The sequence below is a fragment of the Saccostrea cucullata genome, unplaced genomic scaffold, assembly GCF_032062105.1.
Source record: "Saccostrea cucullata isolate Sc308-1 unplaced genomic scaffold, CSIRO_AGI_Scuc_v1 ctg1078, whole genome shotgun sequence".
Taxonomy (NCBI): Eukaryota; Metazoa; Mollusca; class Bivalvia; order Ostreida; family Ostreidae; genus Saccostrea; species Saccostrea cuccullata.
In genome coordinates this window covers 81,421-149,662 of record NW_026924913.1, presented here as the reverse complement: position 1 = coordinate 149,662, position 68,242 = coordinate 81,421, and the positions used below count along the sequence as shown (strand labels likewise).

At 34.5% G+C, this 68,242-nt stretch overlaps 2 protein-coding genes across 2 annotated transcripts; both read right to left on the bottom strand.

Annotated features, from left to right (window-relative positions):
* Positions 1 to 19,291: 19,291 nt before the first annotated feature.
* LOC134267593 (uncharacterized) lies at positions 19,292 to 29,639 on the bottom strand. The gene is made up of 6 exons (XM_062749796.1): positions 29,210 to 29,639; positions 25,638 to 25,744; positions 25,370 to 25,453; positions 23,996 to 24,145; positions 23,209 to 23,298; positions 19,292 to 19,552 (listed from the first exon to the last, which is right to left on the bottom strand). The coding sequence occupies exons 2-6, from the start codon at positions 25,730 to 25,732 to the stop codon at positions 19,438 to 19,440; spliced, it is 534 nt and encodes a 177-aa protein (XP_062605780.1). The 5' UTR covers positions 25,733 to 25,744; positions 29,210 to 29,639; the 3' UTR covers positions 19,292 to 19,437.
* Positions 29,640 to 36,370: 6,731 nt separating this feature from the next.
* LOC134267598 (protocadherin Fat 4-like) lies at positions 36,371 to 61,911 on the bottom strand. Its single transcript, XM_062749800.1, has 16 exons — positions 61,773 to 61,911; positions 61,075 to 61,150; positions 57,063 to 57,229; positions 55,149 to 55,313; positions 54,690 to 54,805; positions 54,305 to 54,482; positions 54,031 to 54,189; positions 47,362 to 47,496; positions 47,143 to 47,265; positions 45,046 to 45,234; positions 40,641 to 40,834; positions 40,175 to 40,532; positions 39,381 to 39,539; positions 38,835 to 39,048; positions 37,588 to 37,646; positions 36,371 to 37,067 (listed from the first exon to the last, which is right to left on the bottom strand). Exons 1-16 carry the CDS (start codon positions 61,909 to 61,911, stop codon positions 36,979 to 36,981), a joined length of 2,520 nt encoding a protein of 839 aa, XP_062605784.1. The 3' UTR covers positions 36,371 to 36,978.
* Positions 61,912 to 68,242: the final 6,331 nt, after the last annotated feature.

The window sequence follows — 68,242 nt, the reverse complement described above, 5'->3', positions numbered from 1 at the left end:
TGCAGAAGGCAATTTATAGTTTAATGTTAAAATCTGTTAAAAGCCTCAAGAAAGACATAACTGCTGATGATCGCAGCCACAATGTATGTCATATATCTAAGTGGATCACCTAAGAAAATGATAGCTCAAGCTGCAGAAAAATGGGGAAAAAATGACCGTATTACAATTGGCAGTCTTGTTCGATTGCATTTGTTCCATGGAACCCCTATAGAGAACTAAATTTAACATCCAAATTTGTTGTGCAGTACAAAATTCAGAGCTGACAATTGCGAGTTAGCTACCAAGATGCTCATTATTGTGCTACACAGCTGAAATTTTTCAAAGAAATGTCCGTGATTTGCGAGACTCTGCATTGTTTTTAGTGATGACAAAACTAAAGATTCGAAAGGGTAACCTAAAGCTCCAGTTTCTACTGGGGTCGGAGGAAAAGCAACAATTGTTCCTGTAAATGGAACGTTGTGTGCATTAGATCATGACATGACAATGGCTTCCTTTGGCATCTTCCGTTTCACTCAAATGTTATATTCCTGAAACACATGCAGTCTTTTGTCCTAGGGGAGGTGTTGTGAATGACTGTATTTGAAACATCTAGTCTTTTTCGCCATGCAGCATCCTTAGTCAAATAGATGCCAAAGAGTACAGGAAAAAAATTGCTCAAATTTACAGATTGCGGTACTGATCAGCGTAATAACCTGGAAGCTGTTAAGTGTTCTGGCATTTACATATTTCGAGAACTTATTCTGGATATCTTGTATATGCACGTTTAGTTCCAGGCCAAATCTGGACCAATCTGCAGAACGAAACATATTAGTCCTGAATTTGAGCTTACAAAACTGCGCACCGGAGTGACAGTGTTGTGATGAAAGACAGAAAACCAAACAGTTTCGAGGACAAAAGTCACTACTGTTTTCAGATCAGTAAATCTGATAAACTTCCTGTTCAGAATCACAAAACAATCAGAATTCTTTGAAAAGACAAGCTCTACTGCTCTGTACGTATAACAAAAGAAAAGTATCTTGGATTTGAAACTTGACTACAGGCAATAATAGATAGAATTTGTAACTTTATGTAGTCTACTTGTACATGTGTGCCAGGTTACATTAAAATCAAACCAAAACTTGGAGACGAGTTGAAAGTATTGTTAATTTTAGAAACCATTAACAACATTCACCAAGAACAAGAATTTTTATACACTTTTGTGCATCGTAATGTAGTCTAGTCTAATTGAGTGCCATATACATGTAAGACTGTAATCAAACCAAATTATAGGAGGAATATTTAGTATCGATGACAACAACAGTTATCGAAATTATATAAAGGTCGATGCAATTAATTATGTACCTTATTGTAGTATTCTTCTATGCCAAGTTCTATTGAATTTAGGAGGAAAACTGTAGGAGGAATAGCGTTTTGAAGGAATTTTACAGAATCCTCTATTGAAGTAACCATGGTATTACCGTTCATCAAAATGAAAATCGTCGCCTGCGTGGCGCAGTTCTTAGAGCCTGTACTCCAAAGTTCCGCTGTAAAGAGTTGATTGATTGTATATTGTTTAACGTCCCTCTCGAGAATTTTTCACTCATATAGAGCCGCCTGTAAAGAGTTGATCCTTTGCGGGTACGAATCCCACTGTGGGACGTGGGGACCGATCCTTCGGATTTAACCGAGGTCCCGTGTGCAGCTCTCCACCAGCAAAAGGTGGCGCCTCCATGGGAGGGTAAAATTTTCAAGTGGACGTTAAACAACAAGCAAACAAACAAAACATTTGAAATGAAAATCTGATGCAGAAAATGATGTATCTTAGTGTGGTCATTCTGCGTGCCAAGTTATTTCGAAATTAGCGTTTTTGAAAAATTGTTTACAGACAGACGGACGGACACCTTAATATTGCATAATAAGCACTTTTGGTCCCTGACCAGTAAAGCTTAAAACATTGCATGGCTGCCAGATGTAATCCTGGATGAATTCTGTGACCAATGCCTTCTCTACAGCTCACTGAAATCCACCGACACTAAAGAGGACGGCTACTTTCCCTCAGAAAACTGCCTCAAACTCATAAAAAATCCTGTGTATTGATCTTTTCTTATGAATTTTTTTAAAAATATTTTCTTGAATTCACCAGAAATCTCTGATGAGACTGTAGCTCTACTGGTCTGTACATATGTAACAAAGGAAAAGTAGCATTTGGATTTGAAACTTTGCAAGCATGCAGCAATAAAATAATGCAACCTGCAGCAATAAATAGAATTATGTATCTTAGTGTAGTCAACTTGTGTGCCAAATCATATTAAAATCAGACCAAAACTGTAGGATGAGTAGCGTTTTAGAGGCATTTTACAAATATTTCTATTTTTAGCAACCATGCCAACGCACTAAACTATGTATCTTAGTGTAGTCTACTTGTGTGCTAAGTAATATTGAGATCAGACAAAAACCGTAGGAGGGGTAGCATTTTAAATGAAATTTCACAAAAAATTCTATTTTAGTAACAATGGCAACACCATTTAATCGAAATAAAAAAAACGATGCGCTAATTTATGTATCTTAGTGTAGTTAACACTGGCGGATTTAAGGGGGGGGGCGTGGGGGAATGATGTGGCTAATATTTATAATGCCACATTTTGGTACAAAACTAACCAAAAAAGTGTTATTCTGCCTGGTTTTATTCTTAAAATACACAAAAATCCAGGAGCTTCCGGGGGCTGCGCCCCCACTATTCAAAGTATGACATGACTAGTATTAAACACGTCGTACTTTGGTACATCACTAACCAGTATTAGTAAGTAATAAGTAAGTAAATCGTTTATTATATAGTGGCATGTGTTGGAATACAATAAGAATTGAAAAACATTCAATACATTTATTATTCAAACATCCGGACCTATATGCTATTTACTTTTACCAGAAATAATTGAAAGATATGCACTATTATTGTACCTGGTTTTACTCTAAAATACACGAAAACCCAGGAGCCTTAAAGCGGCCCCCAGACCTCTTGCCTCAACAAAGTTATCCACGCCCCCCCTAACCACAAATCCTGTATCCGCCCCTGGTTAACTAGTGTGCCAAATTATATGGAAATCAAACCAAAACTGTAGGAGGAATAGCATTAGAAAGGAATTTCTCAAAATTTATTATTTTGAGCAACCATGGCAACACTGTTCTTCGAAATAAAAAACCGATGCACTTATTTATATCTTAGTGTAGTCTAATCCCTGTTGAGATTTTGCTGGGCTAGATATTTGGACTGACGCCGTCGCAGAATCCCTGGACAGTCACTCATAATTCATGTCTGGAGATTAAGTCCCAACTTCGGTCGACTATAGCACGAATTATTCACCTAGACCACACTGCCGTTCGCTTCAATTAAGTCATTTAGATGTTTATTTGACTCTCTGTTGGTGTCTCCATATGAGTAAAAAAATATCGAGAGGTACGTTAATCAATCAATCAACAGATATTGTCCCCAAAATAAAAATAAAAGTGAAATCTCCGATACCCTATGCTCCCGTGAAAAATTGTTTACCTCCTCAAAAAGTAAAAATCGAATTTCCTGATGCACATCTTTATATTGTGTCCTAAATATCTGCAAAGTTTGACAAAATTCTGTAGAGCGGTTTATGAGTTGCTTGACAAACTGTTCATTTCTATATTCAAGGTATGGCCAAAACTCTTTAAGTTAAAAAGTGCCGAAATTCCCAGAAAAAATAAAGGAATCTGCATGTAAAAATTTCAGCTTTTCCAAGACGCTCCTGTAGTGTATATAAACATGGACCTCTAGTTAAGCAAATGATGGTCGTCACAACATCTGGATATATTGTGATCGTCCTCGGTTCATCTCTATCAGATTCCAAAAACAACGACGCCGGTAAGCTAAGCCACATAATTGAAATAAATGTACATGTCGAAGAAATGAAGGGTTGCTTACAGGAGGGAGACACATGCCTTCAGAGACCGTGCTGACTTTCTGTCTGACATCGGTATTCGGATGGAGTTTTCAGAGAAAATCAAAACAATACTCTACCTAGGAGTCACACAACTCCAGATGGTTTACTAAGGTATATTTTCAATCAATTTTTTAAATCTGAAAATCTGTCCAATATAGCATTACTCATCATATATTACGGTGTGAGCAAAAAGTCTATTGTAGTACTTGTATCATTTGCTTTAAAGTGCGAAAAATTGGCACTTTCCTATATAATATTATTGTAAAAGTACCTGCATTTTGAGACGGCACCTTATAAATACCTGGTCTGTAGAATTCCCCCATAGTATGCATGTACACTGAAGTCAATGTAAGTTATATATGGTATAAAAATGAAGGGTTTCGGTATTGTAGTTTTTACACAATAAAATCCCAGTCGGTTCCCTAAAATTCATATTCGATAATGCTCGCATAGTTGCTGCAATCTTGTGGCGTAGTGGTTAGAGCGTGTACATTAGAGTCGCGAAGTATTGCTTAATCCGTTCGCCGCGGGTTAAAATCCCACTGTGGAGACCAGTCCTTCGGATGAGACTGTATAAATCTGACCCCTGTGTCCCAGTAGCTAGGTGTTGGCACGATAAAAATCCCTTAATATTCAATGGCCGTCAGTGCCGAGTACGGGGTCAGAATTTGTAGCCCTCCATCTGCAAGTTTTGGTGTCTCCATATGAGTAAAAAAAAAATCAAAGGTACGTTAAACAATTAACCAACAGATATTTTCCACTTACAAGTGTTGGTGTCTCCATATGAGTAAAAAAATATCAAAAGGTACGTTAATCAATCAATCAACAGATGTTGTCGCAGACAATAATAAAAATAAAAGCGAGCAAGCTCAGATACCCTACGCTCCCCAAAAACGCAAAGTGCCGAAAATCCCGAAAAAATAAAGGAATCGGTATTTCCTGATGCATATCTGTATATTGTGTCCTAACTGTCTGCAAAGTTTGACAAAATTCTGTAGAGCGGTTTATGAGTTGCTTGACAAACTGTTCATTTCTATATTCAAGGTATGGCCAAAACTCTTACGTTAAAAAGTGCCGAAATTCCCAGAAAAAATAAAGGAATCGGGATTTCCTGGTAATATGCATATCTACACATTGTGTCCTAAATATCCGCAAAGTTTGTCCATCGGTTTGTGTCGTCGTTGTTGTTAACTTTTCACATTTTTGACTTCTCCTTAAGAACCACTGGGCCAATTTCAGCCAAACTTGGCACAAAGTATCTTTTGGTAAAGGGGATTCTTTTACTTAAAGGGGATTCAAGTTTGTTCAAATGAAGGGCCACGCCCTTATTTAAGGGGAGATAATTCAGAAATAGTGAAAATTTGATGGTATGTTTTAAATATCTTCTCAAGAACCACTGTGCCAGGAAAGATGAAACTTATAGGGAAGCATACTCATGTAGTTTAGATTCAAGTAGCGTAAATTCAAGTTTGTTCAAATCATGACCCCCGGGCCACAATGGCTGATCCAAGCTTTACTTAGAAATATATAGGAAAATTCTTTAAATATCTTCTCAAGAACCACTGTGCCAGGAAAGATGAAACATATAGGGAAGCATCCTCAGGTAGTGTAAATTCAGGTTTGTTCATATTATGACCCCCGAAGGTAGGGCGGGGTCACAATGGCCGATCAAAGTTTTATATAGAAATATATAGGAAAATTCTTTAAAAATCTTCTCTGGAAAAGCAAAGGCATGAATGATCATATTTTTTGGGAAGTTTCTTCAGGTAGTGGAGATTCAATTTTGTTCAAATCATGACCCCTGGGGGTAGGGCGGGGCCACAATGGCCTATCAAAGTTTCACATAGAAATATGTAGGAAAATTCTTTTAAAATTTTCTTCTCTGGAATAGCAAAGGCATGCATCCTCAGGTAGTGGCCATTCAAGTTTGTTGAAATCATGACTCCTGGGGGTAGGGCGGGGCCACAACATGGAATCCAAGTTTTACAAAGAAACATGTAAAAAAAAAATCTTTATAAAAATCCTTTCAAAATAGCAAAGCCATGATTAGTCCTATTCATATGGAAGCATTTTCAGGTAGTGTAGATTCAAGTTTGTTCAAGTCATGACCCCTGGGAGTAGGGCGGGGCCACAGTATAAGTTCAAATGTAAAGGGTAATAAAGCCACATGTAGTCAAAGAAATATGCAAACATCCTTAGTGGAGATTCAAGTTTGTTCAATTCAAACCCTCATTTCATAAACGAACTCAGGGTCTGACAAATCCCATTGCCCGACGCCCGGGGCTAGTGAATTTTAGAGGCGGGCAAGTCAATTTTTAATAGGCATTTGCCCGTGGGCAAGTGACTTAAAAAAAATCAATAAATATTTTTTAAAATGTCATTGTTTTCCACAAAATTAAAATTATTTTGTTTAAAGAGTTATCTTCCTTTGTTTGTCACACTTCGTATGCGAACCAGTCTAATTGTGTCATCATTATGTAATTCATTACAAGTTTTACCGAAAGTTTTAAGTACATGTATTTGTGCTTAATTGAAAGTGACAAATCGGCATTGGAGAAATGGAGAAAGTCTTGACAGTTATGAGGCAGAAAACGATCCAAAGCCGATGATAATTAGTACATCGTCCATAACAATGTAAGTGAAAAACTCTGTACAAAATCATCTAAGCATACCAGGTATGAGAAAAGAAAAAAAAAACAAATGTCCGAAGCCATTATTTTATGACTATAGCTGAAACATGATACTGTAGCAATTTTACGTCTCTATATGTTGGAAAATTCTCGAACGGGACGTAAAACAGCATACAATCAATCAACAGATTGTATGGTACGTAGTACTTAATGGCAGGTGGTTTTAAATGTCACCAATATTCAAAACAACAATCCTAGGCTGCAAAATTTTTCGATTTAGAGACAAATTAAGTCATTATGATGAATATAAAGTGCTGGTGGGGCAAGTAAAAATTGAAGTAGGGCAAGTGAAATTTGACCATAAAAACGATGTTGGCGAGTACTAAAGGTATTGTACTATTGATAAACTGTGAATTCAGCATTTAATTCGGTTTGCAAGTATCTAAAATCAACCTGAGAATGCCACCTCCGGTTGGAGGCGGCGAATTCCCTGTTTTCGTAATGGTGCCGGTTCTAACGTTTTCCTGGCATGTAAAATATCAAAATCATAAAAAAAGACAGGAAAACGTCAGATTTTTCGGACTAAAGTAGACAATACTAAGATACATAATTCTGTGCATCGGTTTTTGATTTCGATGAATGGTGTTGCCGTGGTTACAAAAAATAGGAAGTTCTGTGAAATGCTTTCAAAATGCTACTCCTACAATTTTGGTCTGATTTCAATATAATGTGGCACACAAGTAGACTACACTAAGATACGTAATTCTATTTATCGGTTTTTGATTTCGATGAACGGTGTTGCCCTGGTTACTAAAAATAGAAATTTCTGTGAAATTCCATTTAAACGCTACTCCTCCAATAGATTTAGTCTGATTTCAATATAACTTGGCACACAAGTAGACTATACTAAGATACATTCTACAGTTGTAGTCTTATTGCAATATTGCCAAAAAATAACTTGATCAAGGATCATTTTTCTATTTATTGCTGTTTTTATTTCAAGTTTCAAGTCCCAACTGCTACTTTTCCCTTCCTTTGTTATAAGTATAAGCCAGTAGGGCTACAGTCTCAACAGAGACTTTTGGTTAAGTTCTACCATTCAATCCGGATTCTACAATGCAAAATAAACTATATCCAATGAAAAAAAACTCGATTAAATTTCATTCGTATAGGATTAGGCCAGGAACTATTTTGTGGCGGACTTTTTTTTTCTTTTCTTTTTTTTTGAAGATAATGATCAATTTTTCCCTTTTGATATTGAAGCAAAACTGTAATCGAGATCATATTATCCTTTCATTTCTCGGTAGTTGCACTGACTTCCGGTTTCTTGTTTCCTTTAGGTTCTCCGCAGGTCATGTGACCTGTTGTAGGTATAAATACGGAGACAATCGGTTGTTTTAGTTAGTCTGTTGCTGACAGCTGAATTGGAAAGACGGTTGTATACAGAGAAGTCAAACGTGGTAGGTACTGCAAGGAATACCTTGAATCAAGTCTTATGTGTCTGAAATAGACTTTCGAGACTTTGATTGATTATATATTATTTAGATAAAGTACCTGATATTCTGGTTTGACTGAAGGTAAGAAGCGGATGCGCTTCAGTCCTTGGAAGGCGCGTGCACTCCCGAGAAACGAAGGAGTAATTGTACATACTATTAATTTAAATTTGTGATTGAGAAAATTAATTTATTATTTAATTGTTCAGACAGAACAGCCGAATCCCATAAAAGAACCCGAAAACGTTACATAAATTTGGTGGCAGCGCGGTGGGATTCGGCAAATAATATGTTTTGAATTGATAAATTTTTGTGTTATATTTGCCTTGTAAATTATGAGTGCGATGGAGGAAATGATCAACGAAGAGATCTCCTTTATTGAAAGGAGTTGTGAGAGATTGCGTTTTGAAATAGAACAGCAATCTACACCCGTTGAAACAACTCGACCGATGCGCGATTCTGGAATTGCGTCATTGACTGGTGAACGCGCACATGGAAATCAGCCTGGAGGAGCGCTAGATGGTGTGACAATGAGGAGAAAAATAGCTCAACGAAATTTCACTGCAGAACCAAATGCACCCACTTCGACAAGGGATTATGCTGTGAGTGGTCAACAATATGAAACGATGGTGCCACAGCCAAATTGGAAAACGCCGAGCATTTTGTCAAGTGCACATCCACACCCAGTTCATATGTTGAGTGAGACTCTGGCGCATTCTCCTTTTCAAGTTCAATTGGAAATGACATCGCAAGGAGAGTATCAGAATAGGCCTCCTGCGCAAAAGAAAGATGCAGAATTATTTCATGAGGGTCGGATACAAAACAAGTTTGAGACTCCAAAATCTTCATTAAATGCGCAGTTTTCAGAAACTGCTTTAGAACATAATGCAGAGCCACCGATTCCAATGAATCGTACATCCGCGGATGCGCTGCAGCAGATATCAGCAGATGCGCTGCATCAAACACCTGCGGATGCGCTTCATAAAATACCTGCAAATGCGCAGAGTCGATATAGAAATTCCGGAAACGAGGTAAACCAAGGGATAGGTAGCTCATTTCCCCGACAGATAGTCAACGTTGCTGATAAAGAGAAGAAGGACCAAAGTGAGAAAGCTACAGCCAAGTGTAACATTAAGCCAGCAACCTTTGATGGAACTCATTCTTGGCTAGATTATAAATCCCATTTTGATGCGTGTGCGGCTATCAACAATTGGAATTCAAAGGAAAAGGGGTTGTATTTAGCAGTGTCACTTCGAGGAGCAGCACAAGGAATATTAGGAAATGTTTCGCCAGAAACGGGACAACAATATGACCTCTTAGTGAAAGCGCTTGAAGAGAGATTTGCACCACCTAATCAAACGGAGTTGTACCGTGCGCAACTGAAAGAAAGGCGTCAACGGGCATCAGAAACATTATCTGAGCTAGGCCAAGCTGTGCGCCGATTGACGTATTTGGCATATCCATCTGCACCGGCAGAAGTAAGAGAAACTCTTGGTAAAGAGGCTTTTATTGATGGATTGATAGATTCTGATATGAGACTACGCATTAAACAGAGTCGACCCCAGAATCTAAATGAAGCTATTCGCCTGGCAGTGGAACTAGATGCCTACTATAAGACCGAGAAAAGAAGTCATATGCGCGCTATTGAAAGTCAGGGACAAGCACGAGCTCAAGCTTCCGAGTCTGGAGATTTGAAAGCGCTGATGCAGAAAATGCAGAATAAAATAGATAATCTGGAGAGGCAGATTAAGACAAATGCAAGATTCAACAAAGATTCTTTCCAGAGGGAAGGCAAGCGTAACAGGGTAAAGTGTTACTACTGCTCCGAGGAAGGACACATTCGGAAGAATTGCCCAAAGTTGAAGAACAGAGCTCAAGACAAAGAAAAGGATAGGCGGCGACATGAATCAAAGTCAGATGGCGGAAGCGCATGTCAAGTTCGCAGTAGACGTAAGAGAAAGAAAATCTAAAAACAATGGCAATGTTGGCGCAAACAATTTGTGCGAGGAAGCAGGTATCTTCATTCAGGGAAATGTGAAGGGGAGAAGTGCAAAACTCTTGATTGACACTGGAGCATCCCTTACTCTTATTTCAAAGAGATTGTTTGATACATTGCAGGAGGAAAAGCCTGTGCTAAAGGAGAACGCACAGCGAATATTCAATGCTAGTGGTTCTGTTCTGTCCCATTATGGTAAAGCAACATTTTCTCTCAAGATTGGTGAGACAGATAGAACTATTAATGCAGTTGTTGCAGATATTTCTGTGGACGGAATTATTGGACTTGATTTTCTCAAGAAATACAATGGGCTGATAGATCTTCAAGAGAGTTTGCTGCGATTAAATTATGAGACATGCCCATTTTCCTGGGAAGGCACACTAGGTTGTTACAGAGTCACTGCAGCCAGTGATATTTGCATACCACCGAGAAGTGAAATAATTATTTTTGCTTATGTTACGGGAAATAATAACTATGGAGGAGCGGATTACTTAGTGGAACCTGAACGAAAATTTATTGAGACAGGGCGTGCGCTAGTAGGACGCACTCTCGTTAAAGGTAGCGATAAGATACCAGTTTGCTTAATGAATGTCACGAATGATGTGCAACAGATTTTTCGAGGAACTCTAATTGGAAAAATGACAGCTGTTGAGGAGAGACCAAAATCGCCATTTTATCCTCAGGGTTTAACCAAAGAGCTGAGAGGTGATCTGAAAGATTTGTTAGACAGATGTAAAGGTAATCTATTACCAGAGCAAGTGACAAAAGTTGAGAACTTCCTACGTAAAAATCAGTTTTTGTTCGCAACTTCTAATTATGAATTAGGACAGACCAATGTGGTGCGCCACAAGATAAACACGGAGCAGGCTAAACAACCTATCAAGCAAGGTCCTAGGCGAATTCCGATTCATCTAACTCATGAGGTAGATGCACAGGTTAAGGAAATGCTCGAGAAGGATGTAATAGAACCTTCAAACAGTCCCTGGGCATCGCCAGTAGTTCTTGTACGCAAGAAAGACGGCACAATGCGCTTTTGTGTAGACTACCGTCGATTAAATGAGGTGGCCACAAAGGACGCTTATCCTCTTCCAAAAATTGATGAGGCTTTTGACCACTTATCAGGACACGAGATGTTTTCTACGCTTGATCTGAACAGTGGTTACTGGCAGGTTAGTATGGAGGAGAGCGACAAGCCAAAGACTGCATTTGTGACACGACAAGGTTTATTCCAATTCAAGGTTATGCCCTTTGGCTTATGCTGTGCGCCTGCGACGTTTGAGAGACTTATGGAAACCGTTCTTGCAGGACTCCAATGGGATAAGTGTTTAGTATACCTTGATGACATTATTGTTGTAGGCAAATCATTTGATGATATGCTTGAAAACCTGCAACATGTTTTTCAGAGATTGCAACAGGCCGGCTTAAAGTTAAAGGCCAAGAAATGCAATTTATTTGCCAGCAAAGTATCCTATCTGGGACACATCATTTCCAAAGACGGAATTGCAACCGACCCAGAGAAAGTGAAAGCAGTAGCTGAGTGGCCAATTCCAAGTACTGTGACTGAGTTAAGATCTTTCCTAGGTCTTTGCAGTTATTACCGGCGCTTTATAAAGAATTTTGCATCAGTTGCCAAACCATTGCATCGACTCACAGAAAAAGGAAGGAAGTTTCTGTGGAGTAAAGAAGCACAAGAAGCATTCGAGGTGCTGCGCAATAAACTGATAACTGCGCCAGTATTAGCTCTACCAGATGTAACGAAGCCATTCATTCTGGATACCGACGCTAGCAACGAAGCGATCGGTGCGGTATTATCTCAAAATATGGATGGTAAAGAACGTGTTATAGCATATGCTAGCCGTACATTGTCCAAGTCAGAGAGGAAATATTGTGTGACACGCAAAGAACTTTTGGCCGTTGTCCATTTTATTAAGCATTACCGCCACTACCTTTATGGTAAACAGTTTCTTATTAGAACGGACCATGGGTCATTGAGATGGCTTTTAAGATTCAAAAACCCAGAGGGTCAGTTGGCTAGGTGGTTGGAAGTGATCAGTACCTATGATATGAAAATAGAACACAGACCCGGTAAAAAGCATGGTAATGCGGACGCGCTGAGCAGAATACCTTGCGCTCAGTGTGGGTTTGATGCTTCATCATTGGAAAATGCTGAGTATGGTATGAAAGTTGAACCAGCTGTACGAACTTTACAGTCATGGGATATAAAAAGTGACGACATGGATTATAGTCTGCAAGAGGCCCAGGAGCAGTGTAGAGACATTAAGCTTGTAAAAACATGGGTTGAGAAAGGTGAGCGACCAAGTTTCAGCGATATGTCTATGCATGGCTACGTAGTGAAGTCTTTGTGGAATCAGTTTTCTAGACTTGCTATAGAGAATGGATTGCTCATGCGCAAGTGGACTCTGCTTCGTCCCAACAAAGAAGTTCATCAAGCTATCATACCAGACCAAGAGCGCAGACGCGTCTTGGAAATGTGTCATGATAACCAGACGTCAGGACACTTGGGGGTGAACAAAACGATAGCTAAGATACGGCAGAGATATTACTGGCCTGGATTTCAAAAAGACGTCTACCAGTATGTTACAGGTTGTGACAAGTGTACGAGACGTAAAAATCCAAACCCTAAACATAGGGCCCCAATGCAGATTACCGGATCAGGTATGCCAATGGAAAGAATTGCCACAGATATACTGTGTGAGCTACCTGAGACTGATAGAGGAAATCGCCACATTTTAGTTGTGTCAGACTATTTCACCAAATGGACAGAGGCATTCGCTCTGCCAAATATGGAAGCTGAGACGATTGGACGCACTATGGTGGAGCAGGTATTTGTCAGATTTGGCATCCCCTTCACCATTCATTCGGACCAAGGTCGACAATATGAGAGCAGGCTCTTCCAAGAGATGTGTCGGTTACTTGGGATTAAAAAGACTCGTACAACACCCTATCACCCGAAGTCAGACGGGATGGTGGAGCGTTTTAACCGCACACTGCTCTCTATGTTAAGCACTTACGTACAGGAAAACCAACGTGACTGGGATTTGCATCTTCCATATATACTTATGGCATATCGTTCTACAGAACATGACACCACCAATTTCTCGCCAAACATGCTGATGCTGGGGCGCGAAGCCACTACACCATTAGAGTTGATGTATGAAATGCCCCCAGATATTAAGGATATTCCAACAAGTCAATGGGTTTGGGTGTTACGCGAACGATTAGAGTCAGCTCATAAGTTGGTCAGAGAAAACATGCAAGGTGAAATGCAGCGCCAGAAAAGGTACCATGATACCAAACTAGCATGGTCATCCTTTAGTCCCGGAGAAAGAGTTTATGTATTTTTCCCTACCAGAAAGAGCGGTTGTTCTCCGAAGTTAACATCGTTTTGGAGAGGGCCTTTCTTAATTGAAGACAAATTGTCAGATGTTTTATATAAGGTTGCATGCGGAACAAAAGGCAAAAGCACTATCATTCACTGTGATCGCTTGCGGAAGTGTAAGTCACAGATACTTCAAAGAGAGAATGATATCAGTAATTTCGAGAGTCAAAACAATGCAGATGATACTCAAGAGTGTCTTGTAGAAGAAAATGAAGATCAGTATGATATTGCTGAAAACCCTAGCATTTGTGCTTCAGATAGGCCAAGGCGCATTAGAAATGCACCTGCGTGGCATGACGACTTCATTGTTGAATACAAATTATAAGCTGTCAGTACAAGTATAGATTAGTGTACAGCAATTTCATTATATGTTTAGTTTTTAAAATATTTTTATACTCAGGATTTTGTTTTTGTGATTTTTGCAGATCATGGCAAACACCAAGACCACTAAAAGAAAAGAGGGTCACCTTTGTCCTATGTGTTCTCAGAGATTCGGTGAAGAATCAGAGTGGGAGAAACATGTACTTGAGTGTGGGAGGAAGCGCAGACAGAAACGGTTTGAATGCAGTCATTGTGACTATGCTACAAATAAGAAGAGCGATATGGTCAGACATTGTAAAACTCGACATGGTGGATTCGCTCAGGTTGACAGCGAGAGTGATTGGGAGCAGTTGGATCCCGGGAATCTATCAGATGTTGTTGGTGAAGCCACAGCGGCTGGGACTTCCCTTCCTTCTTCCGAAGTGACGCAGAGGAAACCAACAAGACCGACTCCTGTACACACTCCAAAAGTCAAGAGCTTATTGGGCAAACGTTCTTTAATTCCTGTTGCTCCTGCTACATTCCAGCATCCCATGACGACTGTTAAAGAACATACAGCCCCTTCGGCAACAGTATCAGCGGCTTCGTCGACTGATGTCCAGGATTGTAGTGTCGAGGATTCCATCCGTTCAGTTGGTGTCGACAAAGGTACACAGACTCTTCCAACAGAGCAGATGACAGAGGCCACTCAGACCGAAGTGACCAAGAGAAGACGTTTGGATCGGTGTCAGGAAACATATCAAAAGGACGGAAAAAAATGTAGTAGAGACCCATGAAGAAGAACTCTGGTTTTAGTGGTCAAAACTGTAGATATGGCAAATAACATTGTAAATTTAAGCAGAGAGCTTAGTGTGTTCTAATGTTTATTGGACCTGCGCAAAGTCAGTCAAGAAGACTGTTTCATGGTGTAAATAATAATGAACATATGTAATATTGTACGCCTTTAGTTTTTCTTTATTGAGGAATGCGAGACGCATTTCCTGGAGGCGTGGGTAGTGAAGCAAAACTGTAATCGAGATCATATTATCCTTTCATTTCTCGGTAGTTGCACTGACTTCCGGTTTCTTGTTTCCTTTAGGTTCTCCGCAGGTCATGTGACCTGTTGTAGGTATAAATACGGAGACAATCGGTTGTTTTAGTTAGTCTGTTGCTGACAGCTGAATTGGAAAGACGGTTGTATACAGAGAAGTCAAACGTGGTAGGTACTGCAAGGAATACCTTGAATCAAGTCTTATGTGTCTGAAATAGACTTTCGAGACTTTGATTGATTATATATTATTTAGATAAAGTACCTGATATTCTGGTTTGACTGAAGGTAAGAAGCGGATGCGCTTCAGTCCTTGGAAGGCGCGTGCACTCCCGAGAAACGAAGGAGTAATTGTACATACTATTAATTTAAATTTGTGATTGAGAAAATTAATTTATTATTTAATTGTTCAGACAGAACAGCCGAATCCCATAAAAGAACCCGAAAACGTTACAATATATTTATGTTCCCCAAACGAAGTTGGGGAACATATTGTTTTTACTCTGTTTCTTATTATTAAGGTCTTCCGTCTTCACGGAAGACCTTATAGTGATTCTATTGTTTCTTCTTCTTCTTATTATTATTATTATTTTTCCGTACACCGAATTTTGTGCACGCGATTTCTCGAAGACTACTGGGTGGATTTTCATGAAATTTACAGAAATTATGTATTATTATCTGAAGTTATTTTTTCCGAGAGATTTTTTGAAAATTCGCTTCTGGTGCCAAGTTACGGGACATTTTCTGAATTTAAAATGACATTTTGTCTACGGTTAATCTCAAGAACGGTAGAAGATATAAATGTGAAACTTTCAGGGATTATAGATCGTGATATATACTATCCAGGACGCGACCTTTCGTTCGTCGTCGTTACTTCCTGTCGTTAGGAGAAACGAATTAAAAAAATTGTATTTTCTAACTTTTTTGATTTTCAATATTTTTTATTTATTTTTGGAATATTAATAGAGACCCTTCTATTGATGCTCACTATATAAGTTGTTTGAATATTGGTTAATCTGAACTCTAGATATTAATATTTGAAAATCTGAAGCGGGCCCAAGATGGCGTCTGCCTCTGTCAACTCCGCCATTTCGCGAGTATGGGTTTATGGAGGCAGCTGAGCGTTTGATTAAACCATTCAGACATAAGGATACATGAAATATAAAAAACTACTTGGACTTTCACGTAGTAGTACGTTGTAATTACGTGTCAATCTTAAAACTTAATTTCCGTTTCACTGCCCCAGTTTAACTGGGCTAGATACGATATGTAATGTGTACAATGTGTTAAATATACTTTCTTAACGTCGAAATAAAATAAAGGCCATAAGAACGTTTTATTTATTTAATTTCATTGAAGCTATCACACCTATTTAATAGATCAATCCAAAGAAAAGGCGCGAATATTTACTCGTGGCGTTTGGCGCGTAATTATCAATAGTGGCCCGCCTTTTATAATTCTTAAATAGGTGTACTGTTGCAAATGTATACACAAGTATATTTAGAGCAGTGCTCCCAATAGCTTAATGGTTTGCGCGTTAATAGATCACGTAGTAATTACGTTACAATTCTGTGTCAAACTAAAGATTTATTCCAGGGTCTTCTCAAACGTCTTCTGTAACTGGTTTTGGTTGGTTCTCAAAGTAGAAAAAGAAAAGACTAAAGGTGCAAATGAGAGATACCTATATTATCATTTGTTTTGCAAGACGGAAAAACAGATCTTAAATCATAGTTATAAGTTATAGTTTTTCAAGAAACAATAACGATGCATGTAGAGTAAGTATAAAACGTATAACCACTGTTTTTCCCATGCACACTTGTGTGATATTAAACGAATAGAAAAGACAGAAATAAGAAAACCATTTTAATGAAATCATCTAATGGAGTTTATATTAACATTCTTTTCTCAAAGATCTGAATCAAGTTATTGAACATAAATGATATCTGATTCCTTGACTGTCGTAGAGCGAGGCATGTTTTTCGGCGAAACATTTCAACCTTTTTATGAAAGTATAACTAATCGGCATAGTACATTTCTGAGACGGGAAATAAAAAAAAATTAAAATTATAGTCATTTCACTGCTTTTGTGTTACTTTTCTATAGAATGTGTACAATGTGTTAAAAATATTTTCTAAACCTCGAAATGTAGGCAATGAGAACATTCTTTTTTCTTAATTTCATTGAAGCTATCATACCTATTTAATAGATCAGTCCAATGAAAAGGCGCGAAGATTTAACGTGGCGTTTGGCGCCAAATTATGAATAATGGCCTGTCTTTTATAATTCTTAGACAGGTGTACTGTAGCAAAAGTATACACAAGTACATTTAGAGCAGTACTCCCAATTGGGTAATGGTTAGCGCTTTTGGGATAAAACGGGAAAAAGCGGATTGGATTTTCACGCTGGCGACCTGGATTCAATTTGTGACCAAAATTTTTAATCACTTCTCAGCTCGACTTCACGAGTTTTTTTTTCCAGAATTGGACGGAAGACCTCTCGTTGCTCGCAACGAGATCGTTTCTAGTTATTATTATTTTTCTTCTTCCTGGGTACTTTTTTGTCCAGGAGTGATCTTGTAAACTACACATCCGACTTAGGTAAAACCTTTTTAGGGTCAGTAGGCATGTTATGTAGATTTGCGGAACGAAGGTCATTTTGCGCGCACGTGCTTGCAAGAGCATGCACGTGCAACACGTGAAATGAACGATTTAATTGATATAGGCGTAACTTTTCACATTTTTGATGAAATGCTTTGAAACTCATAATATAAGGATATATGAGTAGCATAGACAATATGACATGGTCAAAATAGCCAGATCTCACGCGCATGCACGTGCGCTTCGCTCTGATTGGCTGAAACTAAAGTCTCAATATCTTTCTTGTTTTTGACGAAATCCTTTGAAATTTTGAACATAGCCATACATTATAATATCCTACAACATGATATATAGCAATTATCATGAAAACACGTGCATGCACGTGCGCTGCAATCTGATTGGCTTAAACTTTAAATAGCTATAACTCCCTTGATTTTCAACCAAACAGGATGGGATTTGGAACATAGATAGGTATAATGGACCTCTACAAGAAGGTATGGTCACCATGTACATGCATACACGTGCGTGAACGTGTGCTGCAATCTCATTGGCTGAAACTTTAAACAGCTATAACTCCCTTGGTTTTCAACCAAACGGGGTGGGATTTAGAACATAGATAGATGTAATGGACTTCTACAAGAAGGTATGGTCATCATGCTCATGTATGCACGTGCATGCACGTGAAATGAGTAAAATCCAAAATACACTTGAATGAGCGTATTTTTTAATACTTTTGGATTAAATACTTTAATATTTAGTATATTAAAATAAATAGATTGTGTAGGCAATATGATATGGTTATTACGCACATGCATTCACACGCGCACGCCTGCAATGCTAAAATTTGAATGAACTTGGTACACTTCTGGGTAAATGTTGTTAAAATCTCAAATGCATAGAGTTTGTCTTATTTAATGAAGCTTACAGGGGATATGGCACCAAAGGGAGTTGGGGAGCGTTTGGGGAACATCTGTAACGGTCCCCGTTACAATTAGGACTAGTTACAGTAGGTTTAGATTCCTGTTTTTTTCCCATGCTGGTTGCACTCAGGGCTGTTTTTAAGTCATCTGAGTAAACTCGGGTGACCTATTGTTATCTGTTTTCATGAGTCGTGTGTTAACATTTGAACTTTTTCAGCTTCTTCTCTGCAACCACTCAAACAATTTCAACCAATTTTGGCATAAAGCATCTATGGGTGAAGAGGAACAAAAATTGTTCATGATCCCTGCCCTCCTAGGCCTTGGGCCGGCGGGTTGGCACAAAAATCACTAAAATTAATGCAATCTTTAAAAATCTTCTTTACTCCTGGATATCAAGCAGTCAAACTATTGGCATGATTGTAATCAGCATTGAGCCCACTACCAAACTTGTGAAATTCATGGCCCCAGGGTCAGGGGTTCTAGTGCTAGGGCGGGGCTTAATAGATTATATAGTAAAATTGCATTAATTCTTTGAAAATCTTCTCTGCTCCTGGAAATTAATTAAACTAACCAAGTACATCTCGAATAAAGATGCCTCTTCCAAAACTGTGAATTCTATGGCTCCAGGGCCAGGAGTTCTTGCGTTAGGGCGGAGTTCTACTGATTATAAAGTTAATATACATAAATTCTTTGAAAATCTTCTTTTGTGCACTTGGATTCTTACGAAATGCAGAGTCAATCCATCAGTATGAACTAAGACTGTTACAAAAATGCATGTTGAGACAGTGTGAACCGACATTTTAGGTTAAAATATTATTTTAAAAGAAAATAGAATCATGTTTTAACCCTAGAAAAACCAACGGGGGAACAACGTTAACAAAAACAAGCCCCGGGGTTGAATATGGGGGGGGGGGGTTGGTCCTGTCCACAAGTATGACTGATGAAAATTGAAAAGTAACGATACTTTTCAATTTCGTTCACAGAGTAACCTAAGACATTACGGAAGTAGTGCTATTCAAACACTGCAGTTGTGTTTGAGCTCAAACACGTACAAAAAATGCATTTGCTAAATGTTTATTTTGTCAAATGACAATTACAATGCAAAGTTATCTCCTCTTCCCTGGACTTGCGTTACTGTTAAGATAGTTATAAAGATCTGTTAATCCAGCGTACTCTGACGTTTGACAGTGGTAGGCCAGGTTCAAGGTACAGCTTCTCTTTCTGTAAAAGATTGAAAATATGACAACTTTTGCTTTCAATCTACCGATTATGAAATCATGTAATCATGAGTAATTAACAATTTTTCCATCTCTAAAGCAGATCAAAATGCGTTTGAAAATGGGGGGGGCAACCATTCAATTCTAATGTGGAATCATGAAAAAACTGATTTAAATTATTTTAATTTATTTGGTAAGGAATATATTATTTTATTCAAAGATGATTTATATTCTTTTTCAATTAATAAAAAATCACAAAGCTCAAAAAATAATACTATCATCTTTTTTGGAAGTGAGCGGAGGTTGGGATAGTAACACTTGTCATTTGGTAATAACAAATTATTTTCCCGCCAATAGTGGAGGGCAGAACACTTGTATTTATTTTCAAAATATGCTAGCCCTCACCTTGTCACAATGTCGTTCCATTAATTTAAGTGAATAAGATTTAGCTCTCTATTATAAAGAAATCTATATTAATATCTATATAAAGATGTATAGCTGTTTGAGAATTTTTACGAAAAATATATACCGTTTAACATGAAAGGGGGGAGGGGCATTGGCCCAGACGAGGTAACAATGTATCTTTGCACAGAGGGAGTCTTCCAAAATTTAAATAATTTTTACGTCTAATATCTTGAATACAAAAAGTACTAGTAGTTCAATTTTTAAGTAGGTCAATCTTTGTTCTTTCTACGTACATTACCTTCGGAACCGGGGGATAGAGCTTATTCCCCCACTTTTTTGCAGAGACCGACATAATAAAGACATTAACATTGAAGATAGGGGCGTAGGTTTAGCCCCCCTCCCCCAACTTTCAACAGGCACGTTGCAATATAGTGAAAGAAGGTTAAGTGGTAGTGTTTGGGGAAAACTTTGGCACTGAAAAAATAACACCCCATCCCCTCTAGAAATAGATTTTTCAGGTTTGGACAATACTGAAAGTTTTCTTTTTTTTTGCCAAGTTTTTTTCAGCTTTGATTTTTTTCTCTGTGAATAATCCCCCCACTTCCAAATTGCTTCCGACGCCAATGGCTTCCTAGATAGAGTTTCTCTTATGTCATACCCTACGTGTTCCTTCAGATCCCTGGCCCCGACCAACAACAAGTAACATGCAAGATTTCACTTTGATATCATTGGAGAATTCAAGCAGAAGCTACCATTGCCATTTTCGTACTTTTTTCTGAAGTACATTGTAACTAAGAATGCTTAAGAAGTCATGAAATGGAGTACATGTATGCACAAGAGAAAATCTGGGGGATAGTTTAATCTATGACGAGCAAGGTGCTAAATGCCCGACTGGTCAGTATGCGGGGTGAGTGTGTTCACTTTTTCTGAGAATAATCTTTTGCTTTACTTCAAATATGTAAGTTTTTATTTAAATGCTGCCCCTTTTTGTTACCGGAGTTTTAAATTATGCAAAATCCATATGAAACCACATAAGGAACGAAAAGTTAGAAAATCCCACATTGCCTTCCAGAAATAGGGTGTATGAATGTGGTGCACATTTTTAGCTCACCTGAGCTGAAAGATCAAGTGAGCTTTTCTGATCACCCAATGTCCGTCTGTATACTTTCACATTTTCAACTTCTCAAGAACCAATGGACCAATTTTGACCAAATTGGTACAAATCAATCGTTGGTGAAGGGGAGTTGAAATTGTAAAAATGAAGGGTCATGTCCCCTTACAAAGGGAGATAATCAAGAAAAAGGAAAAAAAAATGGGTGGAGTCCTTAAAAACTCTTCTCAAGAACCACTGGGCCACAAAGGCTAAAACGTACGTGGAAGCATTCTTGGGTGGTGTATATTCTAAAGTGCTAAAACCATGACCCCAGAAATAGGGCGGGACAATAGGGAATCCAAGTTTAACATTAAAATATATTGAAAAGTCTTCTCAAAAACCATTGGGCCATACAGTTTCAACTGAAACTTCGGGGAAAGTATCTTTGAGTAGTGTAGATTCTATATTGTTCAAACCATGACTCCCGGGGGTAGGGCGGGGCCACAAGAGGGAATCCAAGGTTTATATGGTAATATAAAGGAAAAATTTAAAAATTTTCCTTAAGAACCAACGGGCGAAGAAAACAGTAACTTACGTAGAAGCATCCTGTGGGTGATTATGTAGATTCTGAATTGTTAAAATTATGACCCGGAAGGGGATGGGGGGTTGGTCAGGGCCACGAAAGGTATTACAAGAGGAAAATCTGGTCAAGAACGGCATCAACAAAGTTACTCAGGTGAGATATGTGGCATATGGGCCTCTTTTTTTATTTTGCCTATCACTTCTGTTCGGAGGTTGGCCCTTTTGAAAACCATTGCTACGGACGTGCAGGCCTGTGGTGTAATTCTATGCATGAATGTTTAAGGCATCTCTCTGATACCCTGTTTCAAAAATTGCTTGATCCGCATCTGAAGCTCACAAGTCGATAAAACAATACAAAGTAGGAGCGGGATCAAGGACGGACCTCCAGAACATGAGATACGATCAGGTGCCGTAGAGGAGTGAGCATCCCCTGCCGACCGGTCAAACCCGCCGTATGCTCCTTGTCGTGATCGGAAAATAACGAAAAAATCAGTATTGTACAGACCATAGATTTTAAGAAATGATGACTTTAAACGAGACTGCTGATATTCTTGTTTCATTAACAGAGCATGCTCTTGCGTATCGAATCAACTGATAGTTGCAGGTGATGAAGGTTATTTGCTGCATAAGTACGAGAAGTTGACGATTAAAAGTTATAGTTATTACGTTTATCATCGAGATTGGTTGTTAGATTACCATTAACATATTTATCAATTAAAGTATCCAAATGTCAAACAGAATGTGTCAGACTCTGTGGTATTTTTTTTATCTCAAGCTCACCAGGATATTATCATATCGACATAAGAATGGGAATAACCATTTTTAATTGACAATACAAAATAGATTTATCTAAATTTCCAGTTGACGACTTCAGAGAACGTTTTCCTCTTTTCACGTTAAGATTTTGGACAAAGTCTGTTTCATATGAACACAAAATTAGGTCTGTTATAACGGGGCACAATTGGTACCTATCGGATTTCCAATAAATTACTACAAGACCTGGTCTCCGAAAACCACATAGATATTGTCGATCAGAAACTCGAACAGAATCTTTTATATATAAACTTCCGAGTACTTCTATGTACAGTCAGAATGTTTTAACAAAATAATTTTGCAAAACTACAAAAGAATCATTAAATTAAGGGACAAAATTTGTTTAAGATTTCAATACTATTTTCAAAAGAACCTATAAGCTTACCAGGAGGAGCGAGAAATGTTACATGTAAGCTTGTAAATCAAGCGCAAACTACATGTATTGTAAATTAAATCTAGGTACATCCTTAAAAGAATGGTAATTTATTTGAAGTACAGGTGTCCCAAGAGTTCTGATGCATTTAGTAACTATGTTGTTTAGCCAAAGTTTTTTTTCAATTTATTAGCGCCGTTTATGAGCAAACCAAAATCTTAGAATACATTTATTTACAAGTTTCGATTCGGAAATTTAAGAATAAAAGATACTTTAACGTTGTTCCTAATTCAACTTATTGTCATATCGGTAAAATATGGCTTTATAACTACCCCATTATAGGAAAACTCCTATGTGCAAAAAGTAATTTTAACCAGATTGGGACTGTACTCACTTTTCTTGATGAACTGTTTTAGAAACTTTATTTATAATCTCTTGGATAGATTGGAGAGCTTCGTTCTTTCTTAATAGATCTTCAACAAATCTGGAAAAAATAAATATTAGATTCACTTTTCTCTAGGATAATTGCTGGAGGATATGCCTTTAAGTATGATCCCTCAACTTTTGTGTACAAAAAATAGTACAAGGAGAGAAATTAATATATTACAATATGTTGCTGAGTTGCAAAATATTAACATGATTAAACATTAACATGTATCTTGTAAAATGTGAAATCAATTTAGATTTTCCCGTTATTTCTTTCTCGACGACTTATAGACGAAATGCAAACCTTTATTATTGTTAAAATTTTGCCAGCAAGAAATTTGAGCAAATACAGGTATATTTTAAGTAATACTCTAAATTTCGGAATGTTTGTGTTTGTAAAACTCGCTCTATAATCAATGAATTAATGGATAGTCAGTTGTTTTAAAATGATCCATCTTTTTAATAGAAATTTGCCTCTCTCGAATGACTGATTAAAATCGACCCGTAGCAAATCTCCAAAAAATATTTAATTCATTCCAAACTTTAATTTTCTTGTTCCAGAAATAACTATTATTATAAAATATGAAATAACTATCATTCGCAAGTGTTTCTGTATTGTTTTTTAAATGAAGCATCTAATCTACCCACCTCATTCTTTTTACCCCTGTCGGGTGTAGGCAAGATGAGCTTTATTTGGATTAATTTGAAAACGGTTTATATTTAGATTTAAAAAAAATTCATTAATAATTATTTACATATTTAGTGGACTGTCAGCACTTCGTGTTTGGCGCCGTTTCCCAGGATTCCCCTCTACTAGGCCTTGTAAGTTGTTTTGGTGATCTGCTGTTTGTTCTATGTATTTTTCAGCACATATATCTACATTGAGACTAAGGGCACACGCTTCTCTGAAAGAATGAATAATTACGATTATGATCGTTCAAATGACAAGAACAGTATGGCATGCAAAAACTGAAATTCTAAATAAAACCTGTTAAAACTAAGTTAAATATATCTCTTTTCAAAAGATCAACACTGTGGGTTCTATAGTCAATCTTAACACACTAAATAAAACGATTTTAATAAAATTATGTTAAATACACTTCTTAAGTTTAATTTTTATGAAGTAATACAATGTACATTTGTGTATTTACATGACTGTATTACAGTTATGTTATTTTACGTCCTGTTTGTTATATGAAGTTAATGTCATACTTTCTCATTCATGCACGCTTAAAGCAATTGGTTTCTTTCAAAAGCACAATTGATATTTTTTTTAGCAAAGATATCGGTTACTGTGTTATTATTGGTCAAAATAATGCATCTATTCGGTTCACTTCAATATTAATATTAAAGTTATTTCTTCGTTCATTCGGAGGTTTTTTGTCCCCCGCTTTCGCGAAGAGGTGGGAAATTAAGTCTCATTCTCTGTCCGTCAATCAGTCTGTCCATGGATATGTTACAAGAACTTTTGATTAAGAAGAGATTTAGGACTTTCATATTTCAGTTGTGCATTACCACGAAGACACAGAAGGACCACAATTCTAACAAAGCCAAGATAGATTATTGTAATATTTAGCATTTCGCTTCATGATCATTCCCTGTAAAAAGAATTCCACGAGACTTTCAAAATTAATACTCCTTTTAAGCGCCTTTATTACTTTCACAACAAATGGAACAATAATTTTCTTTTTTTGATACGGTACAGATTATGAAGTCAATAAAATTGTCCACTGTTATTGATAATATTAAGCAAAGCTACACACATTATCTGTAATTATATACATACAATTACAACCTTGAAACAAAATTGTGCATTCTCTTCTCATTCTCTAGCTGTAGTAACGTTAGCATAAATTAAAATGCAACTTATGAATATTGTGTGTACACCACGTATTACTTTTCATAATTATTTCATAAATGTCCGAGAATTATGTTTACTGTATGTTCTTTGTCTTATTTGTGTTTATATATAACTTTAACATGTTTGATTATCCTGTCATTATTTTTTCTATATATATGACCTCTTCTTTTTCTCTACTGAATGTTATGTTTTGTCTTTAATAGGGAGGTTAACTAGTTAAGTCAACTAGGTGTCCATGTTTTTACTTGCAGGTTTATAAAAGGTTTACCTTTGCGTAAAAGCCCTGAGTGAATCTACTGTGTGTGCTAAATCTCCCAATTTCTCGCGCACTCTGTCCAATTGATCAACCAAACTATATAAGAAAAGAATACACTATCTTGAAAGTCATATATTATACATCAAATATTGCATGATTAAAAAAAAAGCTTTACCCTGTTATTAGAATGAAATAAACAACGCATTGACTCGTCTAAAAAAATACGGTATGGGAAAGGTTAATAAGTACACTGAAATATATCTGTAACAGTCATACATACTGTTTTTCCCGTAAATGCTGTGTTTTAATCTCAACTGATGATGTTGTAACGATGAAAAATAGCACTGACAAAACTGATGTTCTCATTCCCTCCATTATGATCAAATCCTGAAATTAATTCATCAAATATCATTTGACATTTATTAATTTTTGTTACATCATTTGGCATTCATCTATTTTCCCCTCTGTGTTAACATCACGCTTGTCACATATTGATGATCGATTATGCGAGATTTGAGGGCAATGAATGCCAACAGCGCAACATTTGAAATATGTACACACTTTATATGACAATAGTACTGCGTCAGTATTCCGGAATAGTTTACTGTACATCTGTATCATAAAATTACGCAATAAAGTTATACAATATCAAACAGCTGATTAAAAAGAATAAAGTGTATAAAAATGTGTATGCATGTAATGTGCATGTTTAATTTCCTTTCAATGTAAGATACACATGGAACGATAAAAAGGCAAATTTCTCCAAAACCAATTGATTATGTGTCAGACAAAATAGATAATAACATTAATTTTCTTTATTTGTACCTTTTTTCATTTGCATCGAATGTCCGTTTAAATAGATTAATTTGCACACATTTGTGACATTTAACTCATCATGACTTTCAAATAAATTGGTCTTTTTTACGCTGATCGGTATAAGCAAATAAAACCCTATGTTATATGAATCCCGCTATTCTCACCGGTCTTTCCTTTGCATACATTAATAAAATATTGACACTTGTTTATAAAAAGAATTAGATAACTGCCGATTTTATATGAAGAATGCAAATCAATGAATAGTTTTTAATACTAACAAATGAAATAGTTCATAATTGTGACACTTCCAGAATAAATAAAATACAAATATTTTTCCGAGTTAAATGAAAACATAATTTCACACGTTTTTCTAATAGAGAAGAGACAATAATAACATTTATCGCTAGTGCGACGATTTTTGACACAAAATAATTGAATCTAACCTGTGACGAAGTACTTTTGCACATTTAATCTATATTGTAATACAAGAGTACGTCATTACATTGATGAAAATTATTTATTTTATTAATAAATAACAAAATCCTATTATTTCAAAGAAAACGTGATCGTTGCAATCTTTTTCTTGAGTATAGACCTTGTCATAAAAAATTCAATTCAGTCTACCGATTTACTAAAGTGTACATTGTAGCTGGGTTTGATTGTTTCTTGAAGGACATCTGGTCCAAGTGAAAATGTTAATAATGCCACGAAAGAACCGGCTTTCCATTTCCCTAGAATCTTCGAATCATTACGATCAACAATTTTGGAAACAATTTGGCGAAGATTTGATTTTATCAAGATGTTTTCTCACTTTGGCGTGTTTAATTATTAAAACAGACGCAAATTGAGCGATAATCGTCTTCTTAAATCGAAATAATTTGTAAAGCGTAATCAGGTATCAGCTGGCGAGATTTTGGACAAGTTAAAGATAATCGCAAATTGAGTATTTTATCCGGAAATCCACTCGACAACTGATGATTGCTCAGGGAAAAGTTGTTCAAATAAAACTCCGAAAACGCCTTCCTTTTTGGTGCTGAAACTTTAACGCAAAGTGTAAACTGCTTCTAAAGAGGCAATAAATCTAATTACTGTTTTGTTCTATTAGCTTTACTCTTAAACTGTACAATAAATGTTCAACATGGTAAATACACGCAACTGAAGAGAACAAGACGAAAAGTCCCTAGAGAAATGATTGTAGATGGATTAATTTAGTGTAGAAAAAGTTATTAAACTATAAATGAGATCTGGCACGATGCCATTCAATCTCTTCTAATCTTAAGGATCATTTTCACAAAGAGCTTTTTGTATCATAAGAACAGAATCATTTTTCGGAATATGTAAGTCAATGAAGATATCAGGGTATTGTATTAAAAGGAACAGAGAGCATGTGGTCGTTGTTTACAGAACTGGCCTAATGATGTTTGAACACCCGTAATAACTGCTAAACGGCCGTGTTCTCTCAACATATGGCCTGTCTTTGGAGGAGTATTTTATTCTTTATTATATGTCAATATATCATAAAAAGACGTTTGACCGGATTGCCCGAGTTCAATACAGTATTCAATAGCAAAGGAGAATAATGTCATTTATTGCTGATAGTACTGTCTGGCTTGACATATTTATATACCCTGAAATAATTTAATACTTGAGATATTTGCTAATATTCTCGGGAATACTATATCAAAATATAATCAATCGCCTTACTTGCAAAAATATTTACGCATAGTTCTATAATTATAGTACGGTATCTCATTTAAAATCACCTTCAATATCAAGGTGTCAGATTAATTTCATTACCTTCTGAATAAACTCGAGTCTAAACATAAACGTTTAACATAACTTGGGTTTCCAAGTAAAAGTACAATAACGTCATCACTGATGTTCTTTGTGCATTTCCTCTTAGTACTAAATTTTAAAAAAGATCTTATTCATTTTTTGTAGGAGGGGATTATTTATTCTCTAAATATGAAACTGAACTACATTTTTGTATACAATGTATTTTTAATCACTGTAACAAGCTCCTTAATTTTTTGTTAAAATGTTTTGTTTGGTTCATGGTACTCTGTTCAGAGAGTTAAAATAAAATTTTGACAAAATATTTGTTACATTTTGCGCAAATTTAATCGTACTTCAATTAAAGATTTCTTCTGGGAAATCAAGTTTAATACCTCAATTTTTTTACTTGAAAGAACAGAGGGGTTATGATCTAGAAAACGAAATATCAACAGAACAGTCAATACGGATGCTTTGATGTACTAGTAATATTTAAATCGCACAGGTAATTTCTAACAATTTATTTTTGGTGTGTTTTTCAATGAATTTTAGTGCTATGTAATCTTAAAGAACATATATTTTTTCTTTCTTTTTGTTATTGCTGCCCGTGTTTGAAGTTTGAGAGAGCATATTGTAAATTTGAAATTACCTTGTCTGTATATCTCCTGACGTTTAAGTCCAAGAATAAATTCTTCGTATAAAACAATACTAAACATATCCTCATGGTGTGTCAAAATGAGCAGGAAAAAAATTACTTCCATTTAATCTAATTACACCTTTCACATACGAAATTAAAAAAGAAAATTGAAATTTTTCTCTTAAATCTCAAAAAAAGAAGCTTTTGGATTAATGGTATGGTGGCTGTGTAATGTATAATGTACAGTGTATTGACATATATGTTCAAAGTTTTATTTCAAGCTCTTACCATTCCTTAAATCTAAAAAAGCATCAACAGTATTATTCAAATAGCAAAATAGTCGTACTACATGTACATTTATCAACGAAAATCATTACAGAATATTTTTATATCAAAATTAATATAAATAAGGAAAAAAAGACATTAAGTCGAAAATTAACTTTTTTCATTGAAATATGAACTACTTTATTTATAACATTTCTATATATCCTTGGACAATTTAGTCAAAATTCGATATAACATTTATGACAACATGCCATTCGACAATTAAGTAAAAAAAAATTTTTAAATATCTATCTAGGCACGAAGAATATGTTAAAAAAAAAAATCTCAAGTATTTGACTTACCCACGATATATCCCGCTATATCCCTTGTTTCCTGTTTCTCAAAGGTGTCTACAGGTTCTGCTTTTTTATATAATAACTTTGGCTACAGTCACACCTTTTTTTTAAATAAACAAAATTAATGAGTAAAACGCCTAAGTTAAAATTATTTTTGGCCAAAGGGAGGGGTTAGATACATGCGCAAGCACACCCCTCTGTCCCAGATGTTTAATTGCTATCGTTAAGTTGTCGTATTGTACAGGTTTCCTAGCCAGCACTAGAGTCTTGGCTAATAATCCCCTTGCAGCTTTTTGAATTTCATCAATATAGGCCAATACGTGACGTCACGAATCAGAATTTTTATAATTTAAGAGTCAAATGAAGTATTCGACAGTCAGAATGCTCGAGTGATATCCATAACTTCACACCATAGCGACAAAGAGAAGAAAGTCGTTCACTATTATATGTTCAACTCGCCATGTAGAGTAAAAGGGATGCTGGGTCTACCGATGCTCTTCAGCTGATCTAGGTAACCGGCAAGTCCCCTGATCAGACTCTATGTTATACGGTTACCTGATGTGATATGATCACAGTGATGCTGTCTGCAGTGTTCCACACATAGAATGTGCTGCTATACGATACATTTTATATCGGAATTTGTTTAGATAGAAGAAAACTTTCTAAAAAGAAAAAATCTTGGAATTCAGTATGCTCTGAAACAGTTTTTTTTTTAAAACAAAACCCTCTAAAATTAAAAACTATATATACTGTAATGAGATAATATAAAGAAAGGTGAAATCCATAAAAAAAAATTATCAATAATCTAAATGGAAAAATAAATTTTTGCATACACAAGTAAATAGAACTGTTTAAAAGATTTTTTTATTTTTCATTCAAAAAGTTTAACAATAATTGGATTTTAAGTGAAGTGACAAAGACCTGCATGAATAAGAATGGTTGCAGAAAGGTAAAATTTAAAACAGCATGGAAACTTTATTTTCTTTTTACCGTATGGTTTTCTCAGAGGAGGAGGTAAACTTAGTTCCCTGGTCTAAAGATTTTATAAAGAGCACTTATTTCTATATACACAGATCCATGAGTATTATATGTGTGGCATGCATGTTTTATCTTTGATTGTGTCATATTTTATAATATGTTGTTTAAAATTAGAGGGCCCCGGGGAAGAATAGTACTTTGAACTGATCGGGTTACATGTACCTTCTTTAAAGAAAGCATTCTTCTTCTTATTATTATTACTATTATATCATCGGAAACATTAGTAGATCTGTAGTAAATCTTTTAAATTCCATAATTTCATCTTTATGACAATTTCAAACAACCAGAATCACATTGATCTTTTGTGACAATTGATGTTCCCTACATTACATTGTATCTAATAGATAAGTTCAGTTCTTCGCTTTTAGTACTAATTAATGAATTCATTTTTTTTAAAAGTTAAAATAGTTAAAAATTGTTCATTATTTTAATCTGTAACACTGCTTTTAAAAATTTAATTTACCTGTACATGTATTTGATGATTTTTACAGTTAAAACCATTTGCTCACTTAATTATTACAACGTACATCTTTCAAAATATACTTTTGAAACTCCAGTGCAGCATTAGCAACCAACGTGGCGAGAAATGCTGGTAAACAAAGACGCAATACCTTCCCCAAGCTACATTAAAACGTACTAAAGTCAGGAATTGTGCTTTCATCATCTGTACATGTATATCAGACTACATGTACTTATACGCAAAAAAGTGTCATTATTTTTTACTTCCCTATTACGCCACGTCTCAAAAACATAAACTCTACTACGAGTGAAGATAAGATTTCAGTCTCCTAGCTATGAAATATTTTTTACTAATAATGGAAATATGTACAGTGTACTTATAAGAAAAATATTAGACACAGAAATAATTCATTTTACCGAGTTTTTTTTAAAGATGTAATCAATTTGTATCTGTGTGAATAACAGACATTCATAATCAAGCAAATATATTCTTAGAGTAAGGAATTTTAAGTTATTTTGAAAAATAAAAATGGACTTATGAAAGTTTATTTTAAGCCAAAATCAAGAGACCTAATAAATATTTGTTATAACTGTGTGATTATTTTTATTTCAGAGCATGACTTAAATAAAATTTCAATACAAACTACTTGGTACGTTTTAGTAGATTTTAAGACCTCGAAGAAATAAACCTAAGGAAATAGAAATATTTAGCTTACGTAAGCCGATGTATATTAAGGACAGATGATACAAACAAATTTTTTCTTTGAAAATGATTTAATATCATGTCAAAAGTTTAAAAAAGTAGATGGTTCCTAGATTTTATTCTCCCAAGAACTGGAATATGGAATACACTTAGAAAATATTAGTAATATTTCAATGAAAAAACAAAAATAGACAAATCACATTCAATAAAGGTTTACAGGTTAAAAATTTCGCTTGGTGTTAATATATTAAACTCAAGAAAAATATACCAAGCCAGGTGAATTTAATTCCCCATTTTCAAAAGTGAGTTATCTACCCTCAAAATCGGAACTCTTCTACACTAGCATAACTTCCACGGACTACGCGTTACGATAATCCAACAAAATAGTGATCAACTTACACGCTGCATTTAAAAATTTTAAAGGAAGGAAACGGTTTGCAATGTATTTTTAGATAATAAGCGATTTTATATTTTTTTTCATGAAAGCTAATTAGCCTGGCAAATATCTTTAGAAGTGTATTTTTTTTCTTACCTGGAAAAGTTGAAAAATAAAAACCTTGCCACAGAAATAATTCATTTTACCAGTTCCCTGGCATACAATTTTTCCCTTATATAACTTTACCGTAATCAATTTGTGTGTGTGTGAATAACAGAACATTTTCAATAATCAAGTTGGGAAATATATTCAGATCTGTTGCTACGTGCCTGTTAGCTGGTAAACAACTTCATCAGAAACCATTACGTTTAAGTTATTTTTTTTCTTTTTAAATCTGGTGGTCACCCTTTTTCTATTTTTCTATTCTAATATGCACTATATGTTATTAATAATGTAACTCTTTTGTCTCTACAAGCTTTTTTAATATGTCGTTTTCGACTGATACATATAAAGAGATGTTTCCTAATTAAATATTATAATCAATTTCGATTTCTGCTGTCAATTCTCTAATCTAAAAAAAATGTGTATTTTATTTATACATGTACTATTTTATGTAAAACTGTGTTTAAATGCAGCTTAGTTTATGAAATATTAAAACGAATTCAGGTCGATGCTATTTTAATTAGTCTTTCTTTGTTACATGAGCACATGAAATTAAATTATTCACTTAGAATTCCATTCAAAGTTTTAATACTATACAGTGAATCAATTATTTTACAAATAAAAAATTCTGGAAACACTGTTAATTCAAATGAAATAGGCCTTTAATTGTCACCAAATGTGTTCTTTAAGTAAAAGTTCTATGTTATGACATACAATAGCAAAAAACTCTTTATTTTTATACTATTTTGTATAGCAATTTTATAAAACTGTAGATGGACATGTCAAGTGTGCAAAAAATTCCTAGAGATGCAGAGAAGAAAATATGGCTGCAGCAGGCTATTTAATTCGTAAAAACTTTGTAACTAAAAATTCTTATATTTGTTTCGCATTTTGTAAATAATGATGATTATATAGAACATCCACTACCAAAATTTTTTGTTTATATATATATATATATATATATATATATATATATATATATATATATATATATATATATATATATATATATATATATATAACACACATATATATATATATATATATATATATATATATATATATATATATATATATATATATATATCCAAAATTTAAATATTCATAATCGTTAACAATTTTCTATAACACAAAAACCTTGTCACAGCGCGGTATTTTCAATACACAAGCTTATAAGCTACATGCATTTTCAGAAGCTTATAAGCTTCTGAAGAATGAAAGCGAAATATATATATTTTTGTGTTTTCACAATTTCATTTTTTAATATATATATATATATATATATATATATATATATACAAAATACAGCAAATGTGCATTTTAAAACTAATTTGTCATTTTATTTTTTTGGTCGCAATGTTTATTTGCAGATAAATACAAATCCAGAAAGAGACTATGAATAGGTAATTAAAAAAAATACGAATCAGTCTAAGATTTATTTTTATTCACAAACACAATAACATTTTTCCATATGACAGAGCACACCAAACATGTTTACATCGAAGGACGCTAAATTTAACATTAAACACAGAAGGAAATAAACAATTATGAAAATGGAAAATTAGAGAAATTGTAAAAATCAGCCTATGTGAAATTGCTATTTTTTTGTCAATTTATTCCTCCCCTTAAAATTCACCTGGCTTGGTATATTTTTCTAAAGTTTATATTACACTTTAAGCTCCAAGGTAACATATTCTGAAATTTGTTTTCACCTGTAAACCTTTACTGAATGTGATTTGTCTATATTTGTTTTTTCATTGAAATATTACTAATATTTTCCTAGTCTATTTCCTTTTCCAGTTTTTAGGAGAAAATATTCTAAGAATTATCCACTTTTCTAAACTTGTGACATGATATAAAATCTTTTTCAAAGAAAAAATTTGTTTGTATCATCTGTCCTTAATGTATTTTAAGTTGTGATATAATGTGCATATGGAGAAATGAGACGTAGAGCAATTGGAGAGCATCAATAAGGATATAGTAATTTACTGTTTAAATTTCCAATGTTTTTATAACGTTTCTTTTTGGTATTAAAAATAATTGCTCCGGTTGGTAAGGAACAAAAAACATTTATACAAAAAATCATTGCAAATTTATTTTGAGGATAGCTCCAAATTTTTATGTTTTAAATTTCAGGAGCATATATTTATTACTTTTAAAAATATTAACAATATCTTGCCATACAAATTTCCAGATCCGAGCTTCACGTTATCAATCACTAACACTAAACGAAAACAAATTTTACGAATTGCAAAAAAACTAGTATTTAAATCAGTATTTTCGAAAAATCGTTTTAAAAATCAGATATATGAAGTAATTAAATTTTTCAACCTAGTATAATTTCTCAATTTTATCATTTTTTTATATTAAGTGAAACAATTGCTCATAAGCAGTAAATAAATTTCATTTTACTATGATGCGCAAAATATTGCGCAATGGAAACTACAGTCGGCCCCCTTAAATAGTCATTTAGTAGTGCTATTTTTTAAGATAAAATACAGAAACCTGAACAAACGTGGCAACTTTGTACGCTAAAACAATACCATTGAAAAAGTCCAAGAATGTGCCTAGCTAAGCAAAATGAAGCGAAATATATTTATCAAAACTCTTAAGTACATGTACTTTGACATGTGCTCAACTCCACACATTCAAATTAATGCATCCACCAGGAATGCAAGTTGTACAAATCCAGTTTTCCTGTTATTTGTCCTGCAACATATCTGTTTTGAAGTCCCTTATCCCCCGTACTACATTGTATTACCTTTTCACCCATTGTCTGCAAGTACTGTTGTTTTCACAAGTCGATTCTACTCTGCAGGTCAGGTTTCCTAAAACTACATGTATATATATCTTCAAAGGATACGAACATTAATTTGTAGTGCAGAGACTGTTTGTGTCTCTCATATCAATGGTGACATCGACAAATAAATAATATACCTATTTAAGATATTATGGCTAGTGTACACCAAATCAAGCATCAATTCCAAGTTTTATCGACAGTTATGCATCAGAGAGGAACATATTTCATTTTTTGAAGGTTGCTTCTAAACACATTAGCTGCCGCTAGCCATTTGAAGATTTGAATAGATTTTATAATCCTACATTCTGATACAGTGGCGTAACTGATTTAAATTTAATGCAGTTGTACAACTGTTTTTCAGATGTTTTCTCCATAGGGATGTTACGGAACTTTTTGTAAGTCAGGAAGAGATGGATCGCGACATACGGCTTGTGTGGCAAGAATGAGGTATGGTTTGCCCCGTAGGGCATTGAACATAGGGCATGGTGTAAGGACGAAGGATAATTTGCAAGGAACTATGCCTCTGAAACCCATTTCTGATGCGAGAAAAGAAAACAGGAAACAGCAGGCGAAGCTCAACAAAGCGACAGCAGCTGCTACACTAGGAAATATTTTTGTTCGGTAATAAACAAACGAAAGAAACCAAGAAGTATTGGTCCAAGGGCAGGAACTGTTTTGTAGTTAGTCACTAGTCGTCCCTTTGGGGCATACATACAGAAGAGCAGTATTAATGAATATAAAATACTGTTTCATTTGATTATTTGTTGTTTAATTGAATTTAATCCGTGCTATTATGTATCTTATTTGTTATGAATAATTAACTGATTATTATTTGTTATAAATAATAGATTATTATATCATTTATCCTTAGGAGGAGGAGTGTAATAGAAATTAATTTTGTTGTAAACATTTATGCATTGTGTTTTAAATATTATAACTGTATAAGTAGTGTGTTCATGCATATAGTTACATGTATTTGTATACTGTATCAGCGTTTTGCTTCCATCAAATCTGTTTTGGTACGTTGCTTAGGTTTGATGATATGAATTCTCATATCAATACGGAACCTTTTTTCGTGTTAATTTCAGTAAAAGTTCATATCCTTGTGGTGTATTCACTTGATTTTAAGTTAAAGATTTTTTTGTTTCCAACAAGAATATAAAGCCATCATGTTGTAACTATTAAACACTTTGGGAATCTAGAAAGCATTAATTTGGTGTAAGTTTTCTCATTTTAGCTGAATAAGAAAGATTAATTTGGTATGCAACAGCTAAAAGTTAGACTACCCCACTCTGAATAATATGTTCATATATAAGTCATTTTGTCTAAATTATCGTCGTCTTTTGCACCTGTTAGATATATTGGGCCATAAGTTAAAAGTTGGGAGTCAGGATATTTCTAAATAACGGGTTTGGTGCCGTTGACAACTTATATTGACTTAGAAGTACTGCGAGGCGAAAACATTATAATGAAGGAAGAAAATTACGTAATTGTTCGGGACTTGGATATTGGTCTAGGTAGTTCAGACGATAGGAGGTACAGGGGTCCCGGATTCATTTCCCTATTCAGCCATGCATTTTCTCCTTTCCTGTTAAACAACGTAAGAATAACAAGCAGTATAATGTCAAGACTGCATATTTTTGTAACATACATGTGATTATGAATGTTTATTGCTTTTAATGGCTTTTTTCATATACAGTGTAATATAATAATAAGCAAATCTTACTATATATATACAACGTCAATCTGCGTCCTACAAAATCATGTTTCTAAAATCATGAGGAGTAATCTATCTACATAAACGAATATTCTATGTTCATTATTTTTTCACAGAAATATATTACGGGCGATATTGCCTTTTGATTGCAACATTGTTATACACTGTAAATACTTTTTAAAACTCTTTATTCGCGAGAACTTTATTTTTAAGAAAAAAGCGAATGTGTCTGCTTGCGAAAATTTAATTCTCGAGTAAATTTGTTTTATAAACCACAGCTTGCGAATAATTTGTCTCGCTTATACCAAACAAATACCAAGCAGCTAACGTGCGTAAATAATCACAAAATTTTTTTGTTGAACCCCCATTTTACATGTTATCAATTGCAACCTATCGTGATATTTTTTTTCAATATACACATGATGATAATGCAACAAATTAACAAAGCTGCAAAAATAACCTAATGTTATAAAAATAGATATTACAAGACGACGATTCACAATTGAAGACCTGATGGCATTCATAAATCTTGCGTTCCGGTTCGCCATGGTTTCCAATCGCTTTCTGGGAATCGAGCGTCGTACTGAGTCTCAGGTATATGACGAATTCCTAGGAAAATGGATAAAATGAGGTTAAAAATTCATTTTAGGTGGCATGTGATGTTTTGAAAGCTTACTAGATTACAGAACTGACACACTCTGAAAGGGCTAAAGTATAGTTAGAGATATCTGCACATCATAAGGTAATTTAATCAAATAAGAATGGTGACCAAAAAAAAAAATCGCATGAATATGTTAAGAACTACTACCTGGCTTATTAGTTCAGCGTAAAATACTATTTAAAAAAGTCCTAATAAAAATGCTAAATTTCAAAAACTCATTTTGCTTGCCTAAAAAAACTGGCATCTTCAACTATTTCATTCTCGAATGTATGTACTCAAAACAAAGATATTACAGAGAACATAGAACATACAAAAATCACAGAAACCTTCTACCTTTTTTCTAAAAAACAGCACGTGCGATAATTTTTTCACATTAATCATTTAATTCTTTTACTATAGGAACCATGATGATTCAAATCTCTTAAATTTCGTCTCAACAGTAATATACAAGAAACAAAGACTACTTACTTCTAGTATTGTGGCGGGGTAACCTGTAACTCTGTCTTGGTTGAAGTGAAGGTCCTCTACTGTAGAAAAAAAGTTTAAATTCAATACCTTTCACAAAAGCTTTATGCAGATTTAATATATTTATAGACACAAAGCCATGTTCTAAGGAGTTCACCTAAGTGTCATGAACTTCTAGCATGGATTGTGATATGAAAAACTTAATTCGTTATTTTCTATTTGAAATCCATTCCTGTTATATTATCATGATTGAGTAAGCATCAGTGTTTTGACAAAGATTTACTAATGTAATTATAGCTCGATTGGTACAGGCCTGACTAGATATATAGGGGTCCCGGGTTCGATTCCCCGTTCAGCCATGCATTTTCTCCTGTTACAAATTTTGGTGCCGTTGACCACCTCTGGAATTGCAGAGGAAAGTCCTGCTAGGGTATAATTAGAACTTGGATTGTGTCTTCAATTACGAAAAAGAGAAGGCTCACTGGGGGCCGCCACGAAAACCCAAATTATCCCTCAAACTTGAACATAATTTCACCGCCGAAATATGGCTGACATATTGCCGATCCGGCGTTAAACAGTAACAATCAATCAATCAATGACGAAATCTTTTTAAGGAAAGGGGAATGCAATGGTTTGGGTAGTGGATATCGGCTTAGATAGCTCAGATGGTAGAGAACCTGACTAGTGATACAGGGGCCTCGGGTTCGATTCGCGGTCTAACCATACATTTTCTCCTATCCTGTCACACCAAGATTGCTGCTGGTTTGTTTAATGTCCCTTTCGCTCTTTCGGGATTTTTTCATTCATATAAAAACGCCACCACTTGCTGGTGAAGGGCTGCATATTTAGATTTTATGCATTGAGGGGAAGGATTTGTAACTTGCGAGAAACTACTGCGGGACGTGGAGACCAGTCCTTCTGATGAGACCACATTAACCTGAGTGGAGCTTGCACAATAAAGATCCCTAACTGCTACATTAAAAGTGCCTAATATAGGGTCTTAATTTGCTGTCCTGGACAAACAAGTGGTGACTTCTCAATATGAGTGAAAAAAATCTCCATGGGACGTTTAACAGGACATTCAGCAGGATCGGACTTCTTCGAGCTTTGCAAAAATTCCACATTTTCATTCCTGAATTTATCGGGCATACATCTCATTCACATTTTGTTGTTTCTTTAAACCTACAGGTACATGTTTAGAGCTCGAGATTATTTATCAAATCAAAAAGAACAAAAATTGAGCCGTTAACCTTGACTTTTGACACCATTTTCCTATTTTGGCGTAATCACCAAAGCGAATAGACTGGTACACCATAAGACCAACAAGTCCTATTAAGATGACCACGGCTGCAGACATCCAAGCGATATTTCGAGGGTCTTCGGCAAATGTCACATGTCGATCAGTAGTTGAAGTGGGGGCTGTAGTTGTCGACAGGGGAATCACAATAGTTATAGTGGCAGTGTCTGTAAAAAAAGTGAGATGGTAATTAAACAAATTATCTTTCCTTGTACAGTTAGACATTTAATGTTAATATGTGTTAACCATTCCTTAAAGCACTCTTTTACAATTTGATTCAAGGGAAGGTCTACTAAGTGCCAATTAAACTTTAAAGCGTCTATATGAGAGAAAATCATCAATCGTTAAGTTTTGGAAAATATCTCTACTCCGTATTCTGATAGCTTTCTCATGTATTATATAAAAATTATCACTACGGTCGTATTATATCGTATGAAGACACAGAGATAAGTTACTCCATTCTTACATTGCTTTTAAGATTGCTCCATGTATTGCCTACCATTTAATCCCCCCGAATCCGTGACAGTAGCAGTTATACTCAACGTCTGGCCATTTGAAAAGGATGCCAGTTGAGTATTAACGTAGAAGTCTCCATTTGACTGTACACCGAAATACTGGTTCCCAAGACCTGCTTGGTTCAGGGTGTAAGATATTGTTCCTGAATATGTTTAAAAGAAAAATCATTTAAAGCTGATGTTTAACTCACTCTGATGCCAAGAAACTGTTCACTCATATATTTAAATACTTGTAGATTTATAGAAAATCAAATAATCTTATCACAGATGTATTTTATATATTCGCGTTTTCTTTTGATTGTTGAATTTAGATTTTAATACAGAAAAGATAAAATATTAATATATTTAAGGAATCACTGTCTATAGTTAGTATAGTATGCCAGGGCATCAACGTGATGTCCCTTGCATACTATACTAACTACTGTGATTCCTTATATTTCCATTTCATTGTGAAATAAAATTGTAGATTTAGACTTTTAAAATGCGGACATAGATTTAAATTACACGAGGAATCCCATCCCAATTTCAATAGTCCTTGCCCACTGACGTCAAACACAACGGCAGCCGCACGAGATTTTCATGCATATTTGGCCTCCTTAGCGTCAGACTCAGAGACAGATGCGCACGAGATTTGCATGCATATTAGGCATCCTTAGCTCACCCAATGACCTGCCTAATTTACATTCCGGTAGAATTATCAAGAAATTAACTCCGCTAACTTTCAAAGAGTTACCACAGAGAGAAAAAATAGAAATGGAAATATTTAGAAAACATTTACCGAAAGCTCCAATGTCCGCATCAGTGGCAACTATGGAACCAAGAACAGTTCCTACTCCCACGTTTGGTTGGGCAAAGAACGTGTAGGAGGATTGGCTGAAAGTAGGCGTGTTGTCATTTATATTGCTAAGTGTAACTGTTAACACTGAGGTCGCTGATAGTTGACCGTCTGTCACGGTGACATTACACGCGACCACTGAAGCGGTACCGCTTATATCAAGATCGTATTCTGTCGCTAACGAGACGGCAGCTGTATTTGCATCCATATTGAACTCGGGACAGTTAATGCTGTACTTTTGAGTGGCTCCTGTATCCGGATCGGTGACATCAAAAACAGGCGTTCCTACACTACTTCCCGCCTAAATTCAGGGATAAATATGAATTAACATGAATTTTCAATATTGAGTACCGGTATTTCAAGTGTTAAAAGTGCTATCAAATATATTTAAATTAAAATTAACTCTTACAGATCCTTCTGGTCCGGTAAGGTAATAGAGATTTTTCCCAAAAACTGGTGCCTCGTTTAAGTCCAATATGGTAATAGTCAGATTAGATGTTGCCGAGTCAGTGCCATCAGAAATATGAATATTTATTTCAATGGACGCCGTTGTGAGACTCTCAAAGTTGATGTTTGTTGTAGAGGATGTTGAAATTAAACCAGCTAAAATAATACATGATACTGGACTGATATATATAAAGTTATATGTACCATAGTATTGAAAACAAGTCGCACCAACACGAAAGTAAATGATTCATCTTACATACAGTATCACTAGATTTTAGTATTAATACCTATTAGCTGTAAATGTACATACTACAGTATATGGTCATAAATGAGTAATAATTGCATTTTTACACTATATATTTCACTGAAAACCCAATTTTTGTAAAACTTGTTGGGAAGTCAATTTTAGCTCAATTTCCATAAAATTTTCACACAATATCTTGTCACAGGTAATGCACATGTCAAATATGAAACCCCTATCTTTTCTCAATATTAGGAACAAGATGTGTTTGTGAAACACTGATGACCTCGTATGGCAACAAAGCGAAGATTAAACTTTCCTTAAATGAAAGTAAATATATTATTACCCAAAGCAGGGTAAATACGGAATCCCTAGCACCAACTGTTCAAAAGTTATGGCCAAGGATAAATTTTTGAAAGGTAGCTCAAACTTAAAGGTCAAAGGGTCTAAGTTGTTGGTTTCTTAAGAAAGGTCTTGTCACAAGTACATGTAATACACAATAACTAGTAAAATCCCTAAGTATGAAAACCCTAGGCCCAACCCTTCAAAAATGATGGTCGTTTTTTTTAAGTAGGTCAAACTTCAAGGTCAAAGTTCTTGGTATCCAATGAAAGGTCTTCTCAAAAAGATTACATACTGAGTATGTGAAGTATGAAAGGCCTAGCCCTTACCGTTCAAAAGTTATGACAAAGGTTTAAGTTTTTTCATAAGTACGGGAATCTCCACGGTCAAAAGGTCAAAGTTGTTGGTATCCAATAAAAGGTCTTGCCACAAAAATGCTTATGTAAAATATGCAAGTCCTAGTATCTACCATTCAAAAGTTAAGGCCAAAGTAAAAATTTGGAATTATTGTGTAAAAGTGGGTCAAAGTCCAAGGTCAATGTCAAATTTGGTGGTAATCAAAGAAAGGTCTTGTCACAAAAAATACACATATGAAATATATAGTAGTTACCCCATATCATACTGTTGGTTATGTGTAGAACCCGATGGGCGTGGTCATAATGACACGAGGGAGCGTTTATGACCACGCCCATCGGGTATCTACACATAATCAACAGTGTGATATGGGGTAAATGACTTGTACCATAGTTTTCAAAAATCATTCATATGTAAGTAAGCTTAGGAATCGGTAGGACTGGTTCGCGTGATTGAAACAATAAGTGTTTGGTTTCAAAGAATCTGATGCATTTGGATTTTATATGATTTTACGCTTCTTCGTGTCCTTCTGACCACGTCCATCGAATATAGGGTAAGTGATTTGTATACATTTTTTTCAAATTTTGCCCTATACTCGGCACTCAGGGTCATTGAGCAGTGAGAGATATTCTTCCCGTCAACACCCTCTGCGACACGGGACCTCTGTTTATAATTTATCCCAAAGTGGGATTCAACTCCTTACTTCGTGACTCTAGGGCAGGCGCTTTAACCACTGGGCCATGCAAGCGACATAAAAATTAAACATATCTAGGCCCGTTTAAAAAGTTTGATTTATGTAACTGAAAAAAAATAACGAGTTTGGTTTCAATGATATATGTTAATTTGATATGATTTTTTCTCTCGTAAATTACAATCTTCAAAATTACATACATATACTAGTAATCTAAATTTATTATGAATTTGGTTCCCTAACTTAAATTTTTGTAAACCTGATACAAACTTTGCCGTGCACAGTGGTACGTTGATTGAAATGTTTGTTAGGGGTTATATGTATATTTCAATATAATAAAAAATTGATTTTTGATCGGCTAGATTCGCAATCGAAAAGGTTATTTACATGTAAGTACAGTAGTGTACACTTGTTTTTATGTCAAGTATGCACCGTGTCCTTTGTTGGTTATCAAAAGAACGATATATTGGAATCTTGTACCATAGTTAGGTGTGATTTCTTTTGTTAAAGGTGTGGGTTTTCTGTACAAAGAACTATTTATAAAACGATCATGCACGGTTTTTAAATGAAACAATCATAAGGGCTTGTTATACCAAATTTAGGAGAGTAAAAAGGAGTAAAAGTTTTCAATTGTATACAGCATTTTGTAATAAATAACAGTTAAATACGGCCATTAATACTTTAACTTTAGTTAAAAGTGAAGAAAAAAACCTTCAGAAATCGCATGATTTTTTTAAACATTTTTTTAAATAGTGCAATGACCAGGGTGACATTAGCTTAGTAGATTCCAATATATCGTTCTTTTGATAACCAACAAAGGAAACACGGTACATACTTGACGTAAAAACAAGTGTACACTTAGTCTACTGAACTTAAATAACCTTTTCGATTGCGGATCTAGCCTATCAAAGATTTAATTTTCATTAAATTGAAATATACATATAACCCCTAAGAAACATTTCAATCAACGTACCACTGTGCACGGCAAAGTTTGTGTCAGGTCTACAAAAATTTAAGTTAAACTAAGTTCATAATAAATTTAAATTACTAGTATGTAATTTTGACGATTGTAATTTACGAGAAAAAAAATCATATCAAATTAACATATATCATTGAAACCAAACTCGTTATTTTTTCAATTTTTATATCGCTTGCGTGGCCCAGTAGTTAAAGCGCCTGCCCTAGAGTCACGAAGTAAGGAGTTGAATCCCACTGTGGGACATGGAGACCTATAAAGTATAAACAGAGGTCCCGCGTCGCAGAAGGTGTTGAAAGGAAGAAGACCTCTCACTGCTCAATGACCCTGAGTGCCGAGTATAGGGCAAAAATTGTAGCAACATATGAAAAGTTTTGTATACAGATCACTTACCCTATATTCGATGGACGTGGTCAGAAGGACACGAAGGAGCGTAAAATCATATAAAATCCAAATGCATCTTTGAAACCAAACACTTAATGTTTCAATCACGCGAACCAGTCCGACCGATTCCTAAGCTGATTTACATATGAATGATTTTTGAAAACTATGGTACAAGTCATTTACCCCATATCACACTCTTGATTATGTGTAGATATCCGATGGGCTTGGTCATAATGACAACTCGGGAGCTAAGCTCCCTCGTGTCATTATGACCACGCCCATCGGGTATCTACACATAACCAACCGTATGATATGGGGTAACTACTACTAATAAGCTAACGTCACCCTGGTCATTACACTATTTAAAAAAATGCTTTAAAAATCAAGTGATTTCTGAAGTTTTTTTTTCTTTACTTTTAACTAAAGTTAAAGTATTAATGGCCGTTTTAAACAGTTATTTATTACAAAATTATGTATACAATTAAAATTTTTCTCTCCTTTTTACTCGCCTAAATTTGGTATAACAAGCCTGTATGATCGTTTCTTTTTAAAAAAACCGTGCATGATCGTTTTATAAATAGTTCTTTTGTCCCGACTCGATGGGCGGAGTTATAGAAAAGTGTGGGTTATGTACAGAAAACCCACACTTTTAACAAAAGAAATCACACCTAACTATGGTACAAGAAAGTAATAGCTTCACTTAATCAAAAGTTATGGGCAAGGTTAAAGCTTTTGTGACGGACGGCCAGACGAATGAAATTTAATGTCCCCTCGCCTTCGCGAAAGCGGGGAACGAAAATGAGCAGCAAAAAACACTGCAAAAGTATTTTAGAAAAAATGCATTTTCAATGAAATATATTGTGGAAAAGATATCAAAACTCACTTATGACCAGGTATTGTATGCAATAAACCCTCATAAATAAAATTGTTCTGTACTGTCTAGCGCGCGAAGTAGTTGTAGTGTTATTTCAAGGACTTGTCTAAATTTATTCTGAACTTAATTTCTCTAGCTCACAGTTTTTAAACTTACTGTAAGAAAGAGAAAACCACTAATAAGCACGATCCTTTATAGAAGGACAGCCAGTTGCATACTGATAAATCCCTGTGAAATTTGAGTTTGTCGCGCATCGATATACCAATTGAACTCGAAGGATCGTTGTTTCAAAGCACACAGTTTGAGAAAAACTATCTTTGTGATGGTTGATATGAATCTTTTTAAAGAAATGGGTATTTTGTAATTTAGATAAGATGCAATTTTGAATATTACTACCTTAGGACAGACTATAACTGCATATATTTATCATGAACAGTTGAGGACATATTGACAGAAGTAATCTGTTAAAACATTAATTACATTGAAATTCATAAAAAATGCGTACTTGCAGCGTTTGTAGTAAAGATGTTTCCACCGGAAGCTGGAATGTATGTAGTGGTAAATACATGGGTGTCTGTCGTATCTATATCACTGTACGACACCTGGAATACTGAAACTCCTAATGCTGAGTTCTCCGACACGGTTATTGGAGATGCCAATGGTAGATTTGTTAAAATGGGCGCAGTGTTTATCCCTGAAATTATTAATCGTGAAAAGGTCGCCTGCAACAACTAGTGTTAATATAAGAAGTTATATCATACTTTTTCAAATGACCTGCCTTATAAAGAAAAAGAACTTTCAATTTGAAAATGTTGAATATCATTTCTCTTTATAGTTAAACATGATGTTGAAAGTTTTTTTTTCCATTTACATAGTGGAAGAGGGACAGCTTGTGACAAAATGTCAATTAAGGCCTCCCAGAACTCAGGCTACAAACGATCATTCTTTGAAATTATTTGGTTGCTTTCAATCTACATACTGGTTTCTCGCGTTGTCTCTGGCTTAGACCTCATTGTGTTAATAAGTAAGATGTCATTGATTGCACATACAATGTATAACAGGGCAAAATGATATATTTTGATGAATTTTGACGTAAAATAATATTTTTAATATACATCATTTCATTATCTACCGACAAAAACTTCGCCAAACGTTTTAATTTGACCTGCAAAAGAGTAGTTCAGCAGTTATCACGAAAGGGCTAATTGTTTTTTACATGATCCCTGGGGTAGTTTAGGACAACATAGAAGTCAATGATTTTCACAGGAATATGCAGAAAAAAGTATATATGGAAGCATCCTACGGGTTTTGAAAATTCACATTTGCTTGTCTTGATCCCTCTATAATCGATAATAAAAACTTTAATCTTACAATTAAAACAAGAGGCCCATGGGCCATATTGCTCACCTTAGAAGCTTTGACTATGCTGTTCTTTACCAGATTTCCCCCTTGTAATACATATTGTGACTCCAACCTACTCCACTGATCATAATTTGGACAATTTGAAATCTACACTATCCAAGGAAGCTTCCACATAAGTTTCAGCTTTTCTGGCCCAGTGGTTCTTGAGAAGAAGTCGATTTTTAAAGATTTTTCCTATATATTTCTATGAAAAACTTTGAATCCCTATTGTGCCCCCCCTACCCCCGGGGTCATGATTTGAATAATCTAAAACCTACACTACCCCAGGATGCTTCCACATAAGTTTCACCTTTTCAGGCCCAGTGGTTCTTGAGAAGATTTTCAAAGATTTTTCCTATATATTTCTATGTAAAATTTTGATTCCCCATTGTGGTCCCGCCCTACCCCCGGGGGTCATGATTTGAACAATTTAGAATCTACACTACCCGAGGATGCTTCCACATAAGTTTCAGCTTTTCTGGCCCAGTGGTTCTTGAGAAGAAGATTTTTTAATGACCCCATCCTATTTTTGTCTTTTCTTGATTATCTCCCCTTGTGAGGGGACTTGGCCCTTCATTTTAACAATTTAAATTTCCTTTGACCCAAGTACATGTATGCTTTGCACCAAGGTTGGTCAAAATTAGCCCAGTGGTTCTTGAGAAGAAATCGAAAATGTGAAAAGTTTACAGACAGACAGACGGACGGACGAAAGACAAAATGTGATCAGAAAAGCTCACTTGAGCTTTTGGCTCAGGTGAGCTAAAAAGCACATTTAAAAAAAAAACACCACAAAATATTATATTCACGTGAGAGCATATTTAGGAAGTGTAGTATGTGTAGAAACGGAAACAAATTTGTTCCAATTATCCCTATTAAGGTTAGTATGCCGCGTCGAAAATTGACAAACAGAGCTTCACATTAAACAAGTAAAAAATTTAAGAAAATCTTTTAAAACCATCTTTAAACAGTTAAATAGTTATTAAAACATCCTGGGGTGAAGATTCAAGTTTGTTGAAATCACCCCCACCCCCCTACGGGGAGAATGGGCCACACTGTGTGTTTGGTGAAATTAGGTGAAGGCGTTCTTTGTGGAAAAATCTGTTGCTGAGAGACAGCAGCAGCATTTGTACATCGCCTACTGTTAATGACTTTTTTAAATTTTATTTTTGAAATTTTTGACGAAATGAAATGTATTTATTACCTGTCACAACAATTGTTAAGGTTTTTGGACCCACCAGTGATCTACCATCGTAGACGTATATATACAGGTCGTACCCCGCCTCCGTATATCCTATCAAATTATTTGTTGATCTGACATCTCCCGCTAGAAAATACAAATGACATTAGAAAATGCAATAGGAAATATGAAAAATTTAGTAATTATCATATTATGTATTATCATATTATGTATGATACCCACAATGATAAATCGCGAATGGGCAGGTCGGCGAAGAGCATGTCATATTGTAATAAAGTTGATCCCCTTCGGCATCTGATGACGTTACTGTGTAAACGCTGGTGCCTGTTGTGGTTGTGGCGGTTACATTCACGGAGGCTGTAGGAGAAATGGGAGAGATGTTTTAAACCCATTTTTAAAATGTTTTCATGCATTAATGATTTTTGATTAGAATTTTTTGATGAAAATGACCAGGTAATGTATGATAAGAAATTTACATTTCATTTCCTTTTCTGTCTAAAATAAAACAACAACGAAATCACTTCTTCATAAAGCTAGGCGTACATTTGAAGTTAAGAAGTACCTGTTAGATAACAACGTCTTTTTAAAGTAAATTTTGCAAATACGTACGAAACAGATGTGTCAGACACTGTGGTATCTTTTATTTCCTGATCACCAGGATATATCGTATGGACAACTATTTTTTATTGACAGTACGTCGGTAATACATGTATATTTAAATGTCGAGTTGAAGGCAACATTAAGTGTTTTATTCTTTTCACGTTTAAGTTTCTAAACAAATTCTGCTTCATATGAATACAGCATTATTCATGGGCGAAAATGATATTCTTCGGAATTCTTTAAGATCGTTGGAAAACCTCGTCTTTTTACAAAACAGAGAAAGAGAATAGTAATAAATTATAAAAATGACGGGAAAAACAATATATAAATAAATGTTTAAAAAACATGAAAGGAAATAAAAAATATTTGTAAAATTTGTAAGATATTTTTATTAAATGAAAGATGAAATAATTCGGAAGATAATCATTTTAGAAGACATCTTCCTTAACCACTGACATTTAGCTAGGACTAAAGAAAGATTTGTTTTGATTGATGATGTTCAAAATTCTGGATGATACACATTGAATGTGAACCCAAGATGCACAGCTATCGCAATGAACCCATGCATCTGTTCACCCTTTTTCCCTTTCTATTTTCATGCATTGCATTTCATGCAGACACAACATGAAACTTGTTTTTTTTTCTCTTTTGATTGATCCTTCTTTCTGTAAATTTTTTCTCTTCTTTATTTTGTCTCATCTTTAATTTTTCCCCTTTTTGTCGTTTGCCTCTAAGGGACATGTAATTAAGCACCCAATTATCATTTTTTGAAAGATGCAGTCTCATAACTGCAATGGTGTGTGCAAACAAATTGACTAACTCGCGTTAACGCGTCATGAAAATTTGTTTGCACACACCATTGCAGTTATGAGACTGCATCTTTTAAAAGATGATAATTCAATGCATATATTTACATTTTTTATCCCCTGTATTTCCGCATTTCTAATTGTTCTTTTTGACAGAACAGCCTTTGGAACAGCTTATTCCGGAAACGAAAATAGTGCACAATGATAACAGATAACAATAATCAAAGTTTTATTTCGTTTTTCAATCTAAAATGATAAACTATATTTTTTTTCAACAAAGATATACAATAGCTTTTCAATCTAAAATGATAAACTAATATTTTTTCAACTAAGAAATACAAATGAATCGTATAACAGTCATAAATTTTTCGCTTTGTGTGAACAGTAACGGCGTAGGTATTACGTCATGTGGTGATCCGTTCAAAGTCAGCGGAAATCAGCCATATGTTTCACTTTGATAGGTTGAAAATGCCATTGTTGAAGAAGAAATCGCTGAAATATCCCACGTTTGGATTTATTTTCTGTGGTCGGTTAGAAATGTGAACAACATTAGATGTCATATCAATTTCTGTAGGCATGGGACGAAACAATTACGTTTCCTAGACCAGTATCAAGCATTTCATTCGGGGAACGTTGGCACTGAGGACGAAAGGCTGATGCATGATCGAAATAGTGCTTTTTGAAGATTTTTTTCTGATTAGAAGATATGGATTTGTTGTAAGAACGGAGGGAGCTCTAATTTTTATGGTTGCTCATGAACATGATATGGCGAGCTTCATATCCATTATCGTTAAGGCAGGTTATTGCTGTCGCTCTTAGACAGTTGGAATGTACTTTTTCTGGACTCCTGCTGCAGAACAAATTTCGCTCAGACAAATTCCAAAGGTGTGCTTTGCAATAGGCTTGTCAGAAAACCATTTATCGGCATCCATGAGGGTATCTCTGATTAAACAGGTGAGTGGTAAAATTGGGATCCTCTGTTGCGTACATTCTTTTATCAGTGTTGTGACCGTCATCAGATGAAATGCCACCTTGACGATTCTTTTGTAAGGTTTCATGCTGCAATGCATCATATTTCCCAGTATCATTATGATGAAAATTAAAGCTGTTTATTTTCAGCTGGTGGCGAAATTCCATGCCCCTGGTTACAAAGTGTATTGCTAAAAGGTTCAACACTACATTACGCAGAATTACTGGTGATGACTTTGCTCCTTGAAGGTACGTATAGTTTTTATTCAAATCGGCCTCATTAATGACAGCTTTATGTTTTGTCGGCTTAGATAGTCACATCCGTTTCTCTCTTTAAATAACCAATCCAAGCTACCATTCGCAGTTTTGAGTTCTTTTTCATGCACGATATCAATCTCTCTCTTTAAATCTACATTTAAAAATGGCGATTGATCGCAGCTCTAATGTAAACAAGCTAATTTTTTGATATAGTGATTCCTCATCTTGAACTTCACCAGTCTTAGATTTCTTTGGTTTCGGCTTGGTTTGGCAATAAAAACGCCCAGACTGATCGCGAGGGTAACAGGGTCTACAATGTACAAAAGTCGTGTCTATTTGACTACCATTAGCTTCAAGATTCCATTCTGCAAGAAAAAGACATACATATAACATGTGGGTCGTTTTTAAGTTGCCTAATTAACGAATGCAAAAAAACATGGTTTTATTTGTTTTTATATGCATATTCCTGTCAACTACTGGAAGTTAGTACTCATTAGTGTTGGTCTGTGTTATTTACCTTGAAAAAAATTCAGTCCCCATGAAGTGTTTCTTTTGGTGTTGGGGACCTGTCTGGCTTCAAATAACTCAACTTTTCCATGTCTTCAGCTGCTGTTCTTATAAACCTTTTTTTACGTAAATCCTGAACATAAACACAAGTAAGAATTAAACTGATATTTCTAGTCTGTTTTTATTTTTAAATGCTCTACTGGTCAGAGACCAGAAGAGCTTATGCGATAGTAATGCGTCCGTCGTCCGTCCGTCTGTCTGTCTGTCTGTCCGTCTGTCTGTCTGTAAACAATTTTTCAAAATGCTACTCCTCCTACAGTTTTGGTCTGATTTCAATATAATTTGGCACACAAGTAGACTACACTAAGATACATAATTCTGTGTATCGGATTTTAATTTCGATGAACGGTGTTGCCGTGGTTACTAAAAATAGAAATTTCTTTGAAATTCTTTCAAAATGCTACTGCTCCTAACAGTTTTAGTCTGATTTCAATATAACTTGGCACACAAGTAGACTACACTAAGATACATAATTCTGTGTATCGGTTTTTGATTTACGATGAACGGTGTTGCCGTGGTTACTAAAAATAGAAATTTCTGTGAAATTCTTTCAAAATGCTACTCCTCCTACAGTTTTAGTCTGATTTCAATATAACTTGGCACACAAGTAGACTACACTAAGATACACAATTCCGTGTATCGGTTTTTGATTTTGATGAACGGTGTTGCCGTGGTTACTAAAAATAGAAATTTCTGTGAAGTTCTTTCAAAATGCTACTCCTCCTACAGTTTTAGTCTGATTTCAATATAACTTGGCACACAAGTAGACTACACTAAGATACACAATTCTGTGTATCGGTTTTTGATTTCGATGAACGGTGTTGCCGTGGTTACTAAAAATAGAAATTTCTGTGAAATTCTTTCAAAATGCTACTCCTTCTACAGTTTTAGTCTGATTTCAATATAACTTGGCACACAAGTAGACTACAATAAGATACATATTTCTGTGTATCAGTTTTCGATTTTGATGAACTGTGTTGCCGTGGTTACTAAAAATAGAAATTTCTGTGAAATTCTTTCAAAATGCTACTCCTTCTACAGTTTTAGTCTAATTTCAATATAACTTGGCACACAAGTAGACTACACTAAGATACATAATTCTGTGTATCGGTTTTTGATTTCGGTGAACGGTGTTGCCGTGGTTACTAAAAATAGAAATTTCTGTGAAATTCTTTCAAAATGCTACTCCTTCTACAGTTTTAGTCTGATTTCAATATAACTTGGCACACAAGTAGACTACAATAAGATACATAATTCTCTCTATCAGTTTTTGATTTCGATGAACGGTGTTGCCGTGGTTACTAAAAATAGAAATTTCTGTGAAATTCTTTCAAAATTCTACTCCAAATACAATTTTAGTCTGATTATAATATAAATGTGGCTTGCAAGTAGACTACACTAAGAACATAAAGAGACTTAATCAAGGATCATTATTCTATTTATTGCTGTTGAAAAGTTTCAATTTCCATCTGCTTAAGTATATTTCTCTTCCTTTGCTATAAGTATAAACCAGGTGTCATGTTTTTGTGAGAATGGTTTGACTTTTTCTGGTTTTTTTAAATGATGTTGTATTTAAAGTGGCTAGAATACATTTTTCAAACTTTTTATGTTGCCAGAAAGTGAGCTTTCTCAAATTTTGTTTGATATTTGTCAGTGTCCCATTGTTATTATTTTCAGTCTTGGTGTCATTCAGTTCAAAAGTTTTTTTTTAAGAATTAAGTCTTCATTGTCTCAATCAAAAAGGAAATTTAGGATGTCTAATTTCTCAAACTAGACACCAAAGTTCCCAAAAGCCATGCTTAAGCAGCAGACGGTTTGTTTTCAAACAGTAAGTAATTCCTGTATGTATACGCCAGACAGACTTCGGTGATTAGGTCTTGTGTGCTAAGTGATAATTATCACTTATAATTTTATAATGCTGTTTATTAGGGTCAAACAAAGTAAATGTAAATATGTTTCCTTATCTTAGAAATATTTTCTATGAGGCTTGTATTGGCTACTAAAGAAAATATTTTGGTATTCCCTCACTGAATACATAAAAAAGATCTACATTTAATACTCTGGCAAGATGTAAAAGATCATTTTGGGAATGCCAGTGTGAATTCTCTTTGAGTCACCAGATCTTGGATTGCATTTGTAAGAGCCACCTCTGCTCATACATGTGCTATCTCAAAATTTTCGTTGGACACAATTGAGTTTAAAATGCTGTTGCTTGTTGAAGGTACATCTGAAGGAGGATTTGAAGATGATTTTTAAGAAAGGATCTGCTGAGAAGAAAGCCATGCTTACATCTGAAAGTTGCTGACTTGAAGGTGGAGAAGTCTCAGGTGGTACAGCAACAGTTACTTAAGTATTAGTGGTAGATGTGAATAAGGAAGTGAGTTCAGGAACGTGTAGGGTGAAGGCTCAGGCTAATCAAAAGGACCTCTGAGGAATGCTTCTTCCACATGGTGTGCTGACAATTTTTCGTGAGTTTGAAATGCGGCTCGGTAACCTTTCTTGCACCTATAAGGTCTAGAATAGTGTTCAAATTGGAAATCTTTATGGCATTAAAATACGAAACAACAATAGGATTCATCATCGTATGTGTTGTGACAGTGAAAAAGTTTCTCTGGTTTTCAGGTTGCCTTTTCCGGAAACCTTTTAAGTTGTCTTCAACGCATTTTACAAGGAATCCCATTTTGAAAGGAATGTTGAATTTCATCTTATGAACAAGTTGTCCTGTTTTATATTTGAACATGGCCCTACTTATCCTAAAACCAATGTCTGTCGCATTCACAGCTATTTCAACCAGTTTTTTTCTCTATCTCCAGTGATAAAGCTCGGACTTTCCAGGTTCAGCTGCTGATTTTATTTTCCCTTTGCATGATCAATAATTGTTGTTTTAAGAACCTGAAATTCAGCTGCTGCTTTTCTGGTTGAGAGCGTTCTGTCCTGTTTTTTAACTTCATCACAATCCCTTAGTTTGAATAAGTTTGATAGTTGTTTTCCTTTGTTTTTTTGTGTTTTTTTTTCCTGTTTTTTGCCTTTTTAATGAAATTGTAAACAAAATTTATTATTTATGCTTATTTGCTACTTTAAATATTTTCACAGAAGAAGCTGATTGTCTAGCTCAGGATCTTTTAATTAGAATAAAATTTACAATTTAGAGAAAATGTCTTACAATATAATAAAAATAAAACTGAAAAGTGGAATTTAATTTCGTAAATTGCTCTTGTCCAAATGGCTTATGCCACGGACATAATTGGCCACGGATTAATGAAGAGTTTGAAAGACCTCGACACCACGAGATGCCGAATGCTTTTAGCAAATGTAATACCCTGGTCTTCCAAAGAAGTGGTGTCCACCTTGGAAGCATCAAGACAAATATCACAATCTTAGAGAAAGGAAAAACGCAAACTGGACCCTTACTACTCAAAGACGAAAACACAGGACTGATGCCAACATCACAGCTCCATCAAGTATGAATCAACTCAATTTCGACAAGCAGACTCATTCAAGCGCTTTTCATTTTGGACAGGTCAAAACCAAAAACTGGAACTTTTTGATAAATTTTGCTAGAATACATGTAAGTGTTTAAATATGACACACTCGCGAAAACGTATTTTATTCATTTAATGGGTACTTCAACGTAATTTGAACCCTTTTCATGATTTTTTTTTTAGAAGAAGTACATTAAAGGTTCACTTACCTTGTAGGTTAGTGAATACTGGTGGACTGTTTTGCGTGATGTAAACATTTAAGGTTCCTGTCACTGTGTCTTTGGTATCCGTACAGGCGATGGTTATGTCGTATGCATTCACAGAATTATATGACAGGGATGGATTAGCTTGTAAGTACACACTATTTACTGCAAACAGGAACATAAAATAAAATATCATTTTAATTTTTTCTTCACTTGGTTTAAAAAAAATCTTTGTTTACTACATCTTTCCATTACACGCGGAAGCTTTACTTTTTCTTACAAGTGCCACTGGAAATCCTTGTGGAAAATATGGAAGATGCTGGACTGACAGTCTGAATACCGCAGGACACTGTGTCGAATTGTGAGGGATCCGTGGCATTAATGACAAACAACTCTTTCTCTGCTGTCTGACTCTCACTGACATCAACACTGAATGGTAGATTATGTATTTCTGGAGGCTGAAATTAAAAGCTTTTTAGGGTCAGAGAGATGTAGTAAATAAAACCGTCTTTGGTTGACTTTGTCCAGTAAAAGGTAAGGTTTTGATCGCCAAAGAAAATTGTGCAGTTCACATTTTCGGGGGAATTTACATTGTTAATGTCAAGGAGAATTGAACAATTTAAAATCCAAATGCATTTCTTGTATAGGTTAATAAAAGTTTTTACCCTGTTAGTAACAACGACTGCCAAAGTCCCTGTGTCGGAATTTCCACAGCCATCAGTCACTTGGAAGTTAAGATTTGTTGTCCCTACTGGAAGCTGGGTGGTACTTGAGACTTGTACTAAATAATTTCGGGGGAAAATCATGCAAGTTCAATTTTGGACAATTATTTCATAGTATTTCAAAAGCTTTTGTAATATATTAATATGTTAATAATTGCTAAGTAAATAGTATACATCAATTATCTTATCTTGCAAAACAGTATAAAAAATAGTTTCCAAATAACAAGACTGGCAATTTATAGTCAAAACTTATCCAAGAGGTAACCTTTTTAAACACATTTCCTAAAATGAAGACGGGCAAATTTAATAGCAGACGATTGACAAGTACAAGTTACTGTATTTTACAGGCTAATTTCTTAATGTCTCTGATACATATAATTGCTAGTTATAAAAGTTACCTACAAGTATTTGTATCGAACGCAAAATTCGAATTGACAGTTGTCATCGTTGTTGCAAGAGGGTCCAGTGAATCGGGATCAGATACCACCAATGTAAACAAAGTCCCAATTGGCGTGTCATCGGTAAAGGATACGGTCGTATCGAGGTTTGTAATTGATGGGTTGTTCCCTTAAAAAAATCCACATCAACTTTATTTTTTAAAAAAAGTTGCAAACATTTATAAGCAACCACTTACCATTCAAATGATAAGAAATTAAACTTTATTTTTTGACAGTTATTCTGAATCAGTAAAATGATATATATGATTCAGCTATTCAGCAAACAAACAAAATAATACAGATTGGTAATGTCCATACACTTTAAATATTTTCGAATTTCTTGTGAGTCATTTTCTCCCATACATTGTTAAACATGATATATATATACATTTGCAAATATTTTTCTTTGATGAACCCATTGAAGAGAAAATATGTTCAATTCTGTATGAACTTATTAAGATGTCAAAGGTTATAGCGTGACCAAATCGATTTCTTGTCAACATTCTGTCAAATGGTCTTGGGTCTTCTAACTAAAGTTAATAGCGATGAAAAAAAGAAAATACATGTAATTGAAACATATACATATTTTTTCAATCAACAGATGTCAAAAGATCAATAGGTGTGAAGAATGTCCTGAATTCTATGATTTGCCTAAAATCGCACCTTTTTAACCCGAAATTCCTTTGAGGTTTTGTAAACAAAAACAGACAATACCACTACTTTTGACATCAAATATATTTATTTAAGAACTGGTAAAATAGTTAGATTATTCTGGGTAGCGATCATTGTTTTTTTTTTTAATCAAAAACAAAGGATTCCTGAATTGGACTGCTGGAAATCAATGTAAATATTCAAATGTTGGAGCGAGACGAGCTTTCAAGACCAAACAACTTCTAGGTCATTGGGCCTCACAACATAGAAATACGACGGCCCGTTGTGTAATACATGCAGTTTTACTCGAAATAGTATTCTTAAATGTAATTTAAAGTAATAAATAACAACATTAAAAAAAAAAGTTCCCTGGAAAATGAACTTGAATTGGTTGATTACTGAGAAGCCCTTCGGGATTCACAGGATTACATCATGTGATCAACCAAGTTCATTTCCCAGGGAACTTTTTAACGTTTTTTTATTCTTAAGTAAATAACTTAGATAATGAGTAATGAGATTTCATCATAATCTATGTAATATATCCTATGTTTGACAATGTGTGGGAGAAAACAACTTTTGGTTAATATGTTTTTATTTTCTCATATCTATGCAGAATTGTTCAAATCATGACCCCTGGGGGTAGGGCGGGGCCACAATAGGGAATCAAAGTTTTTCGTATACAGGATTGATTGATTGATTGTATACTGTTTAACGTCCCTCTCCAGAATATTTCACTGATATGGAGACGTCACCATTGCCGGTGAAGGGCTGCAAATTTAGGCCTATGCTCGGCACTCGGGGCCTTTGAGCAGGGAGGGATCTTTATCGTGCCACACCTGCTGTGACACGGGGCCTCGGTTTATACGGTCTAATCCGAAGGACCGCCCCATTTAGTCGCCTTTTACGACAATCAAGGGGGTACTGAGGACCTATTCTAACCCGGATCCCCACGGGGGTCGTATACAGGAAAAATCTTTTAAAATATCCTTCTTAAGAACCAGTGGGCCAGAAAAGCTGACACTTATGTGGAAACATCCTTGGGTTGTGTATAATTTGAATTGTTTAAATCATAACCACTGGGGGTAGGGCGGGGCCACTATAGTGAACCCAAGTGTTAAATTGAAATATATAGGAAAAATCTTATTCTCGGGAACTACTGGGCCAGGAATTCAATAAGCTTTTGATGAGAGAAAAAACGTATACAGAAAAGGTATATTTTAACATTTACCACTTGTAAGATCAGCTCTCAAACTGTACTTTCTATTCGTTCCCTGTGCGACAGAATTCCAGGAAAAGGATCCCCCAACTGCCAATGCGCCAACAGACGTTGTTACTCGATATTCATTTGAGCTACCTTCTTTTTTGTACGACACTATCGGTGAGGCTGGGTGGTATCTGAAATCGAATAAAAAATAATTTTTACAAAAACATATAATAGATTATTATAATACTTCTCAAAATCCATTGAAATTTTCGTACAACACCTATTCTCACATAATCCGTCCACATGCAGCCTGACTTTTATGAAAAAAATAAAGTCATTATTTTTGGGAAAAGTCGGTGTTTTTAAACAAACAAAACATTGGAGAATTATTTTTTTTTTTAAATCAGAACTCAACCATGCACGATAACAAAAATATTCAATAAGTTATATAGGTAGGGTATTTTCCTTTGTAATTTACGTTATTGTCTGAGGTCGATTTGACCCCCTATAAAAGTCTTTTTATTGCCAAATTGAATATTAAATTTTATCTGGGTTTTTTAGAACTATGTCTGTACTAAAAAAAATATATCAACAATTTTGTTTTTGCACCAGTCTTTTTCTCTTAATTTGTAATTAACAAATGTTGTTTGCTTAAATCTTAATTTTAAACTGGAATAATTCTGTGCGACTTAATTTTATGGTTTTGAATCCTGAAGAGAAAAGGATTTTAAAATTTACTTTGGTAAGAAACTGTGAAAATTCTATATCATTTCTCCTAATGAAATATATTGATAACGTAAATTACAATTTCATTGCTATTCAAACCAAAAATTAATATTTTCTTGAATTTTTTTTCCACCCATCTAAATGACACAGTATTTTCATACATCCATATAATACCACAAATACTGGTCATTGTTCATCTTTTTGAGAGATTCACAGTAAGATATAATGATAACGTAAGATCTGCTGTCAAATTTATTTTTTCTTTTATTTTTCTAGTTAAGTCTCTCCATATTTTATCTTCTTTTACTCCCTATATGCTTTTTAAATTTCTTCTTTTGACTTTACCATCTCTGTTAAACAAAGTTTATGAAATATAATTACAGAGAAAGGCATTTAAAGTATATTTAATTTACGTTATCATTACTGTAATTTACGTTATGAAAGTTTTGCTTCAGTAAGTCACCAATGAACAGAGATTTATGCGTGAACTATTGCTTCAAATAAAAAGAAGAACACATTGTTTTTAAAAACAATTAAAATTCAGGCAAAAAATGCATTCTTGACGAATCAATAAAGAAATATTTGAAAGTTGTTAAAGGTAACATGTAATTTACGTTATCTGATGGCGCTTTCAACATCAGATTTACATCGGAATTTCGGTGATGTTAAGATGCTCTTGAGAGAAAACCAATAACGTTTCCTGCATGGTTCCGTATTGATGCGACATCTTATTTGCAAGATATGTACCATGTATGTTTTCTACTGATAACGTAAATTACATAACGTAAATTACTTTTTATCAGTTTTATTGGTGTAAAATGTGTACTCGCACAGATCAATGCTCGTTTTGATGTTTTACGTGTTTGGTACGTCAGGAAGAATAAATGAATTAATATGCAAAGACAGTTATACTCGTATTCTTTAAGTATTGTTGATAACGTAAAATACATCCTTAAAACGAACCACTCACCTCTGGTTACAAGACCAATGTGTTTTTGTAAGTATTCTGTCATATAACTTTTCTTTGATACTGGTTGCATTTTATGGACTTTGTTTGATATTCTAGAAGATATTTTATGTTTTTAGATACCCTTTTATGTTATTTAAACAAGTAATAATAATTTGATAACGTAAATTACACAAATTTTGCGACATAGTTATTTTACATTTTTTTAGCTCTACTGGTCAGAGACCAGAAGAGCTTATGTGTTAGTAATGCGTCCGGCGTCCGTCCGTCTGTCTGTAAACAATTTTTCAAAACGCTACTCCTCCTACAATTTTAGTCTGATTTCAATATTACTTGGCACACAAGTAGATCACACTAAGATACATAGAATAGTGCATCCGTTTTTGATTTCGATGAACGATGTTGCCATGGTTACTAAAAATAGAATTTTCTGTGAAATTCCTTAAAAACGCTACTCCTTCTACAGTTTTGGTCTGATTTCAATATAACTTGGCACACAAGTAGACTACACTAAGATACATAGAATAGTGCATCGATTTTTGATTTCAATGAACGGTGTTGCCATGGTTACTAAAAATAGAATTTTCCGTGAAATTCCTTAAAAACGCTACTCTTTCTACAGTTTTTGTCTGATTTCAGTATAACTTGGCACAAAAGTAGACTACACTAAGATACATAGAATAGTGCATCGGTTTTTGATTTCGATGAACGGTGTTGCCATGGTTACTAAAAATAGAATTTTCTGTGAAATTCCTTTAAAACGCTACTCCTTCTACAGTTTTTGATTTTGATGAACTGATTTCAGTATAACTTGGCACAAAAGTAGACTACACTAAGATACATAGAATAGTGCATCCGTTTTTGATTTTGATGAACGGTGTTGCCATGGTTACTAGAAATAGAATTTTCGGTGAAATTCCTTTAAAACGCTACTCCTTCTACAGTTTTGGTCTGATTTCAATATAACTTGGCACACGAGTAGACTACACTAAGATACATAGAATAGTGCATCGGTTTTTTATTTCGATTAACGGTGTTGCCATGGTTACTAAAAATAGAATTTTCTGTGAAATTCCTTAAAAACGCTACTCCTTCTACAGTTTTTGTCTGATTTCAGTATAACTTGGTACACAAGTAGACTACACTAAGATACACAGAATAGTGCATCGGTTTTTGATTTCGATGAACGGTGTTGCCATGGTTACAAAAAAATAGAATTTTCTGTGAAATTCCTTAAAAACGCTACTCCTTCTACAGTTTTTGTCTGATTTCAATATAACTTGGCACACAAGTAGACTACACTAAGATACATAGAATAGTGCATCGGTATTTGATTTCGGTGAACGGTGTTGCCATGGTTACTAAAAATAGAATTCTCTGTGAAATTCCTTTAAAACACTACTCCTTCTACAGTTTTGGCACACAAGTAGACTACACAAAGATACATAAAATAGTGCAATGGTTTTTGATAAGTACAAACCAGTAGAGCTACAGTCTCGACAGAGACTTCTGGTTTAAATTTCACTGTAGACATATATTTTAAAGTGCGAAAATTCAGTATATTTATGCATTATTACATGTAAAAGTCATAACTTTTAACATAAAATATAATTGCTGTGTTTTATTCAGTGGACTAAACAGTAAACATTGACCTTTGCCTGAGCGACAGACTGAAAAGCCACTTTTTAGACTATATACTTGGATCCCAGGGAGATCTTAACCTGTGTATTAATATTTTACTGTGTTGGTTTGGTAACTATAGACGTATCACAAACAAAATACTACAACATTTACTAGTTATTTTTATTCTAATGTAATTTAAAGTGCTTGCGACATCCAAATAGCGCATTTGGACGGATTATGTGAGAATAGGTGACAAGTAAATTCAGTGTTTTTAATTAATAATTGACTTGCATAGAGCATATGAGGATATGCTGAAGCGTTAGAAAATAGACTTTGTTTTTAATGTATTGGATGACATCTATATCTAGCTTCTGTTTTGATATTCGTCGTAGAAAAAAATAATCCCCTCATCGTCCGACTCCCTCTTTTCTGTTTTTCTGTTGGCAAATAAAAACAACCCTATTGGACTCTCGTGTTTTTGCTTTAAAATTCTTGCATTAGTATCGCGATGTACTTGTATTTTCCAACAAGTTCTTCATCGCGGGATTATTTGCTTAATCAGTTTTTAGTATGTTGATATATTGTGAAAAATAAAAAAATCAAATCTATAAATAACAAAAATAATTGTAAAGTTTTTTTCTTCGTATACTTTATCACAATCATAAATAGATCGGTCTCTGCTGCGGTGGAAAATTAAAAAGAATCGTATGAAAAACTTACATGCCAATAAAATCGCCACTCTGAACTTGTATTCTATCTGTTGTTGCGAGTGTAACGTAAACCTCACCGTTTGTTGCTACAAAATGAGAGAAGTAAAACTTATTATGAGAAAATTACTGATGTTATGATAGTGGTGCAGTGTATTTTTCAAGTCTGATACATGTATGTAAAATAATGAGTTATATTTTATTGCCGGTTGACCTAAATTTATAGCGATATTCTTTGAACACGTACATGTATAAAGAGTTTTGATAATAAATGCATACAAGGACATTTAATTCATTAAAGGTGTAATTAACAAGTGCTGTGAAAGTTATTAATCTCATGATTAGCAATCGAAAATTATTAAACATCATACATGATAAACAATCTTGTCTATATTCTAGCAATTTAAATTTTAGTCATAATTACATGTAGTAAAATGCAACTGCATAGTAGGCACTTTGTCTGCCTAATCGCCATTTTTTTTTTCATTGTAAACAAAAAAAATTGATGACTATTGCATATACATGTACATTGTAATTGCTGACACTCATTTTTGGTAAACGAGTTACGAAGACAGCATATATAATTGATTTTTTTTTCTTTATTTACACCTTGTCAAAGTTGTCATAAACGTAATATTGCAAATTATAAGACCTATATATATAGTAAAAAAAAAAATAAAAGGACACTTTGTTAATGATGTTTTTCCTTACATGTAACAGTGTATTGGTTTTCTCCCACTAGTGTCCACGTTCCACCTGCTGGTCGCCAGACTTGCAGATGAACTGTTCCCGTATTTGTCTTGGCGTAGAATTCCCATCCTTTTACAAATCCACAGCATGAAATCTCCATATTGTTACGGTCAAGAAGGATGCTTACACCTGTACATTGTATATTTTATATTTATCGAATCACACGAGGTGAAAGAACAAAAGCTAAAGTATTCTACAAATTTGATTTAACTAGAATATTTTTTTTATTATGTCTTGAACAGTTTTCTCTTTGTTCTGTAGATTTTTCTGTAATGATTTTAAACTTCTTTTTTGAAACTAGACGTGATGGACCGGTTTTCACAGCGAACGAATGAGTTGTACTCTGTAATCTTGTAAAGACTGGTGACGATTGTCCTTAGAAATTATCTTTTTGACTGCAGTAGCATACTCGTTCTTAAGGTAAGGTTTGCGGATACGGGGAGATAACTCTTGCATCGTCGTCAACGACGCCGTTGATCCTCCGAGCGTTTGAAAGCAGCGAAATTGGTATGATAATTTGTAAACATGCACGATCATTCAAATCACGGTGCTTCGGGATTTAAAAAAAAAGTAAATTTCAATCAAATAAATCAGACTTAAGATATGTTAATTTAAGGTAGGACCAAATAGATAGGTCAGTTTTTTCCTCAAATTCAATTTTTCTAAAACTTTGATATTTTGTTCTTGGATACAGAATCTCTCTTTATATATGATATGGAAGAAATTCAACCGCACATTTTTTGCCCACATAGTCTGAAATATGGCCTTTCAGACCCCTGTAAGAAGTTTGTGAAATCAGACATTCGACTTGAGAATGAGCCTTATTTTAGAATTTTCTATTGATGTATTGCAAATTTGTGTAATACTTTTAATAAAGATAACCTTTTTGTTACTTTAAATCAGTAAGTCACATTGATACTGGAAAATTTGGGTAAAATATTAAGTAAAAAAGAACATACATTGTGTCAGAAACTGAAAATTCACATGTAAATATCCGACAGTTTAAGTTTTCTTAAGAGAAAATGTATAATTCAATTTTTACAAAAAATTAACAGAATGATTCAAATGGGTCCTAGAATAAAATGTGTAAAAATAAAGAAAATTGAACCGGTGGTTTCAGATATTTTGGTGATTTAAAAAAAAATTCAATGGCAAAAAACTAAAAGATTCAGTAGATGACGTCACAATATTTGGTCTTTGACCTCTTGATATGACCTTGACCTTTGTAGTACATAAAGAATAGAGACTCCTTATATATGTGTCCAAATATCAGCCCTCTACTATTTATGGAACAAAAGTTGCACTGCATTTTATAACAGACTGTTACATGCTAATTTATTGCACTTAGATAGCGTAAAAACATTCCAGAATGTAAGCTCCCAAATGACCAATATACAGGATTCTCTGATTTTTTCACAAAATATAACGCAAATTTGCCAAAACTTATTATTTTTCTTTCAGGGATCATTCATTGTTGTCAGTATAGTAATATTACTCTTTTTTCCTTTGTACTTTTTTAAGAAATGGGTTAAAATAGAATCCACGGGTGTTTTGTCCTACCTTAAGCCACAGAAAATAAAAGAAATTCATTAAAAACCCATCCGGTGGAAGACGCAGTAACAGATGACCACAGCTACACCTCGCCTCCTGACTATCTTATGTTTCATGGCTGATCAAGAAAATTGCACCGTCGACGCCTAAAAAAGTGAGGAATGAAGAACTGGAAGACGGGTAGAGCTATACGCTCTAGCTCAGCAGATAGACTGTGTTTCATGTCGATTACAGTTACATCTGAGTAACATCGAGAACGAGAGAAGACATGGACTATGGAGTGTGCTGTTTATCAGATGTCAAAACAATGCCTGTGGTGTGTTAAATGACGTACGGACGGGAAAAAAAAAAGAACCACGATACATTCGACGTCAATTCGAAGGTAGCTTTAGGTATTTTTTTTCATTGTACTATCTTTCATATTTTTTTTTTTCAAAAAAGAAAAGTGCTGACTGCTCTCAAGTAGGGTCTGTATATATGGTCTGACCCTTACGCCGGATAAAATGAATCTTTAGATTTTCATCCCCGAATGCCCCTTTCAAAGTGTACGTCTCTCCTTGTTTATTTATTAATTTTTTGCTATCAATAATCTTTAATACGTTTTGCATTATATAAAAACAATGGAAAGTTTGTTAGCCTCAATCACGGTCAAAGTTTAGAGATACTCCCAAAGATCTAAGGGGCTTTGTACACCCTTTATATGACAGTGGACTTAACTATAAATACAGATATAAAAATATAAATACAAATGTAGGCTAATCAGTTAAAACAATTTAATACATTGATATTGTCATCAAATTAATTTTGCATCATTTATAAAGTATCATCAGTTGATTCAGTATTATAAATAGTTATAGATAAATAGTCATCCTTTACATGTAAATATTGAAGTAAATACGAGGGGTGATCAAAAAGTTCGCGAACTAATTGAATAACTTCCATAAAAGAAACAATATTTGGTTTCAGTGTTGTTTTTATCTTAAATTAGTCCTCTCCGGTTTTAATGCACATCTGCCACCGCTCTGCTCATGCGCGAATCACGTGATATAGGCGGTTACGTGACCCCCTCCGTAGTGTTCTGTCACAAAAGCTGAAAGATTTTTCTGAGTTTTATATTTCATAAGTTAAATTTTTTAACAAGGACAGTTCATTTAATTTGTCAGAAATGGTCAAATATAGACAACAGAATGAGTGGATAAGAGTATCCGAAATAAGCATGGCGACCATCAAAACCCAAATGTTCTCTCTCTGGAGAGACTTTTATTCAAGTTGGATAGAGAATAGGTGCCTCCTTTTTATCATAATTAATATGTTTAAAATCTAAAGTTAACTATATCTTAGGTATTTGATAATTATATTATTGTTAAAATATTCAACTATTTTTCAATGTGTAAATTAGACGTTTTTGATAGCAAATTGCTTAATTAAAAACACATCTCTTTTTAAACTTGCTTTCACTAGGCAACATAACAAGTGTCATTTTTAACCATCTGCCTTTCTTTACTAAAACGATCAATCCAATCATTTATAAAATTTATAGGAAGTCATTTGTCTAAATAAACTGTGTACAAATTATTATACGCTACTTCAAAGGGATTTCAAAGATATACCGATTAATTTTACACTTAGACAACTATTTTTCGTCACAAGTGACCTACATAGTGACGTCATTTTCACATTGACGTCACAAACAAGGAGAAAAACTTTATTCAGCATATGCTTTTTATAGAACTTTTGTATGGCTATTTGTGTACCATTTTTTTTTTCTAATCTGAATGGTGGTTTTGAAGATATAGAGATAGTTCGCGAACTTTTTGATCACCCCTCGTACATTGACATGCATTTTATATTAAATTTAATTTTTTCCCCAATAAATTTGAATATGGCCAGTTTAACTGAATATAATGTCACAAATACGAAAGATACAGTTTGATCATTATACACAAATTTCCTAACCCTAATGATTTTAGCGATTTATATAATGTCTACGTACAGTTTGATCATTATTATACACAAATTTCCTAACCCTAATGATTTTAGCGATTTCTGTAAAAATACCCTCCCCCCAAAAAACATAATTTTTATGAAGACCCATAATAAAGCCTTTGTTTCCATGGAAATGAGGTCGGGGACATACGTCATTTCTTAGGTCAGTATAAGTAAAATAATGCAATTACTAATTTATGGATTCTTATTAATTGTTAATTTATAAAAAAAAAAATCCATGCTATTTTTAATAATTTTATACAATACTTCATAAAATATACCAATTTATTTGTTGAAAAAAATAAAAATGAGAAAAATATGAAAACCTAGCTTAAATTTTACATCCCACCAAAAAAAAAACCCCAAAAAACAAGAGGCCCATGGGCCACATCGCTCACCTGAGCACTAAGGGTAGGAAAAAGTAGAAAATGGCTTTTTATTGAAAAGTTTAAATCCAAAAGTAGTCCCATGACCAATCATGGATTTGCTATTTTTTAGAAAATGATTTTTAAAGAATTTTCCTATATATATCTTTAAAAACTTTGGTCGGCCATTTTGGCCCCGCCCTATCCCCGGGGGTCATGATTTGAACAAACTTGAATCTACACTACTTGAGCATGCTCTCATATGAATGATGAATTATGGCTTTGTCATTCTTGAGAAGATGTTTAAAGAATTTTCCTATATATTTCTATATAAAACTTTGGTCGGCCATTTTGGCCCCGCCCTCCCCCCTGGGGGTCATGATTTGAACAAACTTGAATCTACACTACCTGAGCATGCTTCCATATAAATATGATGAATTATGGCTTTGTCATTCTTGAGAAGAAGATTTTTAAAGAATTTTCCTATATATTTCTATGTAAAACTTAGGTCGGCCATTTTGGCCCCGCCCTACCCCGGGGGTTATGATTTGAACAAATTTGAATCTACACTACCTGAGGATGTTTCGCCATAAGTTTCATCTTTCCTGGCACAGTGGTTCTTGAGAAGAAGATTTTTAAAATCTGGCACCAAATTTTCATTAATTCCCAATTATCTCCCCTTGAATAAGGGCGTGGCCCTTCATTTGAACAAACTTGAATCCCCTTCACCCAAGGATACTTTGTGGCAAGTTTGGTTGAAATTGGCCCAGCGGTTCTTGAGAAGAAGTCGAAAATGTGAAAAGTTTACAGACAGACGGACGCCGGACAAAATGTGATCAGAAAACTTCACTTGAGCTTTCAGCTCAGGTGAGCTAAAAACTACGCGGGCAAACTTTATTAAATTCTTACTCAATAATAAAGCTCTTCTTCCTAAACAGATTGATGTATAACATGTGTACATTACTGAAAAAATACAAATTGAAGGGAGTCGCATACCTTACCTGAATATCGAAGCCCTTACCATTTGACGAATCTATAGTATCATCTTTTTTCTTGGGGTCTCCCTCACCAACATTATCACTATCTTTACATTTAGCCCCTGCAAAAGAATCAATTTCAAACGATACATGTGTTATATAAGCTAAATGTAGATGTTTAGTATTACAATTTTAACAACATGCATCCTTTAATTATATAATTTGATATTTTAATAAAAAGCTGAACTCTCAAACTAGAGGCTCATAGGAGCAAAAACCTAGAACTACTTTAACAATTAATTTTTAAAGAACAATACTGAAGCAAAATGTATTTCTTAACAATCTACAACGATGTATTTAAAGTTTTTAATCAATGTTACGTAATTAGTGGCATAAGGGGCTGGATTCTGAAAACTTTGATACTTCATGTCTCGAAAAGGCGAAATATTTTATTAAACTATATTAATACAAATTAAATCTTATGTAATTCAGTTGTATAATGAACCCGAATGCTTAATCTTCGGTTGTAAGTTTCTGTAAGTACTTGTTAATTACCGTGAAAAGCAGTTGTGGACCAAAGACGTTCAGCAAAGTGATCTTAACAATACACAGACTTTGTTTTTGTTTTTTAAAGTGGCCTTATTAAGGACTTGATGGGCTGATAAATATACGTGAATTGTGTATGTTCCTGTTCCAAAAAATGAAAAGAAAAAGGAATAAATATTGCTAAAGAAAAAAAAACCGTTCTAAATCTGAGAGGAAAGCTTTTTTATAGCAGGAAATTTGAGCTGGTAATGAAAATGAGAGGTCCATAAGTTCAATAATCTTTGCTGAAAAGATTTTTAACCATGCAGGCTATTATACATTACCGAAAAAAATATTCAACTTCACATTGGGCAAAATATTCATCTCCATATTCAACAACAGGATGTGATTTTTTAGTCATATTTTAATAACAAAAAGGAAGGGGGGTCATAATTGGTAAGAATATTAAATATTTTGTCATAATTTTCTCAAAACTTGAATCTCTTCACAATTTTTTTTATATAAAACTTTAAAAATGATATACTATGCTGTTTAGCGTCGTAAAACAAAAAAGTATTTCGTGCTATTTTCGTTGATGTGGTCAAAATAGATTAATTTTTACGCATAAGCGCCTTTACGCAAATTATCACACGATCAAATTAATTGTTCACATCATTAAAAAAAAAAACTAGATAGTTATTCTTTGAGTGAAATTGTCTGCCGTATTTAACCATATTTATTATGAGATCAGAGTTTTGATTAGTTTAATTTATTGTCGATGCTGTTGATACTTTGAGATCAACTTACTAAGTAATTAAATTATATATACACCTATTAATTTAGCTGAGTATCTATATCATTTTGCATGTAAATTAAAGCTGCATACATGTATTTATAAAATTATTACACCATAAATTTATTGCTCTGTTCCATCAGAATTAAATAGTCTTAGATAATTGATAAAAACAAAACAAATACATCACCACCTTTTAAAGAAGCTTTGCGTAACTTCAGTTTTTGAAACAAT

Excerpts from the sequence above, each read along its gene's own strand:
- LOC134267598 (XM_062749800.1), bottom strand. The coding sequence starts at position 61,911 with ATGGAGATTTCATGCTGTGGATTTGTAAAAGGATGGGAATTCTACGCC. Across the intron at positions 39,049-39,380 it reads GGATTCGGGGGGATTAAATG|ACACTGCCACTATAACTATT; the intron begins GTAGGCAATACA and ends CTTTTTTTACAG. Across the intron at positions 37,647-38,834 it reads AAATGGTGTCAAAAGTCAAG|TAGAGGACCTTCACTTCAAC; the intron begins GTTAACGGCTCA and ends TTTTTTCTACAG.
- LOC134267593 (XM_062749796.1), bottom strand. The coding sequence starts at position 25,732 with ATGGAGGGAATGAGAACATCAGTTTTGTCAGTGCTATTTTTCATCGTT. Across the intron at positions 23,299-23,995 it reads GCTGACAGTCCACTAAATAT|ATTTGTTGAAGATCTATTAA; the intron begins GTAAATAATTAT and ends TATTTTTTCCAG. Across the intron at positions 19,553-23,208 it reads AAAACAGTTCATCAAGAAAA|AAAGAGAAGCTGTACCTTGA; the intron begins GTGAGTACAGTC and ends AATCTTTTACAG.